We start from the raw sequence: 70,757 nt of genomic DNA, 5'->3' as shown, positions 1-70,757 counted from the left end.
CTCCCCCGTCCCTCTTCCTTCAGCCAGCACAACAAGAATCAAGGTGGATCTGTGAAATGAAACACCTCTTCCCAAAGCGTGACTTCCCTATTGAGAGCATGCGTCTAGGGCAGTAGGGTCTAAACCAATTGGCCAGATAAACTAACATGCAGAACGTATGTTATGTTTGAAGACTAACCATTTATCCAGGTCAAGCTGTCTTTAAGATGTGACATTGCGCTCTGACTATCCCCCGTAAAATCGTGACAAACTATTACTTATTCTTAAATTTGACCTCTTGCTGCTCGGTTGAAAATGATAGATGAAAAAATAACTTTAAAAAAAAAGACTCAAACAGCGAGGGACATTATACTGTTGAAAAAACTCTTAACGACGATGTTCAGTAAACGATCAGTCAAAATCGAAGGATCCAATGTATTTTTAAATGGAGCAGAAATAGAACTAGTCTCCCAGTGCAAGTATCTTGAACAGGGAGTGTCATATTGGAACTCGCACTTGACTTTTTAAGAAACATATCCAGAAAGTATCCAATACCATTAAATTCAACTTGCAACATTTTAAACAAATTAGACCTTTTCTTAACTGTCAATGCTGCAAAGTCATACCTCCACTGTATGATTCTATCCCACATTGAATACTGTTTTACAAACTGGTCGTTTGCTTGTGCCACACACCTGAAACCCATAGAACAGCTGTTCAAGAGAGCTATCCAGGTGTTTGACAGAAAGCCAAAGTCATACCACCACTGTACCATCCTTGAAAATCACAATTTCTTGAGTTTTTGACATTTTTATGTCTTTTAAAAGTATGTGTTTTTAAAAAAAAAATATTTACATGGGCTGGCCCCCCTCCCCTTGGGGGAATTCATCCACAGAAAACACACTGGACGCAGCACTAGGTCAGAAACCAGAGGAGACTGTGAAGTCCACCACAGACGGACCACCTTTGGACAAAATGTCCTCTCCATTAAAGGCAGCTCATTGTGGAATAGCCCCCCAACTGAGATACGGGATTGTCCCACTCTCAATAGTTTTAATGGTCAACTTAAAGAATGGTTGAGCAACAAACAGACGTGTAATCACCGCTAAATAAATGCACTTTAACACAGGGGTATCTCCTCTTGCACTTTATGTAGCGCTTTTATCTTATCTTGCACTTTATATATCATAGCTGCTACATTGTAATGCCATGTGGTAAATGCTTGTATGCTGCTCATGCTCTTTCTGCATATCATGTATTTATTTTTGCTGTATGTATATATATAAATGTCATGTTCTTATATGCTGTATGTGACGGGACTACAGATGAAAATTAGCTCAAAGCTAAAATCCGGCTCATTTACACTTGTAAGCATTATTTTTGTTTTAAAGTGTTCATCAATGTGCACTACGGTAGCCCTGAAGAAAATTAAACATTAAAATATGTTATCGATGTCCCCATTCCCAGTTTGTTTAGGGAATAATTGCGATGTTTACTATGTTTTGGTAGCTCTTAACAAAACAGAATGTTTGTAAAAGACTGCGACTCTAAAAGGCAAGTTTGTGATTTTAACACTGTTTCGATGAAACAATACATTATACAATATTACGACTTTTTGCCATATTTTTAACACAATATACTTGTACCTTTTTTTTTTTTGTGGTTGTAGGGCTTCAAGATATTTTGCATGTCATGCATAAACACGGTGTCATCTTTTCCTTGAAACTGACGTGCTGCCCGTTTTACAAAACAAGTTATTTTTCTGCTTCTTCATCCTCTGAATTTTCCTCCCCCGTCCCTCTTCCTTCAGCCAGCACAAAAAGAATCAAGGTGGATCTGTGAAATGAAACACCTCTTCCCAAAGCGTGACTTCCCTATTGAGAGCATGCGTCTAGGGCAGTAGGGTCTAAACCAATTGGCCAGATAAACTAACATGCAGAACGTACGGTATGTTTGAAGACTAACCATTTATCCAGTTCAAGCTGTCTTTAAGATGTGACATTGCGCTCTGACTATTCCCCGTAAAATCGTGACAAACTATTACTTATTCTTAAATTTGACCTCTTGCTGCTTGGTTGAACATGATAGATGAAAAATAACTTTAAAAAAAAGACTCAAACAGCGAGGGACATTATACTGGTGAAAAAAACTCTCAATTCTACAGATGACTCCCTCCACTCAACGCAATAAGTCCCTCCCTCCACTCAGCAAAGCATCTAAAACTAAGGACCCCACTAAGACGACAGTTTGAAAACTAGCTATGGATCTGAGAAAAACCAAGTCTCCCCCCGTGAGTTGCAGCCAGGAACAAACTCCTGGACTACCATCATCACCACCATTCTGGACACCCGAATCTTGCAGTACTACTGCTGCTTATTTTGCTCCTTGGGCCAAGACGTCTCTGTTTATGGACACAGTGAAATCAGTGTTGGTTGATATTGTGGAGGGGGTGATACATCGGTACAGAGAAGAAATATGCAACGGATGCCGAGTCAGTCACCCCGGCCAGAGGCAACATGATTGTCTGAATGACATGCCCGATTTTTTCTTCAGAAACAATTACAACACGTTAATGAAAAGACTCTGGCTCACCAACTTCATTACTGAGATCAACCAGACTCTTATTGATAAAGAAATGTTCACGGATGATTGGAGGATCCAAGGCGCTTCGGAGGCTTTTCTGCACAATCTCAAAAATTGTAGACGCCTCAAGGAGAGACTTGAAAAGATCCATGCCGAGTTGGATGGAGAGGAAGAGGACTAATAACCTATGGTTGGTTGAAGCCAGGGATTTTTTCTTTTTCGATACATTGACTTTTTCTTTAAAGTAAAATTAAAATGGGGAACTACTATGCAAAACGCTCGGTATATATTGATCAGAATGTAGTCAATACCCTTTTAATAAGTGTGGTGATTAGGACGATTGAAAACAGAGTGAATAGTGATCCCTGTGTAAACAGAATGGCTGAAGTTTGTAAACTAGAAGACATTTTGGATATCGTTAGTTCTGGCAGTACTATTCCTGGTCATTGGGAAACGATTGTAAACGAAACATTTAAAGTGGTCCTGGAATCTTCATTTTCCGAAACATTCTGTAACATTACCGAAGAAATGAAACAAACATCAAAAGTGTATCATGTGCTCTTATTGTATGCTCTGTTTGTAGATGTAATGCATCTTTGTGTCAAAAACAGCATACACATGAATATTTTGACTGAAGTGAAAAAACTCCATCATGATATTTCCAGTAATCTGGGGAATTCTAAGCTGGAGACGGTCCTGGGGATGTTACAATCAGTATAACTATTGCTTTTGTGTGTGAAAATGTTTAAATGTAAATAGGACATTTTTTTTTTTAAATAAAAAAAAGTGTTTTTTACATTTTAAAAACTGTTGTCTTCATTATAGCAAGGGGAGCGTGTCTGATACATGTGTATTACAGTCCTTCACATGCACTGTTGTCTTCATTATAACAAGGGGAGGGTAACAGTGAAGATGTACGATACATGTGTATTGAAACGTGTGTATTATACCCCCACAGAAACACAGAAACACAGAAAACACTGAAACCACTGAAACACTGAAACACAGAAACACTGAAACCACAGAAACACAAAAACACAGAGAAACACAGAAACACAAAAACACAGAAACACAGAAACACAAAAAACACAAACAATGAAACACCGACACACAGAAACACCGAAAACACTGAAAACACAAAAAAAAAAACAGGCTTGTGTGCTCGTATGGTTTTTGAATCAACACACGGTGTTTGTGTGTCGGTGTTTCAGTGTTTGTGTTTGTGTTTTTGTGTTTTCTGTGTTTCTGTGGTTCTGTGTTTCTGTGGTTCTGTGGTTCTGTGTTTTTGTGGTTCTGTGGTTCTGTGTTTCTGTGTTTCTGTGTTTCTGTGTTTCAGTGTTTCAGTGTTTCAGTGTTTCAGTGTTTCAGTGTTTTTGTGGGTCGGTGTGTATGTGTCCATGTGTTTCCATGTGTTTCGTCCCAACTAGGGGAAGAGGAATGCAACACACACCAGTATGTAATTGGTATTAATTATAAGCGTTTATTTAAAACAGCTGTAAACAAAATAGCAGGCAAACAGCCTGAAACAAACAAAAGAGCCAAAAGGGCACAGGTTGACAAATAACCAACTAAAGGAGGACTCTAAAAAGGGAGTCTAAAGACATACAGGGAAAATACATACTAATATACTAAATAAAGAACGAAACAAAACCTCACTCTAAAAGTGGTACAACTAACACAAAGAATCTATACAAAAACACAGCTAAACTAAAGGCAACAGTCACAAATCCTAACTATACTCTAAACACTAACTATACTCTACACTCTAACTAATCACACAAGCTTTAACCCCAGAACAAAGAGCAAGTAGCGCGAGGCATCGGTCCACCTACAGAGCCTCCAGAATGATGATTGTCCCCAAGCTTTGTAATAATCTCCAGCAGGTGTGCGCCGGCTGTGCGCTGCGATTGGAGTGCGTCGGGCCCGGCGTGCTCCAATCGCAATCTTCAGGGGCGGACCAGGAGATGGGAGCCAATGCTGGGAGGGCAACCGCACAGCTCATTTACATAGAACACACACAGCTGAAAACACTCAGACGACCAGGAAGGCAGCAGCCGTAACACTCCCCCCCTTAAGACACAAACCCACAGGTTTTGTGAACCTAAGCACTCTAACGAAATTCCTAATAACACACATTCATCACAAACTCAACCTGACACACTAACATCTCAAACTCAACCTGGACAAGACTCGGCCAACACATTCTCTGAACCCTTTAATGACGGGTGTCTACTGTTGTAGTCCCGCACAATCAGAGCCCATTGCAGGAGACGCTGGTTGTGCTTGGACACGCTGGGGCAGAATATGAATGGATCGTAACAGCTAAACACCACAATTGGCCAAAGGCTGGGTCCAACATGAATCTTAAAATGTTGTAGCGCCAACACCAACACCAAGATCCGATGAACTACCTGACGCTCTCTGGTTACCGGGAGTGTCGAGAAGTCTAGAGGCTTGTCTGAGCCGGCGTGTTGCGCTGGTCTCATGACATCCTCACGAGGGGGAGGGGGAGCCACAATTGCTGGCTTCTCCTCGGACACAGCTTCATCTGAAGGCACAGGCACAATCACAGGGTCAGGTAATGAAACATAAGGGTCACGTTTACTTGCCTGTGCGCGTGCGTGTGTAGCCAGGCCAATGCCTTTAGGCGGGGATAAATTCTGCAGCTGTTCCTTGCGTTTCAGAGCTGCGCAATTGGCGATGACATGTCCAGGTTTGTGACAGTAAAAACACTCCCTCTCTTCTCTGTTCACGTTACACACATTTGCTGGCTGAGTAAATGGTGCGGCTGACACACGGCGGGATCTCTCCGTAGAGACAGGGGAAAACACAGTTTTATGCATCAGCACATACTCAGCTAACACAGCGGCAGCAGAGAGAGAGTTTACCCTTTGTTTGTTCACGTACTCCGCAAGGCGATCAGGCAAACACTTCTTAAACTCCTCCAACATGATCAATTCTCTCAGAGAAGAATAATCCGTAGCATTACATGAAGCAATCCACTTAGCAAAACACATTCCCTTTTTCCTAGCAAACTCTACGTGCGTTTGATCAGGACTCTTCCTATAGTGTCTAAACTTTTGCCGGTAAGCTTCAGGAACTAATTCGTACACTCTGAGGATGGCACCTTTTACTGAGTCATACTGCAGGCTGTCCTCTAACGTGAGAGCCACAACTGCTTCCCGAGCTTTTCCATGTAATTTGCACGTTACCATCAGAGCCCAAACTTCAACCGGCCACCGCAACGCCATAGCAATGCGCTCGAAGGCACCAAAATAGGCATCCACCTCAGTCTCACAGAATGTTGGCAATAGCGAAATGTTGTTACTCACGTCAAAGGCAGGTGGAAGAGGTGGAGATGGCAAGTTTCTTCCGGCAGAGTCAAAAGCACCAGATGCGCGCAATTGGGAGTCCAGTTCCAGCCGACGCATCCGGATCTGGACTTCCTTATCTGCCTCGATTTTCTTTACCTCCAACTGAAACTGCCTGTCTTGCTCCCTGTCTTTTGCTTCCAACTGAAGTCGGGCGAGGCGGACTTTAAGCTTATTCCCTTCCCGGGAATCAGGATTACCAGGAGACGGTGGACTATAGCGAGGCGGCGCAGACGGTGCTTTACACTGCTCGCTCCCCTCGCTGTCACTACCCTCTCCTTTAGCACGGACATTTGGCACAGTGAGCTCAGCTTGTGCAGGCAGCACCAGAAAACCCCTTTCCACCAACTCATCCACCACCAGAGCCTTTAACTCTTTTTTTAACAATTGTTTTGCCACTGGGAGACCGAAATGTTGCGCTATCTCATATAAGTCGTTTCTACGACACTGAACTAACTGCTCATGAGAAGGACAGACCAAAAACGACTCTAAATCAAAAGTTGCCATACTCAGCTAAAACTGCACAGAACCTTACCAAATTGTTTTTAGCTATACAAACCACTTATAACCCCAGGAATTAGTTATTTATCCCGGACAAGCCCCATGTATGTTACGCCCAACTAGGGGAAGAGGAATGCAACACACACCAGTATGTAATTGGTATTAATTATAAGCGTTTATTTAAAAACAGCTGTAAACAAAATAGCAGGCAAACAGCCTGAAACAAACAAAAGAGCCAAAAGGGCACAGGTTGACAAATAACCAACCAAAGGAGGACTCTAAAAAGGGAGTCTAAAGACATACAGGGAAAATACATACTAATATACTAAATAAAGAACGAAACAAAACCTCACTCTAAAAGTGGTACAACTAACACAAAGAATCCATACAAAAACACAGCTAAACTAAAGGCAACAGTCACAAATCCTAACTATACTCTAAACACTAACTATACTCTACACTCTAACTAATCACACAAGTTTTAACCCCAGAACAAAGAGCAAGTAGCGAGAGGCATCTGTCCACCTACAGAGCCTCCAGAATGATGATTGTCCCCAAGCTTTGTAATAATCTCCAGCAGGTGTGCGCCGGCTGTGCGCTGCGATTGGAGTGCGTCGGGCCCGGCGTGCTCCAATCGCAATCTTCAGGGGCGGACCAGGAGATGGGAGCCAATGCTGGGAGGGCAACCGCACAGCTCATTTACATAGAACACACACAGCTGAAAACACTCAGACGACCAGGAAGGCAGCAGCCGTAACACCATGTTTCTGTGTTTCTGTGTTTCTTTGGCTCTGTGGTTCTGTGTTTCTGTAGTTCTGTGTCTCTGTGTTTCGGTGTTTCTGTGTGTCGGTGTTTCAGTGTTTCTGTGTTTTTTCAGTGTTTCAGTGGTTTCAGTGTTTTCTGTGTTTCTGTGTTTCCATGTTTCTGTGTTTCTGTGGGGGTATAATACGCACGTTTCAATACACAAGTTATTGAGCCGTTTCCGCTCTACATCCTGAACTCCTCCCTTCGATGCAATGCACTTCCGTTTTGGCGGACTGGGTTTGTTTTGCTAGCTAGCTCCGTTGTGCCGACAAAGCACTGATATCGCAGAGACAAAAAGGATATAACAATTACAACATGAAGAAAAGTGGTTCGGGAACTACGTGTCCGGTAGTTGGTTGCAATCACTCGAGAAAGCACCTGAACGAGTGGTTAGATAGAGAGTGCTACGACCACAAACCAGCACCCAGCACCCAGCCATGTTGTTCATTAAATACAGATAAACACAACAAATACTGCATGCATTGTATTTTTTAATATTATATATGAATATTTTCATAGTGATGTAATTGTGTGGGCTGCTTTTATATTTTAATTTGTAATACCTGTTAGGATTAAACATGTGATCTTTCTTGTTGAAGCCATTTCTTTAGTTTCCTCTCAACAATTAATTAATTCAGTGTTATTTATGTACAGTATGAGCTTAATATGAATGATGAACTGTGTTAAAAGAAATTGTAGCACTCTAAGGAACATATGAAATGCAATAATGCAATAACAGTGCAATAATGAAATTAAATTACATCAAACTTTATTTTCACTCAAACAGTACAGGCACATATGATATATTGCACAGCATAAAGAGATCATGTAAATTGTGCATTATGTAAACAACAGACAACTGTTGGCTCCTGTGGGCATGACCTAAATAAGGCAGTTTATTTTGGTTTTAAAATGCTGAGATATTTACTGCAGAACTGTAACCTTCCCTCAACAAAATCGTCAACAATTTTCGGGAGCATGTGGGCAAAGTAGAATGTGCGCAGCCTTATGATATGCCTTCAGACTGTCCATTGCTTTTCCATCTATTGCCATGGATTGAACGAAGTAGGAGCAAATTTTGCTGTACGTTATGCTGCGCCACGTCGTCATGTTATCCTCCCAGTTTTGCACTGAATTCGGGTGGGGGAGAGTAACGCCATCTCCAGTCAAAGAAGTAGAATCGTGTTCCCAAGCTAGCATCACTGTTAGCATCGAAATCGCTGTGTTTACACCAGTGCCCGTCTGACTGTTTACACCGGTTTACACCGACAGACGCTGTGCAAAAGACTTCCGGCGGAAATGAAGTGCATTTGTGTAGGGTTATGGCGCTACCCGTGGTTTGGCGCGTAAACTTGTCTATACACATGTATCGTACATCTTCACTGTTACCCTCCCCTTGTTATAATTAAGACAACAGTGCATGTGAAGGACTGTAATACACATGTATCAGACACGCTCCCCTTGCTATAATGAAGACAACAGTTTTTAAAATGTAAAAAACACTTTTTTTTATTTAAAAAAAAAATGTCTTATTTACATTTAAACATTTTCACACACAAAATCAATAGTTATACTGATTGTAACATCCCCAGGACCGTCTCCAGCTTAGAATTCCCCAGATTACTGGAAATATCATGATGGAGTTTTTTCACTTCAGTCAAAATATTCATGTGTATGCTGTTTTTGACACAAAGATGCATTACATCTACAAACAGAGCATACAATGAGAGCACATGATACACTTTTGATGTTTGTTTCATTTCTTCGGTAATGTTACAGAATGTTTCGGAAAATGAAGATTCCAGGACCACTTTAAATGTTTCATTTACAATCGTTTCCCAATGACCAGGAATAGTACTGGCAGAACGAACGATATCCAAAATGTCTTCTAGTTTACAAACTTCAGCCATTCTGTTTACACGGGGATCACTATTCACTCTGTTTTCAATCGTCCTAATCACCACTCTTATTAAAAGGGTATTGACTACATTCTGATCAATATATACCGAGCGTTTTGCATAGTAGTTCCCCATTTTAATTTTACTTTAAAGAAAAAGTCAATGTATCGAAAAAGAAAAAATCCCTGGCTTCAACCAACCGTAGGTTATTAGTCCTCTTCTTCTCCATCCAACTCGACATGGATCTTTTCAAGTCTCTCCTTGAGGCGTCTACAATTTTTGAGATTGTGCAGAAAAGCCTCCGAAGCGCCTTGGATCCTCCAATCATCCGTGAACATTTCTTTATCAATAAGAGTCTGGTCGATCTCAGTAATGAAGTCGGTGAGCCAGAGTCTTTTCATTAACGCGTTGTAATTGTTTCTGAAGAAAAAATCGGGCATGTCATTCAGACAATCGTGTTGCCTCTGGCCGGGGTGACTGACTCGGCATCCGTTGCATATTTCTTCTCTGTACCGATGTATCACCCCCTCCACAATATCAACCAACACTGATTTCACTGTGTCCATAAACAGAGACGTCTTGGCCCAAGGAGCAAAATAAGCAGCAGTAGTACTGCAAGATTCGGGTGTCCAGAATGGTGGTGATGATGGTAGTCCAGGAGTTTGTTCCTGGCTGCAACTCACGGGGGGAGACTTGGTTTTTCTCAGATCCATAGCTAGTTCTCATTCATAACACTCCGTTCGATGTCTCACTATGGGATGCGCCTCATCGCGGAGCAAACAGAAGCATCAATCTCATTACGCCAATCCTGATTGGCTGGTGATCTTGACGTCAGGGAATCCACCCCCTATAAGTGGCTTGCGCTACGCCGCATGCGTCATTCAAACACCTCTTCTCGCTTCAGAGCACATCTCTATATTGGTAGCCGGGCTAGCTTAACAGTCCACAGACTGAACCAAGCTATCCAAGCTAACTTCGGTCGACGGGCGCTCGCCGGCTACTTCTATATATACTTCTGCAAGAAGACTGTTAATACTAACACACCAGTTAGTATTGCAAATCGACCTCGCCGTTTTTTCTTCGGAAATAAAGGTAAGGTTTTGATTTTTTCAAGTTTGTCTTCCCTCACTACCGACACTACGGTAGCGAGGACGTTTTTTCTTTTTCTCTCTCACACCAGAGGAGTAGAAGATAAAAAAGGTATTAACACACCAGTTAATATTCTTTGAGAATAAAATCTACACCGTCGCTTTTTCTCCGGATTAACGACAGGTTGTGATTCTCTTTTCTCAGCAACGCACCTGCTACGAGCGCGTCCTTCCCACGTCGCCATAATGGTGGACAAGATGGACACGTCTCTCCCTCACACCAGAGGAGCCAGGGAATCGGAGGCTCGGCTCTGCGGTTGCGGGTTGGAGATTTCGGACACAGACGCACACCAGGTGTGCTCGTCCTGCCTCGGGCTGCAACATGCCCAGGAGGCTATCGACAACCCCGGCTCATGCGGGCATTGTGCCCGTTTCACCGTGAAGAGCCTCCGCCGACGGTTAGCTCGCCAAGCTAGCTTGTCGGGTCAGGACCCCCTCATGTCCTCTGATTTACCGGACGGAAATCAGGACACGGGGGCGTCCGCCACAGAGATGGAGCCCCGCACTGTGTCGGTCTGGGGCTCATCATTAGTGGCAGCTGCAGAACCGGAGTCTCGCGCCGTGTCAGGCTGGGACTCGGTGGCAGCGAGGGACGTGCGAGCGGGGCCCCACGCTATACCAAGCTGGGGCCCCCGGCTGGACCTCACCATGGTCTCGCCCGCAGAAGATGTCCTGGAGTTGGACTATACGGAGGACGAAGAGGATGAAACCTCTGGATTCCTCCTGTCCGACTCTGATGAGCAGGAAGACAACGTCTTCATGTCATCGGCTCAGGCTGCAACGCCGGGAGCGATGGCTGCTCTCCCGGGCGATAGCACACCAGCTTCGCCCTGTCTGAGTATGGACCTGCAGGCCGTGTGTCAGCGTGCCGCAGCCAGACTAGACATCCCATGGCCCGAAATGGCCAAGGAGACCTCCAGGTCCCGTTACGAGGGGAAAAATTGGCCCCAAGCAACGAGGACAAAGAGGCAACTCCTGCCGGTCTTCCCGGAGATGTTGGATGAGGTGTCGGTCTCGTAGAGAGACCGGCCCTTCAGCAACAAGGCCCCAATCCAGGGTGCCTCCTCCCTAGACTGCGACGGTATGGAGAGGCTCGGCCTGCTCCGCATACCGCCGATGGAACCGCTGGTGGCAGCTCACCTCCTCCCGAGGATGGCGACTACACTGAGCAGGAACCCCACGCTGCCGGCAAAGGCGGACCGGTTCCAGTCAACCATGACTGAACGGTCCTACAGAGCCGCAGCATTGTCTGCCAGGGCTTTGAACGTTTCCTCGCTGCTAACCGCTTACCAAGCTGAGCTCTGCGAGGATCTGTCAAGTAATCCTGGACCGGCAGTACTGGACGAGATAGCCGCGATCATGGACATCTGTCTCCGCGTTCAACGCTGCGCCGTCCAGGCCACGGGAAAGGCAATGGGAATTATGGTGGTGCAGGAAAGAGCTAGATGGCTCAACCTCACCAACCTCCCAGACCGGGAAAGAGAGGATGTGCTGGACATGCCCATCGTTCCCGAGGGGATTTTTGGATCTGCGCTCGCTTCTATGCAGAAGAGATGCGAGTCCAAGAAGAAGGAAGACGAGGCCCTCCACCTCTGTCTTCCTCGAAGGGTCCAGCCGCTGCCTTCACAGCGGCAGTCCTTCGCCCAAGCTACCTCAGCTGCTCGGTTTAAAGTACCGAAACAGCAGAGGTTACGGCCCACCCCGAGTCCCCAGCCCAGGCAGGAGACGAGGGCGAGTTGGCCCAGAAAATCTCCGGTTCCGGCTGCAGCCCAGGCGCAGCCAACCCGGAATTTCGGCCAGCAGTCGAGGAAGAAGAAGCTGGCGGCCTGACAGCCTCCTCTTCTTTCCTCGGTGACGGAGCTGGAAGGTTCCCCAGCTCCAGATGTGTTCCCGCTGCCTCGAGAGATGCCTCAATGCCATCCTCAAGTGCACCAAAACACATGTCACAATATTGTTCTGTTTTCTCAGATAAAGCATTTTCCGCTGACGCATCCAGGCCTCAGGCTGAGGGTGCAGCTCAGAAAAATGAAAGAGAAAACAATGAAAACAATAAAAGCAATAAACAGCCCGCCATTTGTTCCCCTTTTGAGAGCAGCTACGGCCTCTCTCAAAAGGCGGACAATGAACGGGTCTGTGAAGGCACCGCCGCCACGCGCATGCGCAGTGACGACTGGGGCTGTGAGGCTACCACCGTCACGTGCAGGCGCAGTGCCGGCTGGGGTTGTTAAGGCACCTCCGTCACGCGCATGCGCAGTGTCGGTGGGGACTGTCAAATCGGGGTACCACCGTGTTCAGACACTAGAGGGCCCCATAACACAACAAGTAGAGACTCAGAGGGCAAAAGACGTGACATCTCCGCTGGCTCTAAGGAGCGAACAGCGGAAGATGCTCACAAAGTCTGCTTGGGTGTTCAAGACAGTTACACGGGGCTACAGACTCCAATTCGCTGTCACCCCCCCTCGTTTCTCGGGCGTTCTGTATTCACAGGCCCGAGGGGAGTCAGCCCACATTCTAGAAAGAGAGATCCTCTCGCTTCTAGAAAAGAAGGCTATATCTATAATACCCGCCGAGCGGAGTCAGAGCGGCTTTTCTTCCAAGTATTTCCTCGTTCCCAAACGGGGAGGGAACGGAATTCGGCCAATACTAGATTTGAGGGCTCTGAACGCGTATCTAAAAAGATACAAATTCAGAATGCTCACTCACACATCTCTGCTGCGTCTCGTGCGACAAAACGACTGGTTTACATCAGTCGACCTGAAAGATGCGTATTTCCATATCCCAGTATATTACCCACACAGGAAATATCTGAGGTTCGCATTTCAGGGGATCTGTTACGAATACAGAGCACTTCCCTTCGGTCTGTCTTTCAGTCCAAGAGTGTTTGTACGATGTACGGAAGCCGCGATAGCCCCGTTAAGACAACAGGGTATTCGCCTGGCAACCTACCTAGACGACTGGCTGCTTCTCGCACAGTCGGAACAGGAGGCTATTACGCAGACAAATGTCCTCGTAAAGCACCTGCTCAACCTGGGTTTCATAATAAACACAGAAAAGAGCATGTTGTGCCCGGCACAGACTGTACTCTTCCTGGGTTTACACCTGAACTCGGTGCCCTTTACTTTGCCTGTCAGCGGAAAGAGTGAAAGCTTTCAGAGCTTGCCTCGCTCATTTCCAGCTGCGCAAACATGTTCTTTTCAGATCATGCCTGCGGTTACTGGGGCTCATGGCGTCAGCCATCCTGGTCGTACGACTGGGACGGTTACACATGAGGGAGTTTCAGCGCTGGGTAGCCGCTTTAAAACTAAACCCCGCGCGTCATGCCGCGCGGAGAGTGATGTTACTGTGAAATGCGTAATGGCACTGCGCCACTGGCTGTATCCGACTTTTCTGGTACGGGGCTATGGGTGCTGTCCTTTCACGGAAGGTGGTCACCACAGACGCATGTCTGACGGGCTGGGGAGGTATTTACGAAGGTCGTCCGGTGAGGGGTCTCTCGAGCAGAGACCTCCAGCGGTCGCACATAAATTACCTGGAGCTTTTAGCGGTGTTCCTCACCCTAAAACGCTTTCTGCCTTTTCTCAGAGGACACCATGTCCTCGTGAGGACGGAAAATACGACCACAATATCGTATATAAACCGACAAGGAGGTTTGCGCTCTCTCCAGTTACACATGCTGGCACGCAAACTGATCTTGTGGAGCTGCGGCAGTCTCCTCTCTCTGAGAGCGACGCACGTACCGGGTGTGATGAACCTCGGGGCAGACCTGCTGTCCAGAAGCGTACCACTATATGCAGACTGGACTCTACATCCAATGGTTGTGAGCCAGCTGTGGGTGCGTTACGGCCGAGCCGCGGTAGATCTGTTCGCATCAAAAGAAAATGCTCACTGTCAGCTTTTCTTTTCAATGCGCGATCAAAACGCACCATTAGGCGTGGACGCGCTCGCGCACATTTGGCCTCCGGTCCTCCTGTACGCGTTTCCGCCCCTGGCGCTGATACCCCCAACTCTGGCCAGAGTGAGGGAACGGCGACACACAATGATCCTGATAGCTCCGCACTGGCCTGTAAGGTACTGGCTGGCGGAGATATATCAGCTGCTGTGCGGTCAGCCGTGGCAGCTCCCGCTACGCAGGGACATACTGTCTCAGGAGGGGGTGACGATGTTTCACCCACACCCAGAGCGCTTGGCACTATGGGCCTGGCCCGTGAGTGGTATAATCTGAATGCAGTGGGTCTCCCGCAGAAGGTGATAAACACTATTCAGAGTGCAAGAGCTTCCTCCACTAGGTCTCTTTATGACTGTAAGTGGAGGGTGTTTGAGGACTGGTGCCTTCAAAAAGGGCACACCTCTTTTCAATGCGCTGTGGGAGTGATTTTATCATTTCTACAGGACCTAATTGATAAACACAGAGCTTTCTCCACGATCAAAGTGTACCTGGCTGCTATTGCTGCATGCCATGTGGGTTTTGAGGGTAAGACGGCAGGCCAGCATCCTCTGGTCTGCCGTTTTATGAAGGGAGCTCGCAGGCTCCTTCCTGTTTCCAGGTCACTGGTGCCCTTATGGGACTTGACAGTGGTTTTAGATGGGCTCACTCGACCTCCATTTGAACCGCTGGAAGAAGCTGACATGAAGCACCTGTCACTCAAGACAGTGCTGTTACTGGCCCTGGCATCCGCCAAGCGAGTCAGTGACATTCATGCGCTATCTGTACATCCTTCATGCACTCAGTTCGCCCGACGGTTAACGAGAATGTTGCTGAAGCCCAACCCTGCCTTTATACCTAAGGTGGTTGGTTCATGTACCCCCATTGACATTGAGGCATTTCCTCCGCCGCTGTGTCCCTCCGGGGAACAGCAGCCGAATTTGCTATGTCCAGTCCGTGCTTTACGCACTTATATGGACAGATCAAAAGAGTTTCGTCATAATGACCAACTCTTTGTGTCCTGGGCTAACCCTCAGAAGGGCAAGCCTGTTACTAGGCAACGGCTCTCTCACTGGATTGTGGAGGCAATTGCTTTGACTTACACGAGTCAGGGTCTGCAGGCACCTTCGGGTTTGCGTGCTCATTCGACTCGTGGTCTGGCTACATCCTGGGTTTTGTTCAGGGGTGTTTCCATCCAAGACATTTGTGCAGCAGCGAGCTGGTCCTCGCCGCTCACTTTTGTCCGCTTTTACAGATTAGACGTCTCTGCTCCCAGTGTGGCCCATGCAGTGCTGGGCCCCCTGCTGAGTTAGAGCTCTAACTGTTAAGTTCTGGTTGGTCTTGGTGACTTTCGAGATAAGCTCGTCTGGCAATACGGGAGCTACAATATCCCATAGTGAGACATCGAACGGAGTGTTATGAATGAGAACTATAGGTTACTTACGTAACCCCAGTTCTCAGAGTAACATGAAGTGAGATGTCTCACCAGACGGCCCTCCTTGCTATGGTGAAGCGAGAAGAGGTGCTTATTTTGAATGACGCATGCGGCGTAGCGCAAGCCACTTATAGGGGGTGGATTCCCTGACGCTGACGTCAAGATCACCAGCCAATCAGGATTGGCGTAATGAGAATGATGCTTCTGTTTGCTCCGCGATGAGGCGCATCCCATAGTGAGACATCTCACTTCATGTTACTCTGAGAACTGGGGTTACGTAAGTAACCTATAGTTTTCAAACTGTCGTCTTAGTGGGGTCCTTAGTTTTAGATGCTTTGCTGAGTGGAGGGAGGGACTTATTGCGCTGAGTGGAGGGGGAGTCATCTGTAGAATTGAGAGGTTTTTTCACCAGTATAATGTCCCTCGCTGTTTGAGTCTTTCTTTTTTTAAAGTTATTTTTCAACTATCATTTTCAACCAAGCAGCAAGAGGTCAAATTTAAGAAAAAGTAATAGTTTGTCACCATTTTACGGGAAATAGTCAGAGCGCAATGTCACATCTTAAAGACAGCTTGAACTGGATAAATGGTTAGTCTTCAAACATACCGTACGTTCTGCATGTTAGTTTATCTGGACAATTGGTTTAGACCCTACTGCCCTAGACGCATGCTCTCAATAGGGAAGTCACGCTTTGGGAAGAGGTGTTTCATTTCCCAGATCCACCTTGATTCTTGTTGTGCTGGCTGAAGGAAGATGGACGGGGGAGGAAAATTCAGAGGATGAAGAAGCAGAAAAATAACTTGTTTTGTAAAACGGGCAGCACTTCAGTTTCAAGGAAAAGATGACACCGTGTTTATGCATGAGATGCAAAATATCTTGAAGCCCTACAACCACAACAACAAAAAAGGTACAAGTATATTGTGTTAAAAATATGGCAAAAAGTCGTAATATTGTATAATGTATTGTTTCATCGAAACAGTGTTAAAATCACAAACTTGCCTTTTAGAGTCGCAGTGTTTTACAAACATTCTGTTTTGTTAAGAGCTACCAAAACATAGTAAACATCACAATTATTCCCAAAACAAACTGGGAATGGGGACATCGATAACATATTTTAATGTTTAATTTTCTTCAGGGCTACCGTAGTGCACATTGATGAACACTTTAAAACTAAAATAATGCTTACAAGTGTAAATGAGCCGGAATTTAGCTCTGAGCTAATTTCCATCTATAGTCCCGTCACATACAGCATATAAGAACATGACATTTATATATATACAGCAAAAATAAAATACATGATATGCAGAAAGAGCATGAGCAGCATACAAGCATTTACCACACGGCAGTACAATGTAGCAGCTATGATATATAAAGTGCAAGATAAGATAAAAGCGCTACATAAAGTGCAAGAGGAGATACCCCTGTGTTAAAGTGCATTTATTTAGCGGTGATTACACGTCTGTTTGTTGCTCAACCATTCTTTAAGTTGACCTTTAAAACTATTGAGAGTGGGACAATCCCGTATCTCAGTTGGGGGGCTATTCCACAATGAGCTGCCTTTAATGGAGAGGACATTTTGTCCAAAGGTGGTCCGTCTGTGGTGGACTTCACAGTCTCCTCTGGTTTCTGACCTAGTGCTGCGTCCAGTGTGTTTTCTGTGGATGAATTCCCCCAAGGGGAGGGGGGCCAGCCCATGTAAATATTTTTTTTTTAAAAACACATACTTTTAAAAGACATAAAAATGTCAAAAACTCAAGAAATTGTGATTTTCAAGGATGGTACAGTGGTGGTATGACTGTGGCTTTCTGTCAAACACCTGGATAGCTCTATTGAACAGCTGTTCTATGGGTTTCAGGTGTGTGGCACAAGCAAACGACCAGTTTGTAAAATAGTATTCAATGTGGGATAGAATCATACAGTGGAGGTATGACTTTGCAGCATTGACAGTTAAGAAAAGGTCTAATTTGTTTAAAATGTTGCAAGTTGAATTTAATGGTATTGGATACTTTCTGGATATGTTTCTTAAAAAGTCAAGTGCGAGTTCCAATATGACACTCCCTGTTCAAGATACTTGCACTGGGAGACTAGTTCTATTTCTGCTCCATTTAAAAATACATTGGATCCTTCGATTTTGACTGATCGTTTACTGAACATCGTCGTTGAGAGTTTTTTCACCACTATAATGTCCCTCGCTGTTTGAGTCTTTTTTTTTAAAGTTATTTTTTCATCTATCATTTTCAACCAAGCAGCAAGAGGTCAAATTTAAGAATAAGTAATAGTTTGTCACGATTTTACGGGGGATAGTCAGAGCGCATTGTCACATCTTAAAGACAGCTTGAACTGGATAAATGGTTAGTCTTCAAACATACCGTACGTTCTGCATGTTAGTATATCTGGCCAATTGGTTTAGACCCTACTGCCCTAGACGCATGCTCTCAATAGGGAAGTCACGCTTTGGGAAGAGGTGTTTCATTTCACAGATCCACCTTGATTCTTGTTGTGCTGGCTGAAGGAAGAGGGACGGGGGAGGAAAATTCAGAGGATGAAGAAGCAGAAAAATAACTTGTTTTGTAAAACGGGCAGCACGTCATTTTCAAGGAAAAGATGACACCGTGTTTATGCATGACATGCAAAATATCTTGAAGCCCTACAACCACAAAAAAAAAGATTGTGTTAAAAATATGGCAAAAAAGTCGTAATATTGTATAATGTATTGTTTCATCGAAACAGTGTTAAAATCACAAACTTGACTTTTAGAGTCGCAGTCTTTTACAAAAAATCTGTTTTGTTAAGAGCTACCACAAACATAGTAAACATCGCAATTATTCCCAAAACAAACTGGGAATGGGGACATCGATAACATATTTTAATGTTTAATTTTCTTCAGGGCTACCGTAGTGCACATTGATGAACACTTTAAAACAAATATAATGCTTACAAGTGTAAATGAGCCGGATTTTAGCTCTGAGCTAATTTCCATCTATAGTTCCGTCACATACAGCATATAAGAACATGACATTTATATATATATACATACAGCAAAAATAAATACATGATATGCAGAAAGAGCATGAGCAGCATATTCAAGGATGGTGCAGTGGTGGTATGACTGTGGCTTTCTGTCGAACACCTGGATAGCTCTCTTGAACAGCTGTTCTAGGGGTTTCAGGTGTGTGGCACAAGCAAACGACCAGTTTGTAAAACAGTATTCAATGTGGGATAGAATCATACAGTGGAGGTATGACTTTGCAGCATTGACAGTTAAGAAAAAGGTCTAATTTGTTTAAAATGTTGCAAGTTGAATTTAATGGTATTGGATACTTTCTGGATATGTTTCTTAAAAAGTCAAGTGCGAGTCCAATATGACACTCTCTGTTCAAGATACTTACACTGGGAGACTAGTTCTATTTCTGCTCCATTTAAAAAATACATTGGATCCTTCGATCCTTAAAACTAGAACACTGATGGCTGGCTTACGCTACAAACTTCATCACCTTTTAACAAGAGAGTAAGTATATAAAACGTTATTTTGTATATTTTACACATCAGCAGAAACAGAGAGAGATGGCAGGACACTGTGTTTTAGAGAGAACCCCTCCCCCCTGCGTCAGCAAACGGCTTGCACGGTAATACCATCGCCCAGATGGTCCGCTTTTAGTTTCCCAGACGGTGCTTGTCAGGACTCTTTTCACTTCTGGCGGTGGGGGGATATTTCCTTCTTCTTCCTCCACATTGAGGGGTAACGGTGAAAACTCTTCTTTGATCTCGCTTTTTGTTTGCGTTTCTTTGCTTTTTGTTGCACATATCTTGTACACCGCTGGTTCCACAGTGTTTTCTTGATGCACTACTTCTTCCGATACAATGGTTGCGTGGAGATCTCTGGAAGACACCAGAGTTAACACAGCCCAATCTGTTGAGGTCAACGATGCTTTAACACTGTGGGGTCCATACGTTTCTCCATTCTTCAGATTGTAGAAATGCAGTTCATTCGCCATATAGTTGAATACGTATCCCCAAACATGTTCATTTTCCAGAAGCCATTTCTCTTCAAGATCTTCGACCGGAGGTGTTTGAACCCGGCACAGATACTGCATCCGTTTCTTGATTGGCGCTCCGGACGGATGGCGGTAAGTTGTCACAGGCGTCTCGCTGATTAAACCCATATCGAGGCGTCTCTTGGCCATTTTTTCTTCTTGGAAAGATGACTTGATGATTGGAAATGACTGGCTTTTTATCTGCACGGGGTTCTTTTTTTTTTATCTCACTCCACCCCTTCGGTCTACTGACATCACATAATTGGGGCGGGCCCTTCTGTCACTTTTATGCATACTAATGTGATGGAAGCGGCATTTTGTTTTAATAGACTTGGGGGCGGGCCCACCTGTCACTTTTTATGCATACTAATGTGATTGAAAATTGTTTTATTATACACCATAAGGCGCAACAGTGGGGGCTTTTCACACCTGTGAATACACATCACCCCCCTCCTATCGACGGATCTCACACCTACTTGGGATATCACACCTACTTGGGATATCACACCTACTTGAGATCTCACACCTCGAACAAAGGGGAGGCGGGACTTAGCTCATTAGCATAAGGAGGGAGAGGTGTGACCTGTCACAGCACCTGTCACTTTCTATGCATACTAATGATGGAAGCGGGATGAATAATACTACTGAGGTGCACACACACATTTCTACAACGTCCCGCAGTGAACTTTTATTCTATAAAACATTTTTTAAATCGACTTTATAGCTTGTAGTAACTCACGGGAGGCTTCTTTTCTTTTATTTGTATTGATAATAAGTTTTATTTTTCGTCAGAATGTAAAAATTACATTAGTTACGATTTTTTGTTCTCAAAAAACAGTGCATTGTGTGTAATACAACTGTGATTTTTATTAAATTAGTTAGTTTTTAAGGAAGGCCAGAGCTTCAGCTGGGTCAAATAGATTGTTCCCTTTAGTTAACGTTAATTAAAAGATAATGATCATGCCCCCTTTATTGTATTATGAGCGTCCATTCCCATTGGATAATGGAGAATTTTACACCCGGAAGTAAGTATGCTCCTTACTGTCGATTGATTTTACAGTGATATCTGCACTACTCATCAACTCAAAAACACCAGATTATCCTTTTTAATTACACAACATTGATTGGTTTGAATTGTGGACAATGCTTTTGTATTTAAAAACAGGAGTCGAACATGTCCCCCCCCTCCCCCCCCCTTAGGTCACAGGCTCCTCCAACAGTGCAACACAATAACACAGATACACAGACAAAATAGTGAAATAGTGCAATAAGAGCCTATATACAAGTGATTGGAATATGATATATTAGACAAATAATTTCTAAGTAGCAGCCAGATGAATGTTATGGATGTTGTTTCTAAGTTCAGGTGTTTAATAGTCTTATGGCCTGTGGGATGAAACTGTCCCTGAGTCTGGTGGTTTTAGTCCTGATGCTGCAGTACCGCCTGCCAGACGGCAGCAGACAGAACAGTTGTGGAACAGTGTGGCTGGGGTGATGGGGGTCTTTTATAAGGGCTTTCTTTAAGGTTAACCTGGTATTTGTACTCCACTACATTTATTTGAGTTACTTTACAGATTTGGATTAATGATGTGACATATAAACAACCCTTTAATCTGACTTTAGTTACACCTGAGTAAAATTCAGTGAAGGTGATTGTCAAGTGCCAACAATCAGGCGAGATATTTGATAGTTGGTGCTTGAGAAGACTAAATATTTATCTGCAGATCCGTGTAAAGCATATTCATTACTCGTTATTCTCTAATCGTTCATTAAAGACTGTATATAATTGCTATTTTGCACATCCCTTTCAAGATTTCAAGATTTTCTAAGGTTTATTGACATATCATATAGATTAGATTAGATTACTTTATTGTCATTACAAAAATGCAAGCACAGTGTAACGAAATTAAGGAGGGTCTAACCAGAGTGCAAAACAGTCAGTTATATACACAATTATCAGAAGTATGTACAAAATAAATGATACAAAAATAAAGGTGAATAGATGGGAAATGTATAAATAAGAATAAATACACAGATAATAATAAATACAGTGAATACAGAATTGCGCTTCAGCACAGCACACGACAACAACTAGGCAGTATGGGACAGCGTGGGGTTCATTGTCAGCAGTCTGACTGCTGAAGGGAAGAAGCTGTGCGTAGTCCTGTTTGTTCTACCCGGGAGGCTACGGTAGCGTGTCCCAGAGCGGGTGCCACATAGGGGGATAAACAGTGTATGGTTGGGGTGGGAAGAGTCTCTGATGATGTTTCGTGCCCTTCGCAGGCACCGCTTTTCATAGATTGAGGCTATGGAGGAGAGTGGCATCTTGATGATGCGTTGTGCGATCTTCACCACCCTCTGAAGTGATTTCTTGTCCTTGATATGCAGGTGGAGAGGATGCTCTCGATGGTGCAACGGTAGAAGTTCATTAGCACCTGGGAGGATAGGCGGAGTTTTGCCAGTTTCCTCAGGAAGAAGATGCGCTTGTGAGCCTTCTTGACTAGGGCTGAGGTGTTGGTGCTCCAGGAGAGGTCCTCCGAGATGTGGACTCCCAGGAACTTGAAGCTGGTGACCCGCTCAACCTCTTCTCCACTAAGATGGACTGGGGAGTGCGTGCCGTCTTTGTTCCTTCTGAAGTCCACAATGACCTCTTTCGTCTTCTTGGTGTTGAGAGCCAGGTTGTTGTTAGCGCACCACTCTGCCAGATGCTCAACCTCTTCCCTGTATGCCGTCTCGTCATTGTTGCTGACAAGCCCGACCACTGTAGTGTAGTCTGCAAACTCAACGATGGTGTTTGAGCCATGTATAGGTTTGCAGTCATGTGTGAAGAGGGAATATAGGAGGGGACTTAACACACAGCCCTGTGGGAGACCAGTGCTAAGGATGAGATTAGAAGATGTGAGCTTGTCTATTCTAACATGCTGGGGTCTGTTTGTGAGAAAGTCCAGTTTCCAGTTGCAGAGGGAGGGGTCGATGCCAAGGTCACTGAGCTTGGTAATCAGTTTGGAAGGAACAATGGTGTTAAATGCCGTGCTAAAGTCAATGAACAGGAATCGTACGTATGTGTTGCTCTGATCCAGATGGTAGAGGGCAGGGTGTAGTGCTGTGGAGATGGTGTCATCCGTACTCCTGTTCTGACGATAGGCAAACTGGTAGGGGTCAAGTGTGGGTGGGAGGCATGATTCAAGCCGAGCCAGGACCAGCCTCTCGAAACACTTCATGATGGTCGATGCAAGTGCCACGGGTCGGTAGTCGTTAAGGCTTGTTGGAGAGGCGTGCTGGGGACCAGGCACAATGGAGGTGTATTTGAAGCACGTGGGGACTTTTGCTTGGGCCAAGGACAGGTTAAAGATGTCAGTCAGGACCCTGGTCAGCTGCTCAGCACAAGAGCTGAGTACACGTCGGGGGATGCCATCGGGGCGGTGTAGTTATGCAATGAATTAAAAACTTGGGTCACAGGTTCCTCAACAAGACATCTATCAATATGTGTGTATACTTCCACCATTAAACTGTCGTATTCTGCACATGTATTATTCTATCTACATACATCTTATAAGAGTATAATAAATATGTATAATTTCGGTTAAAATAAGTGCTTCAGCATAGTTAACATTGCAGGAAAGTTGATTGTCAAGTTCCGAAACAAACCATGCAATATATTAGACTTTATCAGGCTTAATATTTATCTGTAGATAGATAACCCCAAAGCTTTTTTCTTATTTAAAAGAAGACCTTAACCTAAAGTATTATTTAATGTTTAAATAAAGCCTTATTAGTACATCCTCCCATCAGGCACTAAACTGTTTTATTCTAGATATCATTTACAGTATCTTCTTGATATTTTCTATTCTATATTTATATCATTGACCTTCTACTTTCCCACTATTTTGTATGTACTCTTAATATTTAAATGTTTTCATCAAATATAACACATTCAAAAGTGCTTTACAAAAATGAAAGACATTAAGAAAAAGGCATTATGCATCGAGTCAATAGTGTACACATTTCATTGAGCAAAACAGATTCTTAATTTTCTTATTCCCCTTCACTTAGGTTGATGATGTCGATTAAGGCCGGGATTGTCTTCTCAATGTGCTGTGTGTGAGAGTTTGTGGTCAGTAGAGGTAATATTTGACCTTTGGATTTTTTTGTTGGGCTTTAAAATATGTATTTATTGAAATACTACACAGTATATAGACTAAACCCTAAAGCAGTGGTTCTCAACTGGTCAGGCCTCGGGACCCACTTTTTACTTGGTCAATACATCGCGACCCAACATTTTGAAGCACTCAAATCTATTCAACAAAATGTTTTGCTGTAATATATACGCTTTTCAGCATACAATATTAATAAAAGTGAAGTACAGTGCATATATCCCTTATATCCCTTCACAGAACAAAAGTATGCTTTTAAAACAGATTTAATTATATAATGGAATCCAAGCCGAACTATATAAAAAGGCACACATGCTGACAAGCCAACCCCAGCAGGGGGGTCTGGGGGGATTCTCCCCCAGGAGATTTTTAGAAATACTAACATAAACTATGCATTCTGGTACACTGAGAAGAAAATAAATAAATCTATTACTACCCGACATATTAATAATATTTTATGCCATTGTTTGTTTTTCACTTTGTTCTAACAGCTTGCTGCTCCACACAGAGAGAAGAGTAAAGAGGAGATAGTCTGTGTGACTTACTTTAAATTGTGGGTAAGGGTAGATAGCTCCCATTGTTCTGTGACCTGTCAATCATCAAACCGGGGGTCATATTTCATTATGTGTTCATTTTTATCTGAAGTTGTACCCATGGATGTATAAAGAAGAGTTCTACCGCAAAGTTATTCTCCGTGGGGACTTCCGGCAACAATCTTGATTCTGATTGGCCAGAAGACTCGAAAAAACATCAGCAAAGATATTTTATTGAGAAGATGATCACTACGTGACAGAAGTTTTCAAAACCGTTTATTGTCTCCGGTACTTCCAGTCCAACGCCGACTGCATGCACAGCGTTTGAAAATCGGAACTTCAAAATAAAAGTTTGACTTCCCCCCCCCCCGCCCCCAAAAAAAAGAAATTCCATTTTTTTTCCAATTTTTTTTTCTTCACTCACACATCCGCGACCCACTCAAAACGGGGTCGCGACCCACCAGTTCAGAACCACTGCCCTAAAGTATGTGAACATCCCACATTTCTGTTTAATAGCCAGACTACACTGAAAAGCGAGAGGGCTTTTAACTTAAAACGGATACAGGAAATGAAACCTTTGTTATCAGGTCAGACAGGAGTATATCAGATAACAAGGAGGCTTAAAAGTAATGAAATCTGACAAAATGTACTTGTTAAACACAGGGACTTAGTAATGGGTATACAGTATATACTGTATGTATTGATTTGTTAGATCTCACTCTGTTCCCTTTGTGACTGTGCACTCTGCAGGCAGAAGATGAAGACGTCATTCTGCGGTCCATTCAGGGGATTACAGTGGGACATTATGTTGTCAAACATAATTCCACCATGAGACAGATGAGACCAGAGGACAGATGAGACCAGAGGAATGATTGTCCTGAAAGTCCAACAGGTACTAACTGATGTCGAAAACATTGCATTAGCTGCTCCCATGCTGTTTGGACTAATGTATGCAAGGAACCTGAACTACCCCCCTAAACTGAAGTGCACGTTCGAAATGCTCCAGCAAATGTTAATTGAGCTAGACGGCAACATGCTCTCCAAGAAAGCCCAAGCGTTTAAAAACAAACTATTTGAGTGAGCTGTTGCCATGGACCATTGTGCACTTTTACAGCATTCATACTGAACTTCCATCGATACAACTGTCTTGCACTTCCTTTGCTCATGCTTTTTGCTTGTTTGTATGTTTCAGAAATGTGTGTTTTTCCTGGGGTCATGTGTTTTCATAATGTACCACTTGTCATGTGTTTCAGAATGTACTAATTGCGCTACTTCAAAATGTCAGTTCTTGTTTTTATTTGTAATACTTTCTTTAGTGCATATGTGGTGAGAAACCAGGCCATTATTATACTTTCATGTATTTTTCCAAAGCAATGCCATTGCTTTTTTGTATTAAAGTGCCCTTTCATATTAGCAGGTTACTATTTAAATAATGGATTTACAAGAACATTTCCTTTTTTCGGCTAGGCGTTGACATTTTCTGTTAATTGTTTACTATGAATGAGTTACAAAAATAAGCCTTTCTTTGCCATTTGGCCCAATAAACCTTTATTTTGGTCGGGAGAATAATTTCCTTTAAGCTTCCTTGCTGTGTTCTAACACAATAATGTATATGTACATGCATCACAAACATTTTCTATTTCTTCTATTTCTTTATTTTCAATGTATTTGTTAATTCTCCTGGGGCTGCATGATGGAAAAACCAAAAGCTCCTCTGGATGTGTGGTGGTTGTTAATATTGTTTTATTTTTTGAGAAAAATACATGAATGTTGTTCAAAGAAATGTGTTTGTCTTTATTGACTATTTGTTTTAAAATGTTATGATAAATGCTGTAGATATAAGAGATTAGGATGGATCCTGTAGAAGAATGTACGACATGCCTCTATTCACATGAAATTAGGGCTGTCAGTCGCGATTAATCGCAACTTAATCGCACATTTTTTATCTGTTCTAAATGTACCTTAGAGGAATATTTTTCAAGTTTGTAATACTCTTATCAACATATGAGTGGACAAATATGCTTTATGCAAACGTTTATTATCATTTGAATAATGAGAAATATTCTCATGAATAACACAACAACCTCTGAACATTACAAATATTCGCCTCAATTCAACCTGGAACCTCTCTCATACAATAATACAATACAAAGTGTGTGTGTGTGTGTGTGTGTGTGTGTGTGTGTGTGTGTGTGTGTGTGTGTGTGTGTGTGTGTGTGTGTGTGTGTGTGTGTGTGTGTGTGTGTGTGTGTGTGTGTGTGTGTGTGTGTGTGTGTTTGTGTGTGTGTGTGTGTGTGTGTGGCAGTGGCGGCGCCAGAGATTTTCTCTAGGGGGTGCTGTGGGGTAGCTTGACGTTTCATAGAGGGTGCTCAAACTTAAAGGGTTTCCCATTAATGCACCAGCGCTACAGTTGAATTTTCTACTGCAACCATACTTGTCAACCTGTCATACACACACCCTCCCGGTCCTCCCGATGGCCAGTCGGTGCCTGCCGGTGAGCGTGGAAGTGTGGTCTGCGGACGGCAGGAGCGGGGCTGTCAGCATCTGCTTGTAGATGGTATTTTAAAGTCGATGCGCTCTGAAACTACGGGGCGGTCGATGACAAAAAATACACATGCGTTAATCGCGTTAAAATAATTAGTGGCGTTAATTTTTTTACCGCGTTAACTTGACAGCCCTACATGAAATACATAATCTTATGTACTATGTGTATGAGCACTAGGTAGATTAAACAGAAAACTATAGCATGTAGTTTAAACAAAACATTAATGTGGCTTTAACAGGGACAAATGAAATATACTGAGTATATTAAGAGCCTAAAATGAACATAAAAAGTCATGTTGGTTAAACATAGGGTAAATTAATATACCTAATATTAAAGGAAATATTCACATTAACATAACAATTTCGTGTTTCTTTGACATAATATAGTTGTGTGTCTTTAACATAATGGAATAGTTTTGAGTACACATGTTTTTAATATGTGCAACCGATGTCCATAATAAAATCATGTGAATCCAACAGCCTTTTTTTTTCAGTGCAGCCACAAACTGTTCTGTCTGCTGTCGTCTGGCAGGCGGTACCGCAGCATATGGACTAAAACCACTAGACTCAGGCACAGCTTCATTCCACAGGCCAGAAGACTACTAAACACCTGAACTTTGAAACAACATCCATAACATTAATCTGGCTGCTACTTAGAAATTATTTATCTATCATATTCCAATCACTTGTATATAGACTCTTATTGCACTATTTCACTATTTTGCTATTTTTCTTTTTGTATTTACTTGCACTATTTTTTCTGTTTTACTGTTTCATTGTGTTGCACCGTTGGAGGAGCCTGTGACCTAAGGGGGGGGGGGGGGGGGTAGGACACGTTCGAGTCTTGATTTGGATAGTGTGCCGTCGATGGGTTTCATTCCATTTCAAAGTGCTGTTTGACGCGTGTAAACTTTGCGCACTGCCACTCCAACATCCAATCACAGAGCTTGAGAACTAATCACGGGGTTTGTCAAACAGAGCACATTGTGCAGTCCTAAACGATAGCTGGGGATTCTGGGTAGTGTAGTGTCTTCTGCCATCTAAAATCCGAACAAATATTTGTTTCTCCGAATCGAAGGGGAAAAATACAAAAGCATTGCACACAATTTAAACCAATCAATGTCGTTTAATTAACATGGATAATCTGGTGTTTTTTAGTCGATGAGTAATGCAGATATCACTGTCAAATCAATAGACAGTAAGGGGAATACTTACTTCCGGGTGTACAATTCCCCGTTATCCAATGGGAATGGACGCTCACATTGCATTTAAGGGCAGCCGACACAAACGAATGCCGTGCTTCCATGAGTGTCAAATCCCGCCGCAGATGGGAATACATTGCAATCAGTTGAAAGCTATTTGCATCCCTTTATGAAGCTGAAGGAGCCTAGGAGCGTCACAACTGCACGCCTCGGGGACCCTGACCAAGCGTCGCTCCTGGACGTTTATGGAGTGAGAGTGTGTTGTATGGGCACGTCACTGTACCCAGGAAGACAAAGAAAAATCTCCAACGAGGCGTTCTGAGGCAGCATAGACAGGTCTTTTCTGTGTTAGAGTTGTACTCGCTACAGGGTGTACGTTGAGGGTTTGTGACTCTGCAGACCGTTTACATGCAGAAAAACCTTCATAACACACAAGGGGACGGGTAATAACTGGAAAAGCATGACATGGGACCTTTAAGCTGTTTAGAGACAGTCTCTTTTTATATAAAACATATGTTTCATGTAAAAAAATGTATTTTGCAAAACATTGACTCAAACTGTGTGTATGATAAAGCTTTGTTTAATCACAGGGTTTAAACATATTTCCACATGTCCACACACTTATTTAATGTAGTTTTCAAGGCCTTACCACACTGATCAAAAGAAGGAAGTGCTAAGCTGACAGGAAACAGCTCAAGATGTTCAGTCAGAAAAGGGAAATGATCTTATGAGTCATAACATCTGACAGAATGCAACAGTGCAAAGAATCAGGGAAAAAAACGTTTCAATAATACAACAAGTGACAGGGGCTTTGATAAAATGTGTCAAATACACAACATTTTACATACATTTGCATTCAGCCAACAGGAAATCTAAGAATAATGATCACACCAAAAGCAGGTCTACAGCAGAAACATTCCATAATTCTCAGCATTATTAAAAATCTCGAGAAAAATTCGCTCCAACAGTGTAAAGATTCTGTACGGTCAGCCTCAATTCTTATCTATTGAAACATTTTTTTTGTTTATTATTGTTCGGTTGGGATGGCGAGGCAATTTGTAGGTTACAGAGCCAGAAAGTATAGTGAGAAACACATTGCTGGTTTTGATCTTTTCATTGAAGTCATTGTCTTATACTTGAGGTCCTTATCATGTCAGATAAATGCCTTTAAAAACGTTCCAATTAACCCATAAGAATCCACCGTGACACATGTTACATGACATTTAAATGTTCTGGAAAGTTCCTTATTCAGCTTTAGCCTTTATTTTATCTCATGAAGTCCCTAAGTGACACACCCTAAACAGTCTGGTGGGCCACAGGCCAGGTCATGTGATGTTGTGTCCCCATTAAAAGATGCACTCTTAATATAGAGAGTGTGTGTGTGTGTGTGTGTGTGTGTGTGTGTGTGTGTGTGTGTGTGTGTGTGTGTGTGTGTGTGTGTGTGTGTGTGTGTGTGTGTGTGTGTGTGTGTGTGTGTGTGTGTGTGTGTGTGTGTGTGTGTGTGTGTGTGTGTGTGTGTGTGTGTGTGTGTGTGTGTGTGTGTGTATTTGTGTGTGTGTATGAGCATGTGTGTGTGTCTAGTACTCGTAGGCAGAGTGTGTCCTCTGAGAGCTGCTCCTGGTGCTCTGGCTGCTGGTGCTCATGTGTCTCTTCAGACAGGGAATCTTTTTAGCCATCAGCCTTCTGAAGTGGCTCTGGAACTTCTTTCCCACAAATGTGTAAAACACAGGACTAATGCAACAATACAGATAGGCTATGTTCCGGGTCACATACAGTGCATAGTCCAAGCTTTCCAAGTCAGAACATAAGTCTTCCTCCTTGCTGGTGACCTGAAGAGCTCGAAGGAGGATGACGATGTTGTAGGGTGTACAGCAGGCGAAGAAGGTGAAGATAATGACAAATACGACTTTGATGGCGCGACATTTCTCCTTCAAGCGGGTAGACAAAATAGGGATGGTGATGCTAATGTAGCAGTACATCACCATGGTGAGAGGGAGGAGGAAGAAGAGCAAGAATTGTTGATAGTAAGTGACCAGCCGCCAGCGCTCCATGGTGCTCTCGGAGTATCCCGACTCATCACATGTCAGCCCATTGAATAGACTCTTTCCCACATCTTGGAAAACCAGCTATTTCACACTAGCTACAATACTGATGCACCAAACTGCCACTGACGCAGTAATGGCATATGCCTTCTTCCTGCTCTTGGCGGCTGCCACTGCATGCACCACTGCAAGGTATCGGTCAAATGTCATGAGTGTGAGGAATAGGATTGAGCTGTAAAAGCCGATGAAGTACGCACTGCTTACCATCTTACACAGAGCCACACCAAAGATCCACTCAGACAGATGGTATGTCGCCCAAAAGGGGAGACTGGTGGCAAATAGAAGGTTGGAGAGGACCAAATTCAGAAGGAAGATGTTTGTCAGTGTGCTGAGCTTCTCAAACTTGTAGATGATAAAGAGAACAAGCCCGTTGCCAAGGTAACTCAGGAGGAAGATGGTGTAGTAGAAAACTGGGATGAGTCTCGCACCAAACTGGTTGAGAGCCTGCTTTGAACAGAGCTTGACTATTTCACTAACCACATAGCTGGGATCAGTTGAGCTATTGGCTTCATACATTTCCTCAAACGCCAAATATTTGTCATCATAGCTCATGGCCGGGTTTTGACCTGTGAGACATTAGGGAACCATGTTAGTCACCTTTCTGCAAGTTGAAGAAATTGCTAACAAGTCAATTGGTCTGATAAGTTGTCACATGGTCTGGCTGCTGGTTAAAAGGTCATGGGAGTTACATCTATTTCATGTTCATATTTCACCTGAAGAAATTAGAACGAGAAGATTTGGTAAACAAATAATGAGGATTCATACAACAGAAAAGTCAGAGAGTAACTACAGAATAGTGACCCTATAGGCCCTCTGTAGATTCACAGAGGGCCCGCGATAGTAACTCAATGAGAGAGTAATGTCAAATGACAGTACAATTGACCAACCATATCGTCCCTCTAAATGGGTGGGCTTTATTTTCGCGGACTTTATGACAAGTTCCGCCCGCTGCGAAGTTTTTACATGTGTATAAAGTGGTGCAGTTGACGTGTCCTAAAATCCGGAAGCAAGCCGCGCTCGGGTTCCCTCAACAAAAAAGCAATGGGATTTCTCCATAGGATTTTGGAAAATAGCTGGAAATAAGGTCTGTGGAAAACGAACCTGTTAGATAAATGCACGTTTTGTTCAGCCGAATAATATCCAGATGTTTACCCTACTTCTATTATTTTCGAATCATAAATCTAATCAATAGATTTATGATCGATAGATTTATGATTAGCTTAAGTTTGTTCATGATGGCTCACTTCAGTGATAGTGATGACATCGTTGCGAAATTATTAACCGAGTCATTTTCAAGATTGAGTTACAATGATAAACTGGAGTAGCAAAGGATCAGCTGCATGACCCGCCATCAAGTGCTTCATCCAAAAGGACAGGAGGATGGACTTTGTGTTTAAGTGATGTGATCATCAAAGGTACGCCTAAGTCATTTTCAATGTGGGCCAAGGTATAAAAGTCATGGCTCGCCACTGGATCTATATATATATAATAAAATTCAGGAAACGGCCGGGTTTTCACCCTCCTCCCTGCAGTTGTGCAATTTGGAGCTGATGTTAAGATCTTCTTTCATTTGTGGTGTAGCACTGTGACGAAGGTAACTTAGTCACTATGGACTGACGGCTTCGGGCCGGGTAATATTGCACTTTATTAGCGTGATTGCACAGTACAGTTGACATTACATATTTGCACATAATTTATACTAATTATTGAGGTAGTATTTATTAACTGATTAAACCGTATTTATTGGAATGTCGTCTGGCAGGTGCTGGTCGGGTCCTCGGCTCCGCCTGAAAAGATAGGGGAGTTTGCGAGAGCGCCGAGAGTAGTTATGCTGGTGTAAGGATGACACCGGTTGAGAGTAATCAGGGTGCAAATAATATGTTGATGTCTGTGGCTGATGATTGTGTGCACCTGGTGTCCTGTGTTGTCTCCTCCCCCCTCACCTGTGTCTTGTTAGTGTGTGTGTATTTAGGTGCTGTTTCCTTGTAACTGGGTGGTGTGTGTGAGATCCTTGTGGCTGCAGGATGTGTGCAAGGAGAACAGCAGGATTGAGGCTGTGAACTTTGTGCACATGATTTTAATAAATGCCCACGTCGGTTTATATTTTTGGACGTTCTGCCTCTGCCTCCTTGCTTGGTCTGGGCCGCTCAACGGTCAGTCTCACAAGCACTCAGAAAGCTCTTTTTTAATTTCCTGTAAAAATGTTTGACATTTGATCAATTTATAATATGTATCACAAGGATAATTTATGTTGGCAGATGATGACCATGTTTGTTTCTGTTGCTATAAGTGAGCCAGTGGCTTGCTTTTACTACTACTGTGCAAATGTCTAAGTGGATGTCCGATTGGCTTCATAGTAACTTACTTTGCACATGTTTCTTTTTAACAAATGCATCGATTCTGCACTGTGTATCTAGGAGCAGCTCATTTTCTGACGGATGACTGGTTACATCATAAAACACTTATTAATGCCTTATCTACATGACCATATTCTACAAGTAATAAGCCATTAGTTGAGAGTTTTTCCTCAATAACCCTCTAATTAGTGCTTATTTATTGCAAGTAAGGAAGTTGTTGTACATGAGTTTTGGTCTTAACATGTTCTGCTCAATATGGGCCTAATAAGGCAGCAGTAGCACAAGAATAGTAATTCTCCCATAATAACACTTAACAAAAATGATCTATTCTTATGTAACAAGACATGAAACAAGTTAATTAAGTCTAAACAACTCAAAATTAGGTATTTATATCTAAGAACATGTTCCCTATTTTAAAGTTAAGTCTTGTTCATAACCAATAAGCTAGTAGTTTGACTCTAATTAGGTATTTATATCTAAGAACATGTTCCCTATTTTAAAGTGAAGTCTTGTTCATAACCAATAAGCTAGTAGTTTGACTCTAATTAGGTATTTCTATCTAAGAATATGTTCCCTATTTTAAAGTGAAGTCTTGTTCATAACCAATAAGCTAGTAGGGGGGGGGGGTAGCCTTCCGTGTATGCTGCAGAAGACTGATCTTAGAGCTGGGTGACAGAGTGTCTCCTGAAGGGGCAGTCCTACATCTGACTCATGCTGTCCTGTTCCTTTTTCACAGCTTTCACACCATTTTCAATCAAATTGACATTTTTCTCCAGGCAGAGAAAACCCGGATTGAAGATTTAGGATGGACTTGAGATGAATCTGCAAAATGTATGACCTGTTGAGTAATGAGGCTTATTTGTACTTTACCACCAGTGATGGGGTCGTTACTCAAAAAAAGTGATATATTACTTTACTTTGTTACTCTCTAAGACTAAGTAACTCTTTACATTACTTTTGCGTTACTCAGCAACAACCTATAGCCAACATGTGCACACATCAATTACTATAGCAATAAGGAAGACATTACAGGCGTTTACAGTAATTGCGCCGCATTTGCCTTCGGATGAGGCTCCCTCTGCAAGTTGAGGCTCCCTCTGCAAGATGAGGTCCCCCCCGGCGAGTGGAGGCCCCACGCAGTCTGCGTGATCTGCGTGTAGGGAGGGGCGGGACCAGGGCCGGCCCTTGGCATAGGCAGTATAGGCAAATGCTAAGGACGTCAACCCATCGGGGGCGCCGAAAATTGGGGAGAATTTTTTATTTTTCAGAACAACACAATTTCCCGATTTTGGATCAACAAATTACATCTTGTTATCTTATACTAACAGAACTACGCCTATATTGCGTACAGAGCCCATAAACTATAGCCCACCCCCCAAAAATCAAGTTGAACTGCCCCATCCCCAGTAAAAACCAGAGGTTTATGTGAAATAGTCCTTTTTTTGAAATAATGGTTTTAGTGTGCAATTATAGGTTTTAATTTTGTATTTGTGTTAATTTAAAATAAATCAAACTCCCAAAAAACGTATACAGCTTCTGTGTGCTTTTATTAACATTGGGATTTACTGTGTAAGCGGCCGCGGGGGGGAGAGCTTTAGAGAGCTGTCTCCTGAAAGACTGAGCGGCTCTGATAACCTCAGCTCAGTGTGGTAAAGGCACTTTATATGACCATTATAGTTATAACAAAATAAGAGAATAGATGAAAAACAGGTATAAAATACCATATGACAGTAAAAAAAGTTGTTATTAATAAAATAATTTGAAAGGGGGAGTAATTTGTAAAATATCCATAAATAAAAATAAAATAGGCACCAGCTAAAATCTTGCCTAGGGCAGCAAATTGGTCAGGGCCGGCTCTGGGCGGGCCTGTTCCACCCCTCAAAAGTTATAGCTGTTGATGGCTCTGTCTCTGCACTGCAGCACAACCCCTGTGACAGTTGCATGTGGACAAGTCGCGCAAATGTTACGCAAATATAAACCTGCGGCGGAAATCATTCTAGTGACTAGAAATATTTAAAATGGTAAACATTTACCTATCTTATCTACCCCTGGAACTAGCTAAACTAGTTATAAATATGTTTATTATTTACTGTCCTGTCGGGTCACTCATTCACTGGATCAGCGAGCTGCATGAGACTGATACAGACGGGCTGTCAGGAGAGGGAGAGAGGAAAATAGAGGCTCCGTAACCCGTGTTATTATCCAAAGTTACTGTAAACTTCTGAATAATGTAGTAACTACTGGTCCAGGGGCCGGCAACCCACGGCTCTCGAGCCGCATGCTTTTTTCTCAAAGTAATGATAAACCTGTGAGTTGGATTTAGAAAAGTCAGAATCAATATAGATGTTTTTTATTTGAAAGAAAATTCAGATTGAACATGGTAAAAAACTGTAAATTATAGTGTTCGTCCAAAAAATATGTTGTACTTATAGTGAAAATTAACCTTGGATGATGGGTTAGTAGACTAAAAGCTTTAGGAATCCAAAGTACAACATATAATAAGTACCCTGTATCAAGATTGATGCAAAACAAGTGATATTTGACCTTTTTAGACAGATTTAGCAAAACAAAACCTCTTCTGGGGCCATTTGGGTGGATTTTCCATATCTCTGGCCCCCCTTGCTGGATTTTGACATGTGACATCTCTTTCTAACCATCAGAGCCAATGGAATCGAGAGGAACTCCCACATAGTCCTTATTTGGTCATGTGTGTGTGTGTTAGACTGCTGCATAGCAAAGACCGGAAGCTGCGATAACTCTGGTGGCTACCATTAGCAGCTAACTTTTCCTCTCCGATTTTTACATTAAAATGGAATTATGGATTATAAATGAAATAATTTTTTTATACAGAGACGTTAAAAACCTATGGATTAACCGATTCAGCCGCGTTTTTTCTCGTTTTAATGCCATTGAACACGTCTTTTGATCACATTGACAGCTACGGTGAGACGATCTCCCTAAAAGCTCTGTAAAGGTACGTGTTGTGATGTCTGTGTTTGTTTCCCCTGTCGCGAGTTCGGATCACTCAGTGATGATACTATATACCTAAATAATCTGTGGAACCTCAGCTTTAATCGGATATCTTGTATGTGCAGCTACGATAAGTAATAAGAGTACTTTTATATTGAGTTCTGTGCCAAAGTCCGTTAACATTTTTCGCTCAGGGGACATTTAGATGCTTCTTATGAGACTTGTGTTTTGTTTTGGTAAAAATGGTTTGTATAGTCAGTTAGCTGAGATTATTTCCGTTAATCTGGTATAACACATTAATAGGTTCTTAAATATTAAGATCCCCTGAGACACAGTGTCGTGAAAAAAAAAAAATAAAGTACCCGCCGGCAGGGACCTTAGGGCTTAGCAGGTTAAATGTTGTTGCACGGTTGAAAATGTTTCGTATCTTGTATTTTGAGGTGATACTGTGACACATAAATAGAAAACAAGCTAAACGGTTTTAATTAGGTTAACTAAAATATGCGTCATATCCTGCTACGATCCAGCACCAGCGCCTTTTCTTGCAGGTGAATAACCTGTCCCCCGGCTTGATGAGCGAACTACGGATAAATCAAAGGAAACCCTGCTAAAAAAATCAGCATAGACCGGCATGGAATTCATGCTGGGCTTTTTTGGCATCCGTCAGGAACTGAATTTCAAAATAAAATAACCAGAAACACACCCACTGAACTGATTACCCAAGGTCCTCAGCTATCGTTGAAGCTCGGTGATTGGATTGTTTAGCCGCAATGCTCGTTTGTATGTGGTGTTAATGCGATATGAAATCGGCTGCATTAAATATTACACATCTGCCATAGTTATTTATTTATAGAGCTCTGATTAGAAGAATTCTGGACAAACTGGAAGAACTGCCACCGAAACTGAATACGTGATGTGGATCATAAATATATCAGCAATTAAACAACTTCTTCAATTTCTCTTATACATACAGAAGTGTCCTACACTAATAATAAAAAGTAATTATGGCATTGTATTCTTTGTGCACCACCTAGTGGTTAAAGCAAGTTATTGCATTTTTTTTTAAATATGTTATATTTGATGAAAAAAATATTAAGAGTACATACTTTCATAGGGGGAAAGTAGAAGGTCAATGATAGAAATATAGAATATAAAAAATCAAGAAGATACTGTAAGTGATCTCTACAATAAAACAGTTTAGTGCATGATGTACAAAGATATTAATAGGAGGAGGTGCAGAACAGGAAAACAAATTAACCTTTATCTAAAGACTAAAGAATACTTTAGGTTAAGGTCTTCTTATAAGAAAAAAGCTTTGGGGGTATTTACAGATAAATATTAAGCCTGACAAAGTACTTAACGTCTAATATATTGCTTTCCTGCAATGTTAACTATGTTGAAGCACTTATTTTAACTGATATTATACATATGAATTATAATCTTATGTATGTAGATAGTATAAGAAATGTGCAGAATATGACAGTTTAATGGTGGAGATATACACACATATTGATAGATGTCTTGTAATGCACTGTTGAGGAACCTGTGACCCAAGTTTTTCATTCATTGCATAACTACACCGTAGTTGTGTATATGATATGTCAATAAACCTTTGAATATCTTGAAATCTTGAAAGGGATATGCAAAATAACCATTATATACAGTCTTTAATTAACTATTAGCAGAGAATAACGAGTAATGAATATACTTTATAGTAGGGATGCTCCGATCGATCGGTCACCGATCGAGATCGGCCGATACTCACTCTCTACCGATCGATCAGTGCTCTCTAAACATGCCGATCGCGAGAGCCGATCGCGTGACGTAAAATACATGACACTTTTCTCTGTGTGCGGCAAAACAAGCTCGCCAAAATGGCTTCACCAGTCTGGCATTATTTTAAGGTATCCGAAAAAGACAGTCAAATAGTGGTATGCAACGTGTGTGAAGCAGAAATCCTGCAGCTCCGCCCGCCGGACCGGTGAGCGGAGCGAAACACACAAGAGTTAAAACTAACACACTTAGCTATTTTATCTACCTCTGGAACAAGCTAAACTAGTTATACATATATTTATTCTTCACTGTCGGGTCACTCAGTACTGGATCAGTGAGCTGCATGAGATACTGACAGGCTGTCAGGAGAGGGAGAGAGGGGGAGAGAGAGGGGGAGAGAGAGAGAGAGAGGGAGAGGAAAAGAGAGCGCTTCCGCTCATTTCTCCCGTGTTATTATCCAAAGTTAATGTAAACTTGAATAATGTACATCATTTGAATGTAATAATTATGTTGGTTGTTGTTTGTGGAAGCTCCAGTGAATGAGACCCATTAACTGAGTTTTAAACATCACTTTAAATGGAAGATGTAAAGTTATTTTTAAATCTTCCATTTAGGCCCCGCCCACTCGATCGGATCGGCGATCGGTATCGGCCGATACTGATTCCGGCGATCGGCCCCAAAATTGGCGATCGGAGCATCTGTTACGACTGAATAAATGGGTTTGAACTCAATTGCACGACTCAAACAGGTTTTTAACAAAAAAGGTTTTATTCAAACCAAAACTCCACGACAGTGGGAAACAAAAACTAAATCACTCTTAACGAGGAGAAATAGTATCAAAACAAAGTCGCTCTTGATGAGGAAAAAACACTAACAAAACAAAATCACGTCAATGAGGAAAAAACACTAGGAGCATGAATATAAGAATACTTAGACAAGACGTGTCTCAAAGCTTTGTTTGGGATTCTTTCTGGCATGATACGCTAATAGACTGTCACAAGAAACGAAACGAACTGGCACAGGACAGAGGGAGACGAGGACAATAAATACACCAGGTAATGGGGAACAGGTGGAAACAATCAGGGGCGTGGTCGACAATCACAGGAGTGGGAGACAAGGAAGGGAGGTCAGAGTATCAGAAACGAGAGGAAAGATCACTATTCAAAATTAAAGGGGAAAATCACTAGACAAAGACAAAAAAAACACTTAACTAAACTAACATAATTTGCGAGAGATGACAGCATCCCTACTTTATAGGGAACTGCAGATAAATGTCTTCTCAAGCACCAACTATCAAATATCTCTCCTGATTGATGGCATTTGACAATCACCTTCCCTGAATTTTACTCAGGTGTAACTAAATTCTGATTTAAGGGTTGTTTATATTTCACATCATTAATCAGAATCTGCAAAGTAACTTAAATAAATGTAGTGGAGTAAAAATACCAGGTTAACCTCTGAATTGTAGTGGAGTAGAATTACAAAGTAACAATGAGCTGTCATGTGGGTATATATTAATGCTGCCCATTATGGACACAAGCGATTTTCACCCATTTATTAATTATATGTTTTACATTTGATAACACCAATGTGTTTAATACTGGCAACTTCTAATTGTTGGAAAAACGAAAATGTTCAGTAGAGACATCCCATAGAACATTTTGCAAAACACAATAACCAGCATGTGTTGTTCTGGGGGGGACGCTCGGCGTAACCTTGGTGCACTGCCACTCCAACATCCAATCCCAGAGCTTGAAGATTAATTACGGGGTTTTTCAAGCATAGGCACTGTAGTCCCAAATGATAGTTGAGGATTATGGGTAGTGTAATGTCTTCGGCCGTCCTAAACTCCGAATTTTTTTTCAGATTTCATATTCCATCAACACCATATCCAATCACCGTGCTTAAACCATAACTGAGGATCTTGGGTAATCAGTTCAGTGGGTGTGCATCGCAATGATGCTCGAAATGTCCCTTATAGGCCTACGTCTGTTTCCGGTTATTTTATTTTGAAATTAAGTTCCTGACAGGACGATACAAAAAAAGAAACAGACTGGAAGGAGACAACTCCCAAGCTAATTAACTAAACAAACGATAAAAAAAGTTACTCATTGACCCAATTAGTTTTGTTTTTTTTACATGCTTTTCTGTGCTTTTTTTTCCTTTCCTCTTTGTATTCTATGCATGTAAAAAATCAATAATAATAAAGTAAGGAAAGAAAGAAGGGTCCACAAGTTTTGAATATGGTTTAGGTAAGGGGAGGAAGGGGGCCATGTCATTATTCTTTCCTCTTTAAGGCGTAGAGGAGTACTTTGCGATGGAGCATTGTCCTTCATAAAATCATGGTCTTCTTGAAAGATGCAGACTTTTTCCTGTACCACTGATGGAAGAATGTGTCTTCTAAAAACTGGCAGTAGGTTTGGGAGTTGATTTTGAGTCCAACTTCAACCCGAAAAGGTCAAACTACCTCACCTTTAATAAAACATACACCACCTCCGCCTTGGTGGCGTCTGAGTTGAAGTGGAGCTCTGTGCCCGGTACTGATCCAGCCACCCATCCATCAAAAGTCACCCTCATCAGTCCAGAAAACCTTTCAAAAATCTGTCTCCAGATATTTCCTGGCCCAGTCTTGATGTTTAACTCATGTGTCTTGTTCAGTGGTGGTTTCAGCCTTCCTTCCCTTGGCCGTGTCTCTGAACACCTGAGACTTCTGGGCCCTCACGTAGGTCACAGTTCTAGAATTTGACAGCACTGGAGGATAATGGCTTCCTGGTGGCTTCACGTTTGATTCTTCTCAGATCTTTGGAAGTGAATTTGCGTCTTTTTGTCTCAACACGTTTCTTGCGACCCTGTTCATTATTTTCAACAAAACCTTTGACGGTTCTGTGATAATGCCCCAATATCTTTGTAATTTCAAGAGCTGTTTCCCTCTGAAAGACATTTTACATTCTCCTTGTTGGCCCATGTTGCCTGAGGAAAAGAAGCTGCCTAATAATTCTGCACACCTTCATGTAGGGTGTTGATCTCCTTAGGCCACACCCTCCCTCATCAAACAAAAACACATCACCTGATATGCTTAAATCCAATACACATTTAAGTTTATTCAGCTTGGAGTTTGAAAATATGCACATAAATTATGATATGGTCAAAATACTCACTTGCCTAATAATTGAGCACACAATGTATGTGCTGATCTATTGCAAGTGCTTCATTCACAGACAGGGGCCGAGAGTGTGCAGCTATGTGCGGGATTCAGGATTGGCCTAAGCCTTTCACATAATTATTTGTATCAGGCAGAGTCAAAACATCTTCCACTATGAAGGTGAACATTGGGCGCTCCTGATAGGACTTCATAAATGACTACATCCTAAGATAAGTCATCGGCTCTGTTACTTTAGAAAAAACACACAGGCCTTACCTAAAATAAATGTTTCATTCTAACATCTCAGTCAACATTTGTGCATGTGTGTCAGGAGTTATTCTCCATGAGGAACACATTGAGCTGCTGACCGAAGACTACAAAGAACTGAAGAGAGAGGTGGAGGGAAAGCGCCTGCAGGAAGGAACGCTTCCTTTTACCGGTAAGAAACACGACTCGCTGATTACTTTGATACTTCTGAGCTATCACAACTTTTCCTCTTGATTTTTTTATCTTATTATTATTATTGAAATGTCTTCTGCATTACCTTAATAAAGCCTTTACATTTGCGGTCAAAGTGTTGGTATGTTTCTTTTAAAGTAAAGTATTTACCATTGACCTTGGTAATGGCAGCAGACACTGTGTTCTAGATGTGGAATGGGTTCTGCTGTGATCCTGATTTGGTGTGTTATGAATACTCTGCCAATTGTATCACCAGTTTGAGGACATCTGGCAGAACCATTTTTCTTGTTACCTGGAGACTTTGCACACAGGATGCGCAGACCATACCAAAGCACTCCCCCGCACATCAGACGGCTAGGTATCGCTCAAGATGAACGGAAAACACAGGAGACAGACATCAGGCACCCCTTGCATGGCCACGTAGCACCCCCACGCAGGCTCCGATCCAGAGCCAGTTTTGTGCACAGTCCTGCCCCTCCAGACAAGCAGCAAGGACCAACATCTGGGAAGATGAATGGCAAATAAATGACACACGAGCTCTTGAATGGCTGGACTGAGGAATCACACCAACGGAAAGCATCGCTAGTGGCCACGACCTTGGCTGGACAACCTGGAAGTCACTTAATAGACTGCGTGTGGAACAGGGGAGGTGCAAAGCACTGATGAAAGTGTGGAACTACACCACAGAAGACACGTGCAGCTGTGGATCAGTGCAGACAATGTCCCACCTACTGGAATGTGCCGATGCCCCTCGGTGCAGTCCAGAAGACCTGGCAGAACCTACCCCATCAGCTGTGGCCTGTGCCTGATACTGGCAGAACGACATCTGAGATTGCTACGGACTCGAAGAAGAACCAAAGCATTTCTATTTCTTCATACTTCTGTAGACTGAGTCTTCCTGTCTTTTTTATCTGTCAGATGTATTTTTTCATGGTTCTTGACTTTGTCTTAAACTGTGTAAATGCTGTGCACAAACAACACATTTGAATTGCTCTCAAACACACTTTCAATGGAATGGTCAACATTGAACTATAGTGTCTAATAAGCAAACCCTGGGTATTCATGTGCAGCCAGTGTTACGCCCAGGTCTAGGGGAACCTAGGCGCAGCGCAAAATGCACTCTCCCCCACTCTTCCCACTCCCAAGAACACGGACACTGAGTCAGAGAAAGCGTTTGTTAAATTTATTTACCAAACAATGATACAAAAATAGGAGTAATAAAACCAACAAAAAATAAACAAACCTTAGAACTCAAAATCTTACCTAACCGAGAAAATAAATATACAGGCTTCTTACCTATACCTAAACAGGAGAAAACGATCAACCCAAAAAGGGAAGAGAAAAACAAAAAGGTTTTTTACTTCTAAGAACATACGTCTGTCTTCCAAAGACAGGTAAGGTATAAATGGCCCGCAGCCAGAGGAGAAGGACAATGACATCAAGGTGTGAACACAGCACCATAGAACATAATCTCAGAAAAAGCGCCGCGTTGGGAGTAGGAGAAGTTGAGTCAGTGAGAGCGGCCGAGGAACTGCACGGCTGCCGCTAAATATCCTCCCGTCTCCCCAGGTGGACCAATCAGTCTGTCGAGGGCAGCCAATCAGCTACCGGGCACCACCTGTTCACTCATACGCAGCCACACAGACACAGGAGGAGGAAGAAAATACCTGCACACAAACATAACGACCCCGGGTTGTAACACTAGCTAACATTCCACCAGTTAAAGGGAGAAAGGACTATTCATGTTACATGGCAGAAATGCAGTATCCCCTGGGACCCCATTTGAGATCTCTAACCTGATTATCAGAATTGAACATGTTAAAAACAAACAAGAAAAAAGGAAAAGATAATAATGAAAAGAAGCAAAATAACAAAATACTTAACAAGGTATAGAAATAAATACTCAAATATAGTTACCTTCATGTTCAAAAGGGGGAAGAAGAAGCTTAGAATACAATTTCAGTTCATCATCATCAGCATCCGTGATTTTTGACTCGTCGGTTTAAACCAAACTGTAGGTTTAAACAAATAATCCCTTTGTACAAAACAAAAAACGAATAACCTTTACAGGTAAACCAAAACCGTCCACAACGGCAAATAACAAGCAGGAAATCCCTGGTCTTGCTCGTAACCATTCAGGATTTTGTTTCTTAGGATGAAAAGCTTGATCCATCTAGTGAAGCATTTCTCCACTCATCACTGACATCAACTCCTTCATCATTCGATCTGGCCCCCAATCAGTAAGCCCCTCCCCAAGAGACCCTGCTCAATTTCAAGCCCATATCCATTTTCCTTGTCTTTCAAAAATCCTGGAACGTGTAGTCTCTACCCAACTCTTTAAAGTACAGCTCAACTCCAACAACCTGTTCCGCCCATCCATCCATCATCAACCACTTATCCGGGGTCGTGTCTCGGGGGAAGCAGCAGAAGGCCTCCTCTGGCTGGGGGGACTCTGAGGCCCTCCCAGGCCAGCGTGGAGATATAATCCCCCGGTCTCCTCCCAGCTGGACGTGCCTTTAATACCTCCCTATTATTGATTACTCCACTGTCTCTCCAAAAACATCTGCAATATTGGAGTTATTTTCAACTGCAACCTCTCCTTTGAACACATCAGTCGGATCACCACCACCTCACAAACATAGCACGTCTCCGCCCACCACTGTCCTTCTCTGCTGCGAAACCCTGATCCAGGCCTTCATCACATCCAGAATCACTACTGCAACAGCATCCTCTACATGATATTCAAAGATCCGCTGCTCAAGTTCTTTCAAAGGCAACAGTGTCAATACAACTAACAAGCTAATACAGACAGCTCCTACTGAAATAGCACATTTTACAACTGATGGATCAATAGATATCTTGAGTCTTACTTGCAATTAGGTTTAATATCAGTGACAAAAATACCATGTATTGTTTTACTTAGCTCTTTGAATGATTTCTGGCAAAAACTGCCTACTGTTAGCTCCAATGTGATTTTTGCTTGTCAACTATTACCTCTGCTATTTGGTCATGTGTTGTGCAATTTCATTTAGTGGGAATGCTGGTAACAACTTCTTCTACGCACAAAATTCTTTATTATTCCTCCTGTTATTTTGGCCCTCTTCTTCTCCCACATTCCACATCAGAAAAACCTCGGTCGGGAATCGATGGCTATTACTTTTCTCATTCATAATTTTCATAATTCATCACATTTTTTACATTTGAACTTTAACATTGCGCAGCTCGTTAAGGCAGAGTGCGTGATGTCAGAGTTAGATTGGAGGACAATTTGAAATTTGCCTTCATATATTTTTTTTAAAACTGCCATAATTCCCAAACCCCACATTCCTGAGACATAATTGTTCATGACAAACGTAGGTAAATATCTCGTAGCTTGAAAAATGACAAATAATTAAGCAAAAATAATTAAATAAAATGCCTCTTGAGGGCATGAAGTGACAAACACTTTCAACATGCCTCCATTAAAGCCCATTGTAATTTCAGGCTGATATTTCCTCACGGTAGCAGCCGCACACCTTTAGTTAATCTGCCAAAAAGGCCACATTATTCACCCGAAAGTACACAAATATTACACTTCAGATACTCAACTTCCTTGACATGCTTCACGCTTTGAAATTTCACAGATATCTGTTACGGTTCTTTGACAAAACGTTCACATGTAAGAGGTTTATCTCTCAGAACAATGGAAACCTTTGATCTCTGCACACCTCGTTAGCTCAAATATAAACACAATATATGACACCTGTGTCATGGAACACGATGATGTCATAACACACAGGTGTTCGTGTTTGAGCTAACAACGTGGTCACTGGAGTTTAACAGACTGTCTGAGCCTATTCTTTTCTGTCTGATGGAGACTTCATACTGACCTCAACATGTTCCACATATTTTATACATTATTGGTGACACACAGCTATCGTTGTTAGCTCAAATATAAACACCTGTGTCATGGAACACGATGTCACATTGACAGGTTGGGTAACGATGCAGCCATCAACGCATCTAAGCGTATTATGGGGTGTAATCAAATGCCGTTGCCATGGCGACAGATCATTCCCATCAAGTTAGTTCAAAGGTGTGCAGTTCAAATATTCTGCTGCTTTTCCAAGCCTTTTTACTTTATTTTCTTCTCTCATCACTAGGGATGGGTACCGAGAACCGGTACTAAGTCAATACCGGTACCTGATTGGACGGTATCGGTATACCGTTAAGCCGCTGGACAAACGGTGCTGCTATCGGTATATCTGTTACGTCTACTTCCTTAGTTTAAGTTTAAACCATTCTGGTTGGTTGGGAACCCTCATCCCGTGTGATGTATCCAGTTTGAGACCCCTCTGATTGGCCACTGTAAATGCCACTCCTCATCCCTCTTATTATTGTTGTGAGACTCCCGCAGGCATGGCGGACAGAGCGAAGCGATCCAAGGTCTGGGTGCACTTTAAAAAAATGTAGTGGCGATAGTGCAAGGTGCAATCTATGTACTCAATTAGTTGCTTGTAAAGGGGGTGACACAATCAACTTAATGAAGCATTTGCAACCGAGACACTCATTGAATCTAAAACGGTGCTAGTGCTAATAGTGCTAGCGGGCTTCAGCCGTGCCGTGTGTAAATGTGACCTGAGCGAAGGCTCGCAGGCAGGTTAGCTGCTGCGCACGGGTAATATGTTTTGTTTACCTGGGTGCGGTCTTGCAGGCACATCGCCTTGTCTTTTTTTAATTTATTAACACCAAATTATTGAAAAGTATCGATAAGAGTATCGAAAAATACCGATACCGATAAGCAGTACCGGTACCGGTATCGATAAAATCCTAACGATACCCATCCCTACTCATCACACATTCAAGCCCCCTGTGTTAATGTATAATTTCAACCTAAATTCTTCACTTTCTTCTTACACATTATATTTCAGCATAGCAATTCAGCATAAAGCATTCCCACTAGCAATTTCTTTAGGAATTGCATTCTCTAGTTGTTGGTCTACTGTCTGAATATGATTAATGAAAGGCAGGTTTTCTTTTGTTCAAAAACTGAGCAAAGGACACATGTTAATGCTAAATATCGTGGTTTCATATTTTGAAAGTTTACATTGTTCTGTTGTCTTACACAATACATTTGATTAAACGTCTGGCTAATGCAATGAGTTCATCACCAGAAAATGAAAAAAGTAAAAACAATAAAGCATAATGTAACCAGGCAGATATGTCCATGCATGTACCTCCCTTTTTTGTCGAGCCTTTGTTTATTTTACCAATCTGTATGTGCAGGAGGTAAAGATGTGACAAGTGGTGACTGGAGAAGGCCTGACGACATATTCGTGTTCACTGCAGCAACTTACGAAACTATTCCATAAAACGGTCATCTTGTGGCCATCTTCCTGATGTACTCCTGGATCTTTGGTGTTTCACCCTGGATTGTGGCCCTGACACTCAGACAATGTCAATAACGTGGTTGAGTTAAAATGGACTCAGCAGCCATGTACCCAATCGTTGAACCCTGCTACCTCCTGTACAGATATTAGCAATCACATTCATACTGAGCAGAATTTAAATTAGGATTTAAGTTAGTAAGTTTATATCTAGTTGATAAACTATATCGAATAGTTATGGCTCACTAGAGCAAAAACATATTCAATGATTGGTGGTTCATGGTTTTAATGATTTTTATTAGGTATTTCTATCCAAGCCACTCAAAATGTTATAATATATCCGAGGCAAAATACAAGGACATTAATCATTTTAATGTATTAATAAATAATAGCCAATACATATTACGTGCTAACCATAATGCTTTTATTTCCATCAGTGAAAAGTGAAAAAAACCAAAACCTGCAATGTTGTTTTTTAAAATCCTACAGACCCATTTTATATCATTCTCATTAGATTATTCAGAATTGAGTCATAAAGCATGAGTGTGAAAGTCTATGAGAACAGATCAACTCTACAACACAAACATCTTGAAACCTTTCATTTTGTTTGAGAATTGTAAACTCGTAGTGAGAATTTTCTCCAGCCACCCCCTAAACCAGGGGTCTGCAACCTTTTTGACCAAAAGAGCCATTTTGCTCCTTTTTCCCCAAAACATTTTTGTCTGGAGCCACAAAACATATTTCATAGCTTGATAGCTAATAAAGTTGTATTCATTGTTATATCAGACAAAACTACAGTTTTTTTGCATTTATTAGGCTATTTATTATGTTATATAAAACTGTTAACCTCTAATAAGAAACAAATAACTCCTATAAAGGACAATTAAAAATAATACACAGGCCTACTTTAAAATAAATTAAACACAGCACTTGGGGAGTCCTCTGCACATTTGAAGGAAAAAAATATATAATTAAAATGTGCCCACTTTGAAATAAATAAAACATATAGCTACACCCTAAAAAGAGTTAAAGGTAGGGTAGGTACGAATGGAGAAACCAGCTCGAGTGCGCTAGAATTTGAAAATACACAACCGGAAAAAATATGCCTCTTCCTTCAGACTTCCTTACAGAGCCCCTCCTCCAACACACACGAACGTGCATCATCAATGAGGCCACGAGATAAGTTTGTGCACAGATGGAATGCTGACAGGCAGGTAGGCCATCCAGTTATTTTAGCCGGGCTGGCTAAAATGATTGGTCGTGCTTTTTACAGCGCTACGGCTTCCAGAGATTAATTTGTGTATGTATTTATTGTCAAAGCATTTAATATATTCATTGCTATCGGGACGTTAAGAGCATTCCATGGAATATAACAAAAAGTGTTTTCTGAAATAAATTACATACATTACATGTAAACATACAAACATGTCACTTATTAGACGCTTTTAGCCAAAGCGACTTACATACTCAGTACTGTGGGCAATCCCCACAGGAGCAATTTGGGGTGAAGTGTCTTGCCCAGGGACACAACGACATGCTGATTGCAGTGGGGTTTGAACCTGTGACCCCCTGATCCAAACACCAATGCACAACCCACTACACCACACGCCTCCCATTGAATTATGACTGAAGATTGTCAGCTGTCTTCCTCTCCCTTGTTGTTCCTCGATATGTAAAGGCTGCAGCACCGTTGACAACTTCTCTCTACATATCAAACATACCGGTAAACCAGCATCGTTTGCTGTGAAAGCATATAACTGTCCACACAGAAATAAATCCTGTGCTCCTCCGGTACTTTTCTTTTATTTATCCATAGTTCGCTCATCGAGCCGTGGGTCAGGTTATTCACCCGCAGGAAAAGGCGCTGGCGCGGGACCGTAGCAGGATGTGACGCATATTTTTGTTGACCTAATTAAAACCGTTTTGTTTTTTATTTATGTGTCACAGTATCACCTCAAAATACAAGATATGAAAAAATGTCAACCATGGAACAAAATATAAATAGTCCTACAAATACTTTTATTTTATTTCCTTCTTATTTTTGTCAAAGCTCAAGGGAGCCAGAGCAGAGGGCTTAAAGGGCCGCATGCGGCCCGTGGGCCACGGGTTGCCGACCCCTGCCCTAAACCTAAATGTCCATTTAAAAAAAAAAATGAATAAAAAGCAGTAATTATTTGGAAAATGTTAACACTAATCTCAGTATTATTTCCCCCCTAAGAGAAAATCATAAAATAACTAAGCTACATTTTTGAGCTTGCATAGAAAATGAATGCATCTTAATTGCGAACTGTTCGAGCCAGAGCTCTAAGCCCTGAAAGCTGCTGGTTTCATTGTTTTGCTCGATTATGTTAAAGGAGGATGTGCACTAAGGCTTCACAACCATACTTGTGGAAAAATGCCAAATGTTCCCATTGCAATTTGTCAGTTTTATGTTGCTTAAAATTCTTAAATTCTGTTCAATGTTTTAATCCTTAGTCTTTAACACACTACGTGTGAACTACGAACCTGCAGTGCAATCCTTAATGTCAAATAACCAGACACCTTCACACCTCCTAAAGGTTATACACTTGTAAAAACGGAGACTTGACAAAGTAAAAAGCACACAGCAATTGTCTAGGTCAGTGGTTCTCAAAGTGGGGGGCGCAGAGGCATACCAGGGGGGGCGCAAGAGACCAGGAGGAAAAATGGTAAAAATAAAAAATGTAAAAGATAAAAAAATAAAAAATCATAAATTGAAAAATTATTTATTCGAAAATAATATGATGCAGTACTATTACGTCTGGGTCTCTGTGTTTCATTAAAGCTCGGCTCTGTGTGTGTGTGGAACGAGCCATTTTGTGTGCGCGAGTGAGAGAGAGAGAGCGCACTGCTACCGGGGATCGTTGTTGTTAGCTTCTGGTGCTAGCGAGCTACGCTAACGGATATAAGGAGCTTTTTCAAGAACAAAGTGGAGTGTCCTCTCCTGTCAGATTGAGAGACTCAGTGAGCTAAAGCAGGGGTTCCCAACCTTTATTGTGCCAAGGACCGGCAGATACATTAAAAAAAAATCGCGTACCGGTTGTCAATTTTAGCTGATTTTAATATTTACTCACCAGCAGGTGGCAACAGAGGCTAATTGTTTTTAACAGCCCGAAGAAATACTAATATGCATCCAAAACATATTAATAACGTTTAAAACCAGGATACAATTAAAACAAAAAATTAGGACCGCTTTACAAATATTAATATAATATATAATATAATATAGCCTAATATGGCAATATAAGGCTGTTACATTGTATGTAACAAATAATAGAACAATATGCATCCAAAACATATTAACAACGTTTAAAACCAGGATACAATCAAAACAAATTAGGACCACTGTACACATATTGATATAACTGAAATGTCAGGGAGACCCCTGGGCTTGTTTGCCAGCCATAATAACGTCATACCGGGGCGTTCGTTCCGGTGCACTCCGACAGCATTTAGAACTACATCGAGATTAAGATTAAACTAACTTATTTTGGGAACACCCACATACCTATGGAGTTGGCCAGATGTGTGTAAATTACTGTTCATGGTAATTTGAAAACAAATGCCGTTGTTGGACACACACAAACACACCGAACATACACACACACACAGCGGAGCTGAGCAGAGCACATACACACACACACATCATGTGCCTTTGTGACCGGACATTTCCTTCATACAACGAGTAATAGGGGTAATAATCAGGCCGTTCGGTGTGTGTGTGTGAAACGTAGCAGCCTGCAGTGGAGAACACAGTGAAGGCTGTGTGTACACGCTGGTGCTGCACTTCTCAGAGGCTGCCTCCTGATGCTGCAGCCATTTCATGAAGTGAAGGAGGTTTTACAAATTAAAAAAATAGTTCTACACCCCTGGCCGCAATGTCCTTAAAATGAAGTCTGAGTTCGAAATATATCTCAAATAAGTTCCCGTCAGCAAAAACACGTGGGTTTGCTATCCTGGCTCCAAAATGGTGGAATGAGCTCCCCATTGAAATCAGGACAGCAGATAGCTTACACATCTTCCGACGCAAACTGAAAACTCATCTCTTTAGACTCCACTTCGAGCGATAGAATTACTAACAAAGCACTTATATACTAATAAAGGGCTGGCTTTCTAAATGCCAGTTGAGTAGCACTTGAAATGTTTGGCTCTATGAAACCTGATGTACTTATATGATTCTGTTTTCTTAAAGGTTGTATCTTCCTGGTCGAATGCACTTATTGTAAGTCGCTTTGGATAAAAGCGTCAGCTAAATGCAATGTAATGTAATGTAATGTATGCACTGCCACTTCCCCACATAAACATAACAGTCTGCGATTAAACGGTTGTCCCCTGTGTGCTCCACTTCCTATTGGCGCACCAGTAACTTTCTCTGTGCATAAATGAACAATGATAAAATATTTTTAAATATTTCTAATTCTGCAAATATTACGATAAACTCACAGCCATTTCGCGGCCCGGCAGTAACACCTCCACGGCCCGGTACCGGTCCGCGGACCGGGGGTTGGGAACCCCTGAGCTAACGGACTCTCAGTGTTTAGATCACTTAGTTCACTTTAGTCTAAGTTATCTCAGTGGGTCTCAAACGGTTTGGTCACGATTAATGTAAACAATTATTTCTGAGGCACACGTTTATATGATCATTATAGTTATACAAAAATAAGAGAATAAATGAAAAACAGGTATGAAATACTATATGGCAGTAAAACAAGAATAACGTTTAAAAGGGTGATTTGTAAAATATCCATAAAGAAAAAGTAAATCTGTTTACAGTTCTGTTTCATATGTGTGTTGAGAGATGTATCCATAGATCTATTCATTTTACTCTCAAAATGCTCCAGATTGATGCATTTAACTTCAATATTTAAAAATAAATCTTCCCGGGGGAGCTTGCCCCCGGACCCCCCTATGTGAGGTCCACACACCACCTATAAAAATAGCACTTTACCCTATGCCGTGAGCTGATTATCGAGCCTTCATTGTAACTGTCTCACTTTGTATATGCGTGGGGAATGTTGCAGTAGAAAGTTCCACTGTAGAGCCCGGTACATTAATGGGAAGCCCTAAATGTTTGAGCACCCTCTATGAAACGTCAAGCTACCCCACAGCACCCCCAAAAGAAATTTCTGGCGCCGCCACTGAGCCTGACTATTTGTGTTGGGGGGGCCCGACTTTTTTTTTTCTCCAAAGGGGGGGCCTGACAGAAAAAGTTTGAGAACCACTGGTCTAGGTGAAGAGTTTGTTTTTCAGGCTGATGAACTTGGAGGTTTGCTTTGGTTGAAGCATATCAAGTCCTACAAATAGTCTTTGAAAGACTTCAAAAGTCTTGGCAAGTTTGGGAGGATAATCCAGATTTAGGGCATATGTGAGGCCAAGGAGAAGGCAGCAGGCTTTGGGCAGGTTATCCAGATCTGTCATCACTGGAGTTCCATCAATGATGATGCCCACTGCATCTGGCTGCTGGCAGACATAGATCCTCATACTTTCTGCTTGAAGGTCTTGATGCACTTTCGTCTCTGCTGTTCTCTATAAAACATACATTACATGTTACTTGTTAGAAGCTTTTCTCCAAAGCGACTTACATACTCAATACTATGGGCAATCCCCACAGGAGCAATTTGGGGTGAAGTGTCTCAGGGAAACAACGACATGCTGACTGCAGTGGGGTTTGAACTTGCGACCCCCTGATTCGAAGTCCAGCACTCTATCCACTGAGCCACAGCCACCTGATGCCACAACCGCCTGATGCATACATACTATCTTACATTGCAGTTGACAAGCTTTGAAATAAGAAAACATGCAAACTTAAAATAATTAATGTAATCCATTTCAAATAATGACTCAATGTAAGGAGCAGGAATTGTTTTATTTTGTATAAATTGTATTTCCTCTTCAAAAGGGCGAGCCAAGTGGGAGGGGCTGCACTAAAGGATTAAAAAGGGGCAGTTTTGGTTTTGGGTCAGCGGAGGTAACCACCATGCAGTCTATCCTGACTGATTTGTAACTGTGTTTAACTTTTTTATTGAAGTACTCATTTAGTTTATTTCAATCTTTTTTGTGTTTGGAATTAATTAGAATTTTGCACTTTGTTAAAAAAGTTACAAGACACTTGAGGTCACGTTTTCAAGGTTGATTCCATTTATGTGTGAAGTATGTGAGAGGATTACTAAAATACAAGGTTTTAAAAGGTCCCATGTCATGCTTTTTCGGTTATTAACCGTCCCCTTGTGTGTTATGAAGGTTTTTATTAGGGATGTCCCGATCACTTTTTGATTCCGATCATTTGATTTTGACAATTTGCCGATACCGATTTTTCCCGATCCGATCTTTATGCAATGCATTGAGAAAAAAATGAAAAAAATCATTCAAGTTGTCCCTTAAGGTTATTTTTTTTATTTAAATTGGATATTCTATCCAACATGGATATACAGTAGCTTCCTTTTTTCACAGCAGCATTGGATCAGTTCAGTTGTGCAGCATTGGATCAAAACAAAATAAAGCTTATCAGTACTCGTTAGCTTACTGCTACAATTAGACACTGCGCCCTGCCCACTCTGTTGCCAGATTTTAGAGAAATAAGCAACCAGGTCTATGAAAACAAGCCCCAAAGAAGCAACACATACATGATGTTGTGTAATTTGAAACCAAAACTAAGGCCTCAGGATGACTTTAAGACATGAACATGGTCATTTTTTGTTTTGTAACATTGAATACAAATACCGATTCCGATCTTTTGAACATCACGTGATCGGCTCCGATCCCCGATCACGTGATCGGATCGGGACATCTCTAGTTTTTATGCATGTAAACGGTGTGCAGAGTCAAACCCCTCAAAGTATACCCTGTAGCGAGTAAAACTCTAACACAGAAAATACCTCCCCAAAACGCCTCATTGGAGATACGTCCATTGATTCTTCCGGGTAACTCATGATGTCATGCGTTACCCGGAACCAAATGGACCAATCCTTGGAGCCGTTACGTTACGTCCGCAGAGCCGTTACGTTAAGCCCCCGCTGATTGGTCCAAATTGACCAATCCACGGACTTCCTCACACACACACTCAGTGCACGCAGCTCTGCTGATTTCTCCTCCCTGGCTGCAGGCTGATAACAGACAGTTGGGATCGCGGCGAAATTCTCTCTGCAGACCCATTCTCACAGCGTTTATCAACCTTTTTCTTACTCAATATTAAGCCACACTTATTGTTTTTACTTCGGCTGTGACTTTGTGTGTGCTCAGGGTGAGTTTGGCTGTGTTTCGCTAAACAAGGAAACAACACCTCCACGGAGCTCAGCGCGATTCACAACGTCCCAACCAATCAGAGCACACTGTGCTCACAGGGAGGGTGGGGGCTGGAGCTATTGGAGCTCCAACGAGCCGTTAAAGGCAGAGAGTAAAATTCCGTGAATACACGTAGTTTAAAGAGATGCTGTATGAGAAACCAAAGTGATTTTGGAAAATTGCCCAATATAAATCTATTCTAGTAGACCTCAACAATGGAATTATGATCAGTGGAAATGGCCATGACATGACTTTAAAATCCTTTATATATATGCATAAAATATATATAAACACATATGCAAGTATGTGTATGCATTAATCTATACATATATACAAACACGCCTTAAAATACAGTAATAAGGGCAATACTTACGTAGTAGTCAGAGATGAGCTCAGGCACACTCTCCCCCAGGTACTCTATGAGGCATCTCAGAATCACGTCCCTCTTCTTCACCACGGACACATGTTTATCCTACAGTTAATCATTGGATCATAAATAAAAGAAGAACCGTATGGCTTGGTGAAAATGAAAACATTTATTTTCAAACCAAAGACAATTGGAATAAACCTTAAGCTCCGGATTCATTTATTGTTTGTCTTGGTTCTACACCCCTTCCTCACCTGTCTTAGTTCAGTCATGACGCCCTTCATGCGCTGTCCAACAGCTCCTCCCTTTGAGCTGAATAACTGCAGGAACTTTGAAGTGAACCTGTCCAGCTGAGACATAAACGTTGACTCCAAGGGAATAGTGTTGCACCTTCGGAACTCTTCATTTATCTGGGGGAGAGGATTTGGTCAACTACTTATACAGAAAACATGAAAAGGGTGTATGAAGCAGGACAGGAACATTCACATTTAGTCTAATAAAATACTCCAGAAGAACAAATGTTGGTAAGTTGGTATCACTGACTCGACCAAACAAAGTTCCAATTACATGTCTAGAGCTGACAAAAGGTGAGCTAAATGCTAACTTTGTGTTTCTCCCTGCCACAGCACTCTGTGCTGTGTCAAAAAATAGATTTCAAAAACACTGCTGCTGGTTTATAAAGCTTTGAATGGTTTAGGCCCAAAATACATTTCTGATCTACTGCTAAATTATGAACCATCCAGATCTCTCACGTCTTAAGGGACTGGTCAGCTTTCTCTCAGTCAGAACTAAACGTTGAGAAGTTCAGTTATTATGCTCCAAATTATGCCTTGCCTAAGTCATTTTCAGGTTTCTGCGACTTTTTTTGTAAAAATACACAAATATAAATAATAATAATAAATAAGCCTCATCAACCAGACCTGGCTATACATAATGTATGTATATATAGACACAAAACACATATTTTCCCATAATATCAGATGTTGCTACATGATTGCCATACAAAAGCGCGTCTGTTTAATTCAAATCTATCTTGTTCTACCCTCTCATTATTGGTTTTTGGTATCTTTAAGCAACTGATGGGGCTTCTTTCATGGGAGGATTAGATATGCTTACACCCAATTCAATCTTCGAAAAGTTTAATAATGTTTTTTTTCTGGCAGAAAGGTGCAGGGCCCTGGGGGTATCATTCTTGCATTTCATCACTTGTGTTTCCATAGTATGTTTTTATGACAATAATTTATTTAAAAAATCGGTATGAGACTGCATATGCCGCCCACACGTTGGGAAGATTAAACACACGGTGATGCTCTGAAAAAGGGTCCATGATAAGCTCTGGCCGTATTTGATGCAGCTGCATTGTGATAGAGAGATTAAAAAGGATAAACACACATGAATACATATCAAATGTAGAATTTGCAATTGGAACATTTGTTGGATGAGTTTTCTTTTTTTTTTAAAGTAAGATTACAAAACTGTGTCTTATAAATAATATGAGTAAAAGAAAAACTTGAATTCCAACACTGGCTGAAATACTTCTGACAGATATAAAGTTTGGAGGAAAAATATACACTAACATTTCTTAAGATTCCCATTTAATGAGTCTCTCACAAACCCCACTTTGCTACACTACAGGGTGTGGGAGGATCATTCAACCAGTTTCTTTACCTGTACAGGATTGAAGAGGGCAGGCCATCTCTCATAGAATTGTGCCACTTGCATGGACTGGCCGACCACTTCCCTTCTTCTACAGCTGTATGTTCTCGACATCATGTCATTCATCATCTGGCTATTGTCCCTGGACTTGCTTGCTGAAATGAGCTCAAGTCTTGTATTCTCCAGGCTGTCATCAGTTTCACCGGCTGGGTGTGGGGGGTAGTAGTTTACCTCAGACTTCCTTGGTTTCTTTATATTTTTGGCAGGTTTTCTGTCACCCTCTTGCTTGTGTTTCAGTGTATTAATCATCAGTTCAGGGTTTCCATGGGCTTTAAGTTTGCTCCGGTAGTTTGCACATTTGTACTTTAGGCTTTGCTGCCACCCGTCACATCCGTTATAGGAGCCGGGCTCCCTCAAGCAGGGGTGCCTCTCTATAAGTGCATGTGCAACGGCGGTCCTCTGTGGATCATTGGGATAAGCTGTGTAGGAAAACATGGCCTCAGCCAGGCGCTCCAGAATGTCCGATTTACCACTTTGTGACGTCAGCAGGGTTCCGTCTTTTAAAAAAAATTCATTGCCCTGCTGCAAAGCCATCTCTGTGTTGTAGGAGAAAACGGGAATTGGAAAGACGGCAGGCCACAGGTTACGCCTGTCAGAGGCAAGGGGGCTATGAATTACTGGATCTTGTGAATCCACAGAGGGCAGATCATCGACAGGGGACATGTCAGATGTGTCATGGTTGTGCTCCTGAGGAACTGTGGACTTTAAGAGGCCTGGTGGAATGTGCACTACCTTGAGTGTGTCTTTATCCTTGAGGTCACTTGTAGAGGTTAGAGTGAAGAAGTCATCAAAGTCAGTATCTTTGTACTGAAGACCTATTTCTGTGGTGATGGAAAAAGCTTGTTTAAACACTTTAATCAAATCCTCCACAGATGAGGGGAGGCCATTTTGAAAAGTTATCTTCTTTATTTCGTGATGGATGACGACTCGAAATTTAAAAGCTTGTTGCATATCTGCAAATAAAAGAAACACAAGCGGTTATACATGAGTTAAACATGTTCCTGTGGTCTTGAAACCAGGATGTACAGCTATATCTTAAGGTTAAAGATAGGGTTACTTTATGGTTACCATGGAAGAAGATTGCTTTTGAGAAAAAAAGAGTTGCATTTGGACCACTTATCACTTTACTCGGGTTCCCAGTAGCATCATGCCTCCACTAGGCAATGAAGGCACTTTTTTCTTGGATGAAAAGAAGGAACACAGGCAGCCTAGATATACCTGGGCAGTCCGCTCAAGTCACCCATACACTGTATGGTCATATGCAATCAATCCTAAACGATCCGTCCTGTTATGGTATCGAATGATTGTATTTTATAAACCATAATTATAAAACAGGTAGCTCTAATGGAGTAAACTACATGGTTTTTATTTGCGACATGCCCGGCGCCGTGGGAGGGCCAGGCCCTCCCATTTGACATTCCTGCCCTTCCCCAATAAACACGATTTTTATTATTTATAAAAAAAATATTTTTTTTATTTTTTTTTATTATAAATAAACTGTGAACCTTTATGCTACGATGTATGTGATGTCAGATAGTAACTAAAACAAAAAATTGCAGGCTACGTCAAATAAATTCATGTGCCTGTTGTGATTTGTGATTCATCCACATTTAGACCAATCACAGCGTCACACTCTGCCGCATTGTTTATTGTGCATTCTGTAGACTCCCATTTCTGTTTGAATTCCAAAATGGATATCAGAAATTGGCTTAAAAAGGTCTAAGGATTTATTAAAAAGAAATAACGATGAAAGAACTGCAGCCGATGGTACTGCTGGCGACCCTGCACCTGCCGTTGCAGCAGCACGTCTTAATGTCACAAGCTTGACCTCGGCAAACCCCGGGGCTGAGTTAGCGAGCCCAAGCCTTGACTCATCAAGGCGGCCGCCACCATCGCTGTCCTCCGAGGCACAGCTCCTTGTGCCCCTACCATCACCACCTGCGTTGCTACACCCTGTACAACCCGCCAGCATCCTCCTCCGTGCCGGTGCCTCCACTACAGACGCTACCTTGCAGCACATCAACAGGTACTATTGGGCCAGCAACCGCTCAAAGACCAACAGCCTCAAATGATCTTGGGATTAATAAACCCAACCACGTGAAACTGGATCGTTATCCAGGGAGATTGTTTTCAGGAAAGAAGCGCATTTTTGCCACTGCATGGTACAACAACAGACCATGACTTGAATATTCGTTAAAGCAGACGCAGCCTTTTGTTTCCCCTGTAGACAGTTTAAAGTAAATACGTCTTCATATGATGCGGCTTTTACTGTCAAAGGTTTTTGCGACTGGAAACATATTACAGACTGATAAAGGAATGCTAAGGCATGCCGCATCAAAAGAACACATTTCATCTGAGAGTTCGTGGAGAGAGAGAGACAGATATGCGAGGAAACAAATAAGGAAATGAGTACTTTGGTGCACACAGATCAGCTGGCACGGAACCGTTATTACGTGTCAGCTGTCGTTGATATTATAGCTTTTTTAGCTGTCAACGAACTCCCTTTCAGAGGTGACCACGATTCACTCCACAGCATGTCCAATCCAATCCATTTTATTTCAATAGCACATTTAAAAACAACAGAGTTGAACAAAGTGCTGTACATCAACAAGTTACAACTATATGTCCGAGTCAGGCAGTGGGCTCTTCCTATTGCTGTTTGAGTATACGCTGCACGAAGATGCAGAGTTGGCCAAAATAATGGAAAGCATTCCCCACACAGCAAATACACCTCTCACGACATGCAAAATGCCATAATAGAACTAACAGCAGTTAATCATCTCCGTCTCTACTATTTATCTCAGAGTGCAACGATGAGGAAGCTGCCATCCTTAACTGTGTGCCTTGCTCGTGATTTACCAGTGTTTGTGCTGCCACGCACACAATGTTTCAAAAGTGGTTTCTATGTTGCCCTTTATTTGTTCATGCATTGCGATAAGTGTGCGTCTTTGCGCAATGCCGTTGGCCTACTGTTTGATATTATATATATTGTGCCGCAGGCCTGCAGCACATGACGGTTTTGTGTGCCCTCCCATGAAAATCATAAGCCCTCCCTTTAGATTTGTTCTGGCGCCGGGTCTGATTTGCGATAAGATTGTTTTCAAACTGTGGGGCACGGATGCAGTACCTACGAGATGTGTTTTTTTATAGGGCTGTCAAGTTCAAAACGCGTTAAAACAAACAAAAAAAATAACGCCACTAATTATTTTAACGCGATTAACGCATGTGTATTTTTTGTTCCGCTCTCTTCACTCCACAAAAGAGATCTCTCTCTCTCGTCTGTGTGCGGGGGGGCTGCTCGCTCACAGAAACGCTGCAGCGATGTGCACACAGATCTGCCGGGAGAACGGAGCGTTCAGAAGTAGAAGGACAATGCTCGTTTGCCATTAGTGTTTTTGTGTAAGCGCGGTAACACGAGCAGTCTGTCCAAACATCTAGCCAAAAGGCGTCTTATTCTGTCAGAGAGTGCACAATGGGTGGCATTGGGATATATATTTTTGTAATCCTCTGGAGCAGAGAGAGGAGCTGTGGATTATTGTTATTGATTAATGCATCAGTGTTTCTTAGGGTCAAAAACACTAAACTCACAACTTAAAATGAAATTGTTTATTTAATAAAAGAGAAGTGACAGTAGATATAGATTAGTTGCAATTTGGTGCTATATATATACCGTAATTTTCGGACTATAAACCGCACCTGAATATAAGCCGCAGCAGCGGCATACCACTCTCGGTTCCACTTTTACTTTTGCGCGCTACCTGTCTCACTCTTTTCCGGCCTCCAGCTTTTCCTGCTGGAACCCGCCGCTTAAAGGTGGGGGTTCGCGGACCGGCCATAGAGCCCATAGAGTTAAAGGTGTTGACCGTTAGCTGTAAAAATCCATAGATTAGCCGCACCGTTATATAAACCGCAGCGTCGAAAAATAGGGAAAAAGGCGCGGCTTATAGTCCGAAAATTACGGTATATATATATATATATATATAAACATTTTTTTTTTAAAACACCTTGAATATCAGGGGGGGCGGGGCTCCGTTGGCGGGGTGCAGCGCCCCTCCAAGACAATGGTAGGGGAAACACTGAAGCTGGTAAAGGTGCAGCTAGTTTCAATGGATTTGTATACTGCAGGGTAGCTTGTGAATTTACTCCAGGTGGAACTAAAGTCTGATTTAACACTTGATTAGATTTCACATCTTTCATCCAGATCTGTAAAGTAACTAAAGGTATTAAATACATGTAGTGGAATAGAAGTAAAGTAGAAAAACATATACATTAAATAAAGCAATGTTAATTCTGTTTCTAATTTGTTTAGTTTTTCCCTTAAAAAGTAACAAAAATAATCGATAAAAATTAGGGGTGCACCGAATGGGTAATTCTTGGCCGAAACCGATACCGAAAATAGGAAACGGTTGGCCGAAAACCGAATGCCGAAAGGCCGAAAATGATTAATAGAAATATATATATATATATATATATATATATATATATATATATATATATATATATATATATATATAAAATGTATACATTTTTTACCAATGTTGTTCAGCTACCTGATTATGGAAAAATAAATGATTATGGCAAAACTTAACTTAAATAATAATCACTATTATGGGTCCATAAAACATTTATTCAGCACTTTTGAATGCATACAGTACATTAATTCCAAGTCAAGTGCATTTTATTTTCTCTGTAGGATAACTACAACAAAGTGCATTCAGAACAAAGCCAAGGTGCTTTAAAACTACATAAACATCCAGGCCAGTAGGCCTACAACAAAATAGTGTAAATAAAGACTGTAACAGCCAGGCCTTCAACAACAACAAATGCACCTATAAGTGCATGCATACAAATGTACAAACTTGATAAATCCACATGAATGTAACTATTTACAAATGAAATTACAATTGAATTTCAAGAATCTGTAAATAAGTAGTAAACATTGTATAAAGATACATAAAGTGAAAACTGGATACAAAATCCACAATCAATTACAAATTAAATTACAATTTCAAGAATCTGCAAATAAGGTGGTCTGTCCTCATGAGCAATGTAAACAACATTGTATCATTTAGATAACGAAAGTAGAATATATTGAACACTGTGCTGCTGTCATTTCCCCCTAATGATAACCTGAGATGGTGAATTATAACTCACAATGAAAATTGTTCAGGAAAGTGGGTATAGAGTAGACATGTAGAACTAGATAAACTTATGATAAGCCAGCCTCTCTACTTATTAAGGAAAAGTGGGAGGTTCTTTTTAATGAACATTAGCTTCTCTGCTTTATCAGCCATAAATCTGTTCCTCTTCTCATCAAGCACATGAGAGGCAGCGCTGAACAGTCTCTCGCTGTCAGTGCTTGTGATTTGATCTTACTCCGCATATTTGTCCGGGTGTTTTGATTTCAAGTGGTGGAGTAATCCCGAAGTGGTGAAAGTCTTTGCAGTTACACCCCCTCGAGAAATGTCAGCTGAACACGTTTTACAAATCGCAATCCGCGCCTCTTTCTCTGATATTTTAAAATATCTCCAAGCGGCAGACATGTTGGCTGTGAGCCAGCCGCGAGCATGGTCGCGCTCCGTGTTTGTCGCCGCGTTTTGATTACGTCATCACAACAACACGTTAGTTTACCAACGTAACCCTGTTCTCTGACATTCGGTGATATTTTTTCGGTGCTCGAACCCTTTCGGCCGAAAGGGCCTTTTTCACCATTTTCGGCCGATAATTTTCGGCGGCCGAATATTCGGTGCATCCCTAATAAAAATGCAGCTAAAGTACCGGATCGATAAGCAGTATCGAGTAAGAATAATAGTACCGTTAAAATCTTCACGATACCCATCCCTAACCACAAATCATTGAAAGGAAGGCTATGTTTGAAATAGGAATGGAATAGTGATGTGATTATTTGCAACCTGCAGTACAAGTATTAGTTCATGTTGATTTATATATATATTCATAAAACATCTTTTAATTAAAAATATACTATCCAGGGAGGTAGGCCTGCTTGTTTCAATTAGGCCTAATTATTTCACAGTGGCACAGGGTCATTTGCCAATACAAGCACTTAAGATCATGTTCAATCTATGATAAAAATGTAAAACTATAGTTAGATCTTTGTGTCTTGTTATTATTAGTAGAGAAAATGTAATGTTTGTACAACTATATATAATTAATCCTACCAATCTCGGTGGGAACCGGGCTACGGGGGGGGTCACAAATACTTCCAATTACCCAAGAAGGGTCTGACTGAAAACGTTTGGGAACCACTAAGCTATGCAGTATCACTCCAGGTCTGAGAATAACGTGTTATGGTTGATGGTTCCATTCCAACTCAGTCTATCCAGGCCTAGATTCCACTAGGATCAGTAGTACGGAAGGCAGCACACAAACAAAAAACAACTCTGTAGTCTAATGTAATTTTTTTACAATTATTCATAGATTAAAACCACTTGAAAAGAGCAGGACAAATTAGGAAAAGCATGATTGGATGATGGGGAGGACTGTATTTAAAAACAGACTATATACAGTTAATTATCTTAATCCACACAAAGGAACATTTTAAAAACACTTTGTGCAGCAGATAAACCCTGTCCAGTCAGGTGGAGCTGAGCCACGGCTCACAGCTGACCAGCTTATGTAGAAGGAGGACATGTGGGAAGCAGTTCATTTACTGTTCTTCTTAATATGACTTGAGAGCCTTAAACTTAAAAGTGATCTATGAAACTATCTGGGATTCTACAAGTTATCTCTTGAACCCCAATGGAGTAGCCTCTGCAGGAATTGAAGTCAGAGGACAAGTGTAAAGTAACCTTTACCATGTTATCAAATCATGCTTTACCATGAAACACTAATTTGGCCATATTGCCCATACTCGTCATAAAATAACGCCAAATTCCTCTTGTATTGATTTAGTAGGTGTAATATACCAAAGATCAAATGGACAGTAGCCTACTGTGTGTTTGAATTTCCGTTTTACTTTGAAGACCGGGAATGCTCAAACTATTGATGCCGCGGGAGCTAAACGACCTTTTATCAAACACGACAAAACAACTAGTCCGCTGCTTTACAGATAGAAGAGAGGAATAGCGATATATTGCCGAGTTTCTGCGTAGCAGTGGATCAGATACCTGCGGTGTGGATCTGGGACCCGGACCTCTCGTTGGAGAGCAGCCTCCGTTGGCGGGAGATTTCTTCTTCATAGTTTGAGATTGTTGTTTCCAGCAGCCCAGATATCTCCTCCACAGCGACAGCAAGACGCTGGCTGATGAAGGTTTTCAGTGTCTGGAGTGTGGACATTTTCAGGAGAGAAGTGGCATGTGTAAAACGTGTAAAACTTCTTCTTCTTCTTCTTCGGTTTACTGGCGGTTGGCAACCAACTAAAATGTGCATTACCGCCACCTAATGGACTGGAGTGTGGATCGGTAGATTGGCAGGAAAACAACATTAAATTGCCTCTTTAATTCTAGTTGCTTTTAAGAAAATGTTGTACAGGCTGAATACTATGGAAGCAAATAAGAGACATTGGTGTAGTTTGTGTAGCCCTACTACGACACAGTTTTAATTTTTCATTTCATGCACACAGGCAATCCCAGGACTATTTTCAGAGAGGACCTTCAAGGCCAAATAAAATTAAGCTTTTTTTCATCAGTTGATTCAATATATGAAAGTGATAAATGCAGGGATTAAATGAGGGGTGTGAAATGTAAAGTCCAGTTTCATTAGCCTATCTGTTAAACCTCCAAATATAAGCTTATTGATTAAGAACCATGCAAACAAATTTAGATGTACACATCAATTAGGAATTTTGCCTGGAGCTTTGACGGCAAACACTGACGGTTTATTTGGAGCTTTGCCGGAGAATTCACAAGACATGTCACGGGTCACGATCTGACCACGAGGTAGAGATGCCACAATCAATTCTGAAGAACTCTACCGCAGATCCATGTATTTAGCTAGTTCAGAGAGCATAATCAACATGGTGCATAACAAGATAGAATCATAACACCTCTATCAGCTGACGCCAACAGGCAGGAACAGGGAGACAAAACACTGAGCACAGCAGCCACAGCAGTTACAGGTGCGTGTGCTCAGTCAGGACAGTTTGAACTGATAAACTGGGTCAAAGTTATGGGCCTTGGAAAATATTTCCCCAACAGTTCCTCTCTTTTTATCAATTTTGATAATCTAAAAACCTTAGTCTATAATTGGTTCAATACTTAAATCAATGGGAATCTTCAGATTTGAGTGTGGACTTACACAACATCTGTTAGGTTTCCCGAGAAGTGACTGGAGATGAGAACCCGCTATGCAAGCACTAAAACAGAGACAGTGGTGAAGTGTCAAAAAAGGGCTTTATTTTGTCCACGACACTGACAAGGAGTTGACGAAGCACACGTAGAGGGAAGACGTGGAGCTGGGCTGATCAGGAGGGGAGGCTGGATGTGGCAGGCAGAGAGGCTGGAGTATGTGGATCTGGAACAGGAAAAACAAGCAGGATTAGGAAATAATTTCCTTTCACAAGGAGCATCAAAAAGTCACTAGGAAAAACCACTAGTAGGCCTGGACGATAGTTTTCCACTGAAGATTAAACGAAGAACTGGCGAAGTCTGAGGATAGGAACCAGGGTTTTAAGCAGGTGCAGGTGAGTAGTGGCAATCAGTGAGATGAGCAGCAGCTGAGGAGGTGAGTTGGCGGGAATCGGAATGTAGGTAGCCACGCCCAGCCAGGAAGACAGACACACAGACAAAACAAACACAGACAGGGGGAAAAAGAAGGAGGAAGTACTGCAGATCCTCACAACATCAATTACATCAATAACAATCACATCAGTAACAACAAAATAAGATTGAAACATTCAATCACAATGATTGATACAGCCAATCATAATAGAAAAATCCTCTCTCGTCAGTGTTTGGAGGAAGTACTGCAGATCCTCCCCCAGAGGGGGGGTACTGTGAGAGGTGAGAAGGGGGTAATAGGTACTTGTTCTTAACAGTGATGTTGTTTAACCCACGAAAGTCAATGCAAGGTGGCAGTGACTTATCCTTCTTTCCAACAAAGAAGAACCCGGGACCCACAGGGGAGGAGGAAGGACGAATAATCCTAGAAGCCACTGAGTCAGTGATATATAGCTCCATAGCCTCTTTCTCATGACGGGACAGGTTGTAGAGGCGGCTGGTGGGTAGAGGGGCCCCAGGAAACAGATCTATGGAGCAGTCGTAGGGCCGGTGAGGAGGAAGGGAGAGAGCCCTCTCCTTGCTGAAGACCAATCTCAGGTTGTGGTAGGTCGTAGGGACTCCAGTTAAGTCTACAGAAGTAGCAGAGCAGAAGGCAGGGTTTGCGGAGACAGAGACAGGAGGCACGGCAGTTAACAGGCAGTTAGCGAGACAGTCCTGATCCCATTCAATGATTTTTCCCTTAGCCCAATCAATGTGTGGGTTGTGGGTGCGAAGCCACGGATAACCCAATACCTGAGGTGTGGAAGGTGCAGAGATTACCTTTAACTGGATGAGCTCTCTGTGGTTGCCGGAGGTGATTAATGTCAAAGAAGCTGACTGTGCTGTTACTCAGGAAATTATTTGCCCATTAAGTGCATAGGTTGTTAGAGGTTAATCTAAAGGCTCCAGACAGAGTCCCAGCTGTTCAGCTAGCTCACGGTCCAAAAAACTATCCTCAGCACCAGAATCAATGAGGGCTTGGAGAGGCAAAGTCATAGTGTTAACACAGATATTGGCGGGTACTAGAAAACGACTCAAGGAAGGGGGTAAAGATGATAGCTGTGGACTCGTCAGGACCCCCAATCTCACTGGCGAGCTCCCACGTTTGGGCGTACTGGACAGTTGGCAATGAAATGCCCGGCGTTGCCACAATACATGCATTGGCCAGAACACATCCGGCGCTGACGCTCCTCCGGAGAGAGTCTAGCATGCCCCAGCTGCATAGCCTCCTTGTGAGAAGAGGTGCGCACGCTGGGCGGCGAGAAAACGGAGGGAGACTTAAACACTGAGGGGACAGGGTAGGTGAAAAAACTGGGCTTACTGTGTGCATACTTGTCAACCCTCCCGATTTTCGCGGGAGACTCCCGATTTCATTGCCCTCTCCCGGTTTCCTCCCGGGGTCATATTTCTTCCGATTTCTGACAAAATCAGATAGCTCAGGACTGTTTCCACTCGGACTTTAATACAGCTACACCATTGTTTGGTTTCCATGGTAACACGTCTCTTTAGTAGCACGCCGCGCGCAACTGAAAGTCTGACAGGGTGAGGCAGATAGTCACAGAAAACAGATCAAAAATCGACTACTACTCTACTCTCTGCTCACTCCTTTCCTGCCCACACATATCATCATCACCATCAAGGATGATGCTACAGGCTGCACTTAGAACTACAATAAGCATGTTAATGTTAATCTAACAGCTCCGGCGATAAACTAGACAAAACAAACACAGATAGGGGGAAAAAGAAGGACGAAGTACTGCAGATCCTCACAACATCAATTACATCAATAACAATCACATCAGTAACAACAAAATAAGATTGAAACATTCAATCACAATGATTGATACAGCCAATCATAATAGAAAAATCATCTCTCGTCAGTGTTTGGAGCATCCTTTGTCAAAAGCATAATAATGAACACAGATACATAATAGCAAAAACATTTATCTTAAACTAATATGTTTTAACATTTAACCATTAGTTAATCTCCTTTATCAAACTACAAAATCAAAACCAGCTTGCAGCTTAAAGATTTACTTCAAGGCAATCACTAGTCAAAAGCATTTAAAACTCAGGATCGTAAGAGATCCAGCTAAAATATACAAATTCACAGTTGAGGTATATAATTCACAGTTATGATTTGATCAATCTGTAATCTGCAAAATTGCAGTGTCTTCAATTTCGGATTATATTTACGTTAGCTTCATTAAATATTAAATCAAAAGACTATGGCATGATAACATAATTACATTACTTAAACTATCAATCATTATGTCATTTCAAAATGTGAAAAGGAAAAGTTAGGCAAATATTCAAAGACTTTTGTAAAAACCTGGAAATGAAGGATTATACATTCCTAAAACTTTAATTCATACATTTGCAAATGCTTCCACTGACCTGTAACAAATTAATTCAATTAATTATTCTTATTAGCCATGCTTACCTGAAAATCTACTTATGGTACTTGGAACGGGTTCTTCTGTGTTTATCTAATGTTGAATATAGAATATCAATTTCTTTAAATTATACTCCTCTAATTACCCCCCCCCCCCCCCCCCCCCTGATCTTTCTTCTCCAGCAGCTAAATTAAATGTAGGTTACTCTGAGTGACCATGGACTGTATGTGACAAGCTTACAGTTAGTGACGTAACAACACCATAAAAGCTGGTGGGTTGAAAGCAATACGGGAGGTAAAAATAACTAGAATAATTGTGATTCATTTATTGTGGCTTTTATGTTTTTAGGTATAAAATGTTATGTAATTCAGGCTTATAGTTCACCCTTCTCTAAAAGCCTTCAACAATGACAATATTCATAGTAATTTAATCAATCCTTCCAACACACATTGTAAAAAATAGCCTACTATAAGTTAAGAAATCATTGCAATATGTACATCTTCTGATGTAACAACAATAACATTATAAATAGTAACATAGCTGAACATGGTATTGCACATTTAGCTTTGAGTGTTACTGACCTGAGATGTTTTTATTACATGAATTAAGGTGACTGAGGCTTTTTAACATACAGGGATGCAAACTCATCAGGTATGAAAAAGGTGACAAGGATCCGAGCCCCCGGCTCCCCCACCCCACAGAATATCGGGTTTAAAATGAGGAATAACAGAGGATTTTAGCAGAACAACTAAAGCAGCAGTGTTAATAATAACAGAAACGCCAAAGAGTCACATCTAATAGAAATATATAAAAGCATTTATTTTAATTGTGTAGCAGTCAGTTTATAATTTTGGCAGCACTGTTCAGCATTTTGAAAATGTATTTTCATGCCTCTGTGCAAGGCTTAGTCTTTCTATCTTTATAGCCACATGGTGTAAAGTAACTAAGTTCATAAACTCAACAAGTACTATACTTGGGCACAATTTTGAGATACTTGTACTTTATTTAAGTATTTCATTGTTTTGCTACTTTGTTCTTCTACCCCACTACAGTTCAGAGGTACATGGTGTACTCAGTGCTTGAATTGGAATAAAAAAGGGGCCAGTACTCTAAATCAGCAACTGTTTCAAGTCAATTTATTTAAACAGCCCAAAAACAAGTATTTGGCTCAAAGTCATATAGTATATCCTATAATGCTGGTGTGTTTGTCTCTTTACTTTATATTTTAGAAAGGCTCACTGTACTTAAACAAAATGACTCGGGGTGCATCTGAGATTAGAAGGGGGGGAAGTGGTAAAGTGCTATTTTTATAAATGGGGAGTGGACCAGTCACCCTCTAGGGGGGTCCGGGGGCATGCTCCCCGGGAAGATTTTTTTTAAAATATTGAAGTTACAGTAGATGCATCAATCTGGTGCATTTTGAGGGGGAAATAAAGAGACCATATTTGTTGTCATGCGTCAATCAGGGCCGGACTGGGACAATAAGTCGGGCCGGGAATTATACACCCAGCCAGGCCACTACCTGTTTTTTGTGCCATTTTGCTGGATTTATTTGTCAATATTTACAACGTTGCTGCCCATAGTGATAGCCCTCTAGTTTAAATCTACTACCCAAAAATAAACATATGAAGATGGGTTACTATTTAAAAAAAATTGCAAATCTATTTAGGAACCTGTCAATGTGAACATATTTTAAGTGGGGTTGGACCTCAAATCCTCTAGGGGGGTCCGGGGGCATGTTCCCCCGGTAAGATTTTTTTTAAATGTTGGACTTAAACTCGAGATACACTTTTTGTTATATTCCATGGAATACTCTTAACATCCCGATAGCAATGAATATCTTAAGTGCTTTGACAAAAAATCCATAAAAAAATGTCATCTGTGGAAGCCGTAATACTGTAAAAACTACAACCAATCCGTTTAGCCGGGAAACGGATTGGATTGCCGCCCTGTCTGTCAGCCTTCCATCTCGTGCACGCACAAATGTATCTCGTGTCCTCATTGGGCGTGCCGTCATTGGGCGTGCATTGCAGCAGTACTTCAATGACTCGCAAGCAACAGGCGGCCACTTTCACCATGGCAGAGTTAGGTCCAACATCGTCTACTGCTCGCAAAAGAAAAAATGTAACGGAGCAAATTAAGAACAAAAAGAAAGTGGTAACTAGGAGAAGTCAAACCAGAGTTGCTTTGGCTGTGTAGTATTGCTAACCTGTGTTTAGCTTTGCCTGATATGTAACGTTACTGCAGCCTGCTCTCGCGGAGGAGGTGCTCTGTAAGGAAGTCTGAAGGAAGGGGCAGATTCTTTTTGGCTGCGTACTTTCAAATTTTAGTGCACTCGAGCCGGTTTCTGAAACTTACCTACCCCACCTTTAAATGCATCAATCTGGTGCACTTTGAGGGGGAAATAAAGAGACTACACCCATATGAAACAGAACTGTATACATTTAAATAATCCTAAAATCATAAGTACATGGCCATAACCAATAACATACCATATCCAATATGAAAAAACATTGAAACTTGTTTAATTATTTGTTTTTCGTTCATTTATAGTGTGTCTATGCTCCTGAATCAGCCTCTCCTGTCTCCCTCATCTCCCCCCTGCTCCTCTTTGAGGCAGCAGCAAAGACTAGTTTTAGCTTTCAACAACTTTATCTTACCTTTTTTCACCTAGTTAACATTTTATTTGTATTATTCATGCAGCTCTCCTCCACCCTGGTTGTAGAAACAGCTTCTTATATCCGTTAGCGCAGCAGAAGCTAACAACATTCCTCGCCGGTACCGGTGCACCCCCTCTCTCTATCTATCTCTCTCTCTCTCACGCTGGCTGTGAGCTGCGGGCGCCTGATAAGCCAACATCCCCCACTTTCATCACTTACAGCGCCCATCGTACAGGGCAAATGGAAAATGTAACCGGGGTGAAAAGGGTGTTATCTGGGTGTTACTTAATTATGAATGTTGTTACATCAAGGCTGAAAATTTATTTTTTTGAAATGTAATCTTGTGGAAGTGCAGATCCCCTGTCCTCCACCAGGGGGTGCTGCAGCACCCTCAGCACCCCTACTTCCTACGGCCCTAGTAGCACCAGATGCTAACAACAATACACGTAACCGGTGCGCGTGCTTTCTCGCTTGCTCGCGCCACACATACACTAACACACACCCTCCCGAGCTTGAATGACACACAGAGACCAATCGAGGGCATTAGTATGATCTGTATGAAAGTGGCCATGTCGGCAGGCCACATCATGTAGACAGCCAGTCACCCTCTGTGAGGCAGAGTCAGACCCACATTTGCGCAGCGTTGCGTTCACAATACATACGTATAAGTACCAGCATTTTACTGAGTACCGGCACCTTGCCGGTACTCAGTAAGAAGTGCCGGTACCACATGGGTAAAAATCAGAAGTGCCGGTACTGCGTACCGGTGAGTACCGGCCCAATTCAAGCACTGGGTGTACTTCTACTCCACTACATGTATTTAATACCTTTAGTTACTTTACAGATGTGGATGAATGATGTGAAATATAATCAAGTGTTAAATCAGACTTTAGTTCCACCTGGAGCAAATCCACAAGCTACCTGCAGTACACAAAGTCATTCAAACTAGCTGCACCTTTACCAGCTTTGAGAACACTTTCATGATCAATCATTATAAAACATATCATATATATTATTCTGAAATGGACCAATGTGCACAATGACTACTTTTACTGTCGCTACTTTCACTATATTTTGATGAGAATACTTTTCTACTTTTACTTGAGGAACATTTTGAATGCAGGACTTTTACTGTAACAGAGTATTCCTACACTCTGGTACTTCTACTTTTACTCAAGTACAAGATCTGAGTACTTCTACTTTTACTCAAGTACAAGACCTGAGTACTTCTACTTTTAATCAAGAACAAGATCTGAGTACTTCTACTTTTACTCTACAAGATCTGTGTGCTTCTACTTTTATTCTAGTACAAGATCTGAGTGCTTCT

The 70,757-nt window shown here is 41.8% G+C and overlaps 3 protein-coding genes across 4 annotated transcripts; all 3 read right to left on the bottom strand.

The window, feature by feature from the left end:
- Positions 1 to 4,022: 4,022 nt before the first annotated feature.
- Positions 4,023 to 7,791, bottom strand: LOC307017537 (uncharacterized protein). Its single transcript, XM_079647137.1, has 2 exons — positions 4,974 to 7,791; positions 4,023 to 4,539 (listed from the first exon to the last, which is right to left on the bottom strand). The coding sequence occupies exons 1-2, from the start codon at positions 6,438 to 6,440 to the stop codon at positions 4,336 to 4,338; spliced, it is 1,671 nt and encodes a 556-aa protein (XP_079503263.1). The 5' UTR covers positions 6,441 to 7,791; the 3' UTR covers positions 4,023 to 4,335.
- Positions 7,792 to 29,619: 21,828 nt separating this feature from the next.
- On the bottom strand, positions 29,620 to 31,347 carry LOC307020278 (C-C chemokine receptor type 4-like). The gene is given in 2 exon segments (XM_079651517.1): positions 29,620 to 30,232; positions 30,236 to 31,347. Coding segments are annotated over 2 exon segments (1,074 nt in total). The 5' UTR covers positions 30,761 to 31,347; the 3' UTR covers positions 29,620 to 29,683.
- Positions 31,348 to 46,551: 15,204 nt separating this feature from the next.
- LOC307019255 (uncharacterized protein) lies at positions 46,552 to 63,002 on the bottom strand. 2 transcript variants are annotated; one of them, XM_079649985.1, is made up of 5 exons: positions 62,785 to 63,002; positions 55,610 to 56,610; positions 54,196 to 54,351; positions 53,948 to 54,046; positions 46,552 to 51,819 (listed from the first exon to the last, which is right to left on the bottom strand). In XM_079649985.1, exons 1-5 carry the CDS (start codon positions 62,951 to 62,953, stop codon positions 51,520 to 51,522), a joined length of 1,725 nt encoding a protein of 574 aa, XP_079506111.1. In that variant the 5' UTR covers positions 62,954 to 63,002; the 3' UTR covers positions 46,552 to 51,519. The 2 variants fall into 2 exon arrangements, with proteins under 2 accessions (XP_079506111.1, XP_079506112.1); XM_079649986.1 differs by having other exon boundaries at positions 55,610 to 56,478.
- Positions 63,003 to 70,757: the final 7,755 nt, after the last annotated feature.

The sequence above is a fragment of the Notothenia rossii genome (genome assembly GCF_949606895.1).
Source record: "Notothenia rossii genome assembly, chromosome: 9".
NCBI lineage: Eukaryota > Metazoa > Chordata > Actinopteri > Perciformes > Nototheniidae > Notothenia > Notothenia rossii.
The sequence above is the reverse complement of the archived record's forward strand: the minus strand, read 5'-3'. Positions and strand labels throughout refer to the sequence as shown.

Excerpts from the sequence above, each read along its gene's own strand:
- LOC307017537 (XM_079647137.1), bottom strand. The coding sequence starts at position 6,440 with ATGGCAACTTTTGATTTAGAGTCGTTTTTGGTCTGTCCTTCTCATGAG. Across the intron at positions 4,540-4,973 it reads CGGTAACCAGAGAGCGTCAG|CATTGGCTCCCATCTCCTGG; the intron begins GTAGTTCATCGG and ends TTGCCCTCCCAG.
- LOC307019255 (XM_079649985.1), bottom strand. The coding sequence starts at position 62,953 with ATGTCCACACTCCAGACACTGAAAACCTTCATCAGCCAGCGTCTTGCT. Across the intron at positions 54,047-54,195 it reads TCATGACTGAACTAAGACAG|GATAAACATGTGTCCGTGGT; the intron begins GTGAGGAAGGGG and ends GATTAACTGTAG. Across the intron at positions 51,820-53,947 it reads AGCTCATCTCTGACTACTAC|AGAACAGCAGAGACGAAAGT; the intron begins GTAAGTATTGCC and ends TATGTTTTATAG.